We start from the raw sequence: 72,089 nt of genomic DNA, 5'->3' as shown, positions 1-72,089 counted from the left end.
ATTAAAGCAAGGGAGTGATGTAAACAGAACTGTGATTTAAAAATTATTCTGGGGGTTGTTGGCTGAGAAGTAGCTTGGGGCAGGGGAGTGTAAGACTGGGAGGATGCTGCAGTAGCTTGGGAAGGAGATGAGGGTCTTGTGGCCCTGGTGGGGGGCAGCAGAGGTGGAGAAGAGACACTTTGGAGGTAACAGAACAAATGGGACGTGGACACCACTGAGATGAAAGGGCACACCAGGGAGTTCCCTGGCGGTCCAGTGGTTAGGACTCGGTGCCCTCAGTGCCGTGGCCTGGATTCAATCCTTGGTGGGGGAACTAAGGGCGCTGGCATAGGCAGAAAAAAAGAAAAAAGGGAAAAACAAAACAAAGGCCTTGAATGGGGGTGGGGGAGGGTGCACCGAGGGGAGACAGTGATGACTGCACCCAGGGTTTTTGGTCTGAGTAGGGAAAAAAAACCATCTGAGTGGACTGTAGGGAATTTACTGTGCTGGAGAAGAAATGGGGGCTGGGTTGGGGGTGAGGAAGCAGGTATTCATCCTCACTCAGTGCAGGGCAGGGGCCAAGGAACTGAAGCCATAAGCAATTATTCTAATGCTGGCCTGTGAAAAGCAGGTGAAGTCAGGAGGTAGCTGATTGACCTGAGGTCTTAAAAAGGCGGAAGAATCATCACAGCCATACTTCTTGAGCCAGCGAGCTCCAAAGTTAAGAAGTGATGGTTGGGAGTGTTTGTAATGGAAACTTTTGAATCAATACAGTTTCTCTTTACTGGGCTGTATTTAACAAATACACACTGAACTGAATACTTTATTCCACTTTTCTCCCCAGCGCTTTGGCACCAGCTCGTCAAGTAAATGAAATGGAATGACCAGACACTTGCCTTTATGACTCACCAGTCGGCCAAGGTGGTAGTGACATTCCTCTCTGCTGCTGTGTTTGCCTGCAGGAGTCACGCCATAGATCTTCCCACATCGACAGCACATCTTCCTAGAAGCTGAAACAGAACACGAAGTAGAGTTATTCATGAATAGATGCAGGGGGGGGAAATGAGGACCTGAATGCAGAGACTTGCCTTTGCATTCCTGATCCTGTCGTGAGCACAGACTCAGTGTGATCTCGAAGTAACAGGAAAAGGAACAGAATTATGCAAAGGAGTGTGTGCAGGTGAACTGCTTCCTGCATCAGGGCTGCCACTGCTCAAACAGGCATTCTCCCACCTGCTTCCAGAGTCAGCCCAACGCCAGGTAATTGTGGCTTTAGCACCACAAGTTGACTGTCACCAACTTGATCTGTCATCTACTCTAGTACATAGTAACTCCTGAATTAGGACCCATGTCTTCCTTTTAGACACATAGTGATCTGTTTGTTTATTGTCACTGAGAGTGTATCTGGGCTTTTCACTAGACCCATTTATGAATACTTGTTTTTCTTAATGACCCTCAAACTGGCTCTGAGGACGATGATGACAGCAACTCTTTTATTTGGGTGTCTGTTATGCGATGATGAGGCAGGCACTGCACCAAGCACTTCAGATGCACTATTTTAATGGATTCTCATAGCTACTGATGGGGCAGCTACCATCATCTCATTATTCAGAGTGGGGAAGCTGACACTGGGAGAGTGACTCATGACTTACCCAGCACCCCGACCCAGATTTGCCTTTCTCCTTCAGAGCCCCGGTTCTTAACTGTTAAGTGTACTGCCTTCCAATGAGAGGATTTAAAGAAAGGTAAAGCAAATGGCAAAAATAATCCCAAGAGAGAAGTTCTAAAGATGCAAGAGATGAAGCTAAATATCTTCTAGCCAATGAAAAATACTTCTATAACTGCATTTCAAGCTCTGATGGACCTAACATGTGACAGTTGTGTTAATGTTAAATATTCTCTTGTTATCTCTTTTCTCGGGGGAGAGGGAGTGGGATAAATATATTAACTAACTATGCCCAGTATTTGGAGAAAAGGCAAAATAATAAGACTAACTGTAAGTCTTTTTATAAGAATTCCTAGTGAAAGGGTATGAAGTATACAGAACACAGCACTGCCTACATATGTCTAGGGGTAAAAGCAGAAGCTCCAGAGTCAGACTCCTTGGGTTCAAATCCTGGCTCTACCACTTATTTTGAGTGACCTTTGATAAATTATTTGACCTCTCCGAACCTTAGTTTCTTCATTTGTATAAATGGAGGTGGTAACAGTACTTACCTGAAATGGCTGCTAAGATTTAATAAAACTGATTACATAAATAAAGCACTTAGATACTGGGGATAAAATGAAATGGAAAGGGAAAGAAAATGAAATGCAACAATGCTTTTACCTGTAGCCTAATGATGCTGGCCATCATTTGTGGCCATGGCTGGCCACAAATCTTGTTTCCATTAGAAAATGTCAGAACACTGGGACTTTTATTTTTATTTATTTTTCATATTTATTTATTTGGCTGCACTGGGTCTTAGTTGTGGCACGTGGGATCTTCATTGTCGCATGCGGGATCTTCAGTTAGAGCATGGGACTTAGTTGTGGCACATGGGCTCTAGTTCCCTGACCAGGGATCAAACCTGGGCCCCCTGCATTGGGAGCACGGAGTCTTAGCCACTGGACCACCAGGGAAGTCCCAGAACACTGGGACTTTTAGGGCTCCTGTCTTAGCGTGTAGAAAGGATAATTGTTGGACCCATATACGTACGATCATTTACAAGAGTTTTTGTCATGCCTGGGTTTAAAAGAATATTTCCTGGTTTGTCAGGGTTGGGTTGGGGGTAGTTATTTTCATGGAACTGTTCTTCAGTTAGAAGGTAGTCTTTAAGATGTCTGTAGAGAATAATTCCTGTGAGCACTAAGAGAAAAAGAAAAGCTGTTCAATAAAATTTAAATTGCTTTTTTTTTTCCTTTTTAAGTAGTGGTAAGGTTAGAATCTACTAACCCTTTTAGATATGAAATGCTAGGGTTCTGCTTAACATTAAGTATGACAGTAGTCTAAAAGAATCCAAGTCTTCGTGTCCTTCAATAAGAGCCACAACAAATCAATATTGTTTCCTGGATCATGTGATGTCCTAAGCTTTGGGTGAGAGATGGGAAAGTTAAAATTATATCAGTAATAGCTGGTGCATATTAAGCAGGCCAAAACCTGTTCTAAGCATGTTGATTTAAACTTTACATTAAGCCAGAATGGCAAGTGAACTGACTTCACTTTTACAGATGAATTAGATGAGGCTCAGAAAAGTAAGGACATATGAACAAAGTCACACAGCACAGTTGATACACAAACCCAGGCCTTCTGGTTCGAAATCTTGCGTAACAGTTCTTAATACTCACTCAGATAAGAAAAGTACAAAATCTTACAAGCAGGAGGCAATGGGAACCCTGATGACTCTCACAAAGGCAAAATAGCTCAAGGATCTCTTCCCAACACCAGTAACCCAGTCCCAGATCCCCTCACTCTAATGAGCTCTGGAGAAAGTTTCTCTAATTTATTATTAAAAACTTTAGCAGAATTTACTAGACATGCTTTAGCAAACTCTTTTGTAAAACGAAAAACTTTGTTACGAGAAGTATTAAGAGATTCTAAAAGCATCTGTGTTGTTTCAATTCTTACATGAGGCTTCTTTTTTTTTTTAAAGAGAAGCACAACCATCTGGTTTCATTCAAAATACAACCAAATTGTTTTCTCTACCTTCTTTCTTGTTATAAATTCAGACTTTGAGGCTGTACCCAGACCCACTGAATCAGAATCTGCATTTTTAACAAGATTTCCAGGTAATTCCAATGCAGGTAGAGTTTGAAAATTTGAGCAGCACTACTCTTGCTGACTAGACACACGTTAACTACCAAAAGAAAAAACAAAGTTGAGAATTCTATCCAAATATTACTTAAATCAAAGTCCATTTTTTCATCTCCAATTTATACAAGTTTTTAAAAAGGATAGCACATGTACAAAGTGTGCAGCTGATCCTTCACAAACACAACAGTTTAATAGCTGCAGTCTACCAAATTTATTTCCCCTTTAAGGTCACAACTGCAAGGGCCTATCGTTATCACAGTAAGCTTACCGTTTTTCTTTTCCTTCTTTTTCAATCCAGTTGCCTTATTGTTGTTACTGCTTTCAGACACATCTAAAACATATAAGAACTTTTCTCCTGAGATGAACTATTTTTATCTACTTCATAAAAACATACAGAACATAAAAAGGTCTACAGTATAATAAAATATTTTTTTCTTTTAAAACATCCATGTGAGGGCAAACATCTTCATAACCAATTCCAAACTGGGAAAAAGTCATATCTACTCAACTACTAAAAAGATCAGGATTTCACATTTGCTAAAACTAATACATTTTGACTACTGGATAGAGTGTGTCTAAATTTGAGTCACTGAGTTTTATACCATCATTTACCACAACTGTAACAGCTTGCAAACCATTTCTATTTTCATTGGGAATATTTAAAATATGTACTTAGACCTGCATGTTCTATTTCCATGGGCTATATTTAGTATGAGAAAAAGGGGGGGGAAGCTAGAATGCCATGAAAATACTAATCTAAGAGATCTCGTATATTTTAATACATGTATTTAAGTCTACTTAAAGTGCTGTACATTAAAAAAAATGCCATAAAGGAATCACAGATGAACAGTTTTTATATTCTTGAGAACGGAAAAGACTTTCAAAGCATGACACAAAACCCAGAAACCAATAAAAAAGAGATTGATTACACTTTGAAAATAACCTCTATATTATAAAAAAAGTATAAACAAGACTGATGCGCAAGTGACAAACTGAAGAAAATATCTGCAGTATGTTAAAAGAGAATATGTAAAAGGCTGTCCCAAATGAATAGGACAAGTTATAAAGGGGGGGCAGAAGGATACAATGAACACATTTAAAAAGAGAGAGAAATAAACATCTTCAACTTCATAGGAATAAAAGATATTAAAATAACTTTTTTAAAAAATATACCTTCATACTCTGAAATAGGATAAATAAGAAAGTTTGGCAGGGTATGAGGAAAACCACATACTCCACCATTAGTGGGCGATGTAAATGGACAAACCCTTTCTGGGGTAGTTAACAATATTTACCAGGGCTTCCCTGGTGGCACAGTGGTTAAGAATCTGCCTGCCAATGCAGGGGACAAGGGTTCGAGCCCTGGTCCGGGAAGATCCCACATGCTGCGGAGCAACTAAGCCCGTGTGCCACAATTACTGAGCCTGTGCTCTAGAGCCCGTGAGCCACAACTACTGAGCCCACATGCCACAACTACTGAAGCCCATGAGCCTAGGGCCTGTGCTCTGCAACAAGAGAAGCCACCGCGATAAGAAGCCCATGCACTGCAACGAAGAGTAGCCCCCACTTGCCGCAACTAGAGAAAAGCCCTCGCGCAGCAATGAAGACCCAACGCAGCCAAAAATTAAAAAAAAAACAAAAAAACCCAATATTTACCAATTTTAAACATGCAGACCCTTTCTGCTAGCTTCTCTGTGTATAGGAATTTATGCTAAAGATACATATGCTCGGGTTTAAGTAAATGTTAATGTGTTAACATGCCCACACATATTTATCACAGAATTTATACTCAAAAAAAATGTAAGCAATCTAAATACCCAAAGGCGTTTAGTTCATCTATATTATAGATTCCATATATTGGAATATTTATAGTATAGGTTCTATACAATAGAGTTTCATGCAGTCTTTAAAAAATATGATACAGATCTAGATATGAACGTGGATTCCAGGTTAACTGACAAAAGACTTCTATGATACCTTACTGAGTAAAAAAAGTTAGACACACTGTATATAAAATGATTGTATTCATGAATATTATATATATCTCTGTAGTCATGTAAAGGAGGGTCTATATAAGAGATGTGGAAGACAGTTGTCTTTGACTGTTTTTTTAAAAGATGTTTTTCTGTATTATTTGAACTCATGCCACGTATTCTCAACTGGGGTGGTACTGCCCCCAGAGGAGTAAAATTGGCTCTTGAGGAATGAAAAAAATCTTAGCTATTACAATAGTATGTGGCTCTACAAAACCCAATTTAACTGATAAAATATTATCCCTCAGTACTTCATTTTACTGGGGGTGAAGGAGGTAGAAAAAATAGGTTTATTAGGGGGAAAATATTGATTTTTAAAAAGTTGAGAAGTACTGATACTCTTCCACATGGAGGTGAATTAGTTTTATAACCAGAAATCAAATTTAAACATATCAGTGATAACCTCTTTCAGTGAGGTTATATTTACATCTAGGTTCAAGGCTAACTTGTTACTTTCAACAAAAAAATGCCACCTGCATGTTCGACTCAACAGAATATTTAAAACATACATTTCATTGAATATCTAAAAACAACCCTGCTAATGAAGAAAACACATTCAGTGTCAGGTGTTAATCACAACTTTTTATCTTATCACTTAACTGAAAAGACATTACCTTGGTCTCTCAGCTTCTTTAGAGTATTTCTTGCTATGTTCACATACATATTTCGACTGCTACAGCATTCATAAATGGCCTTTTCTTCTATTTTAGCCTAAATCACAAAGTGAATAATTAAATGAAAATATTAAATCCAAAGTCTATGAACAATAAATGTCATTTGCTATATAATGGATAAATATGGCAAAATACTTATCTAACTCAAAAGATGGGGGAAATGGTGCCACAAATAATAAGCAACTTATTTTACATTCTATGTTTATGTTTTTTGAGAAGAAAAAAAAACTAAACTTAATCCCATGAATTTAATCCAAGAACCAGCCACTTATCTTCACAAACTAGAGACCACTGTATGTTTGCAGACAGCACATGGTGCAAAGCCTCCACAAGCCTACAGTGTCATGAACTCATGTGAGTCTCAAAGCAAGGCCCTGACATATCAGAGGCACATACTAGTATTCTCATTTAAAAGGTGAGGACACTGGGCTTCCTTGGTGGCGCAGTGGTTGAGAGTCCGCCTGCCGATGCAGGGGACACGGGTTCGTGCCCCGGTCCGGGAAGATCCCACATGCCGTGGAGCGGCTGGGCCCGTGAGCCATGGCTGCTGAGCCTGTGCATCCGGAGCCTGTGCTCCGCAACGGCAGAGGCCACAGCAGTGAGAGGCCTGCGTACCGCAAAAAAAAAAAAAAAGAAGGGTGAGGACACTAAGGCTCAAAGTGGCTAAATAATTTTCTTAAGATCACACAGCAAAGAAAAGACATGATTCTCTTTTCATTATCTTTCTTCTATAAGTTACTTTCCTAAATCCATTAATTACTATTTTTACACCAAAACTCATTAAGATAGGTCAGTAAAAAGGGATGAAACGAGAGAACCAAATGAATAATAAACTGTATATTATATTAATAATTTATTGTGCACCTAGTATGTACAGGTCTGGAATAAGCTCGTTAAAAGTTTTCTCATTTAATCTTTATTGTGATTCTATGAGGATCACCAATTTATATGAGGAAACTGAGACCAAAGGAGTCAGTATCTTGCTTACTGTTGCAGAGCTAGAAATGGAATCCAGGTGTGCCCAAGTTCCGAAGCCAAGACTCTCCTCACTACACTAAACCATCCCAGAGTGAATGCCATAGGGAGGTTGGAAGATAGTACAGAAGACAAGACAGGGATACAGAAAAAGACAAAGCTGGAAGAAAAAGGGTAACATTTCTCTTTAAGAGGCTCCTTTTTTGTTTCTTTGCTTTGTCATTATTCTTTAACTTATACAGAATCCTAGAGGAGACAGACTTCTGGAATGGTAGGACAAGAACCTTCACAAACTGTCCCACAAAGACAATACAAATACTGGCAAAACAACTAAAACCAACCATTTCAAAACTCGGAAAATTAACCAAAGCCACAGAAGAAAACTGAAAATTGTCTAAGAGAAACTACTGAACCTTGGTAAGACAGTGGTGTCTCTAACATTTTAGCTTGAGGCTACTCCCACCCGCCTATCTCCCCAGCTTAGTGGCACCATAGCTGCAAAAAATTGGCAGCCTGATAGCCAACATAAAGGCAGAACTCTTTTAGAGCTACATTAAAGGCATCATCCCCAGAGCACAGTCAGTATTTTGTCCGAACAAGCAGCTTCCTGGAAAAATCTCTATTCCCAGAGTGCCATGGGTATTTGATTGGACTCAGAGTTCAGATATTGGGAGGAAAAAAAAAAAACCTATCCCCAGAGTACTATCAAAACAATAGTAAATGGGTGGCAATATGGCAGCTACCTAAGGCTATGATTTCAGGCGGGTAAACAAGAACCTGACTAGGAATTTAAAAGGAAATCTTGGAGAACTAGATTTTGAAACTTTGAAAAGCTCTGACATATTCTTAGGGTGTAAAAGGTGACCCAAGGGGGCTTCCCTGGTGGCGCAGTGGTTGAGAGTCTGCCTGCTAATGCAGGGGACATGGGTTCGAGCCCTGGTCTGGGAAGATCCAACATGCCGTGGAGCAACTAGGCCCGTGAGCCACAACTACTGAGCCTGTGCGCCTGGAGCCTGTGCTCTGCAACAAGAGAGGCCGCGATAGTGAGAGGCCCGCACACCGTGATGAAGAGTGGCCCCCGCTTGCCACAACTAGAGAAAGCCCTCGCACAGGAATGAAGACCCAACACAGCAAAAATAAATTAATAAATTAATAAACTCCTACCCCCAGCACCTGCTTTAAAAAAAAAAAAAAGGTGACCCAAGAAAGGCCTGGGAAAAGAGAAGCTCCCAATAACTCACTAGTGGCTGACCTTGGAACCCTGCACAAACAGGAAGTAAAAGCTAAGGCTGTCTTATAAACTGCAACAAGTTCGAAGGCTCGCCTTCTCACATAGATCCTCTAGTGGGAAGGGATAAAAAGGGTGGAAGACATACAGACAAGGCATTTAAGAAACTTTTCTAACAAGTCATTGGCTGATCACTAAATTGTACTGACACAGGATGACTCCTAAAATAAATAATAAAAGAACTTAAAAAAAGTGCCACCAGAGGACTTAAGTGTCCATACACTGGAAGCAATACAGAATCTAAAGAATTAGTTCAGAAAAGTCAGTAAGGAAGTAAGTAGCAACAAGAAAAACAATTACAAGAACCTAGCAACAAAATAAATACCTATCTGACCCGACCCTAGAGTTATTATGATACATTATTTAACTGTATACTTTTCTACAAAAAATCATGAGACATGTAAAGAAACAGGAAAGTATACCACTAACAGGAAGAAAAAAAGCAGCCAAGAGAAAATGCTCCTGAGAAAGTCCAGATTTGGGACTTAGTAGACACAGACTTTAAATCAGCTATTGTAAATATGTTTTAAAAATTAATGGAATGATGTCTAGAGAATTAAAGGAAAGTGTGAAAATGATATTTCATCAAATACATAGTACCAATAAAGAGAAATAAAAATAGAAAAAAAAATTGAAGTTCTGGAGTTAAAAAGTACAAAAATTACATGAACAATTCACCATAGGGGCTCAACCACAGATATGAGCTAGCAGAAGAAATAATCAGTGAACCTAAAGATGGATCAATAGAGATGACTCAACTTCAGGAGAAGAAAAAGGAACAAGATAAAATGAACAAAGCCTCAGACGCCTGTGGGACACCATCAAACATACCTACATTCACATAATGTGAGTTCCACAGGAAAAGGAGAAAGAAAGGAGCAGAAAAAATATTGAAGAAATAATTGCCCAAAACTTCCCAAATATTATGTAAAATATTAACCCATACACCCATGAAGCTCAACAAACTCCAAGTAGAATTTATTCACAGAGAGCCACACTTAGACATGTCACAGTCAAACTGATGAAAGTCAAAGACAAAAAGAAAATCTTGAAAATATCAATAGTAAGAGGAAAATGACATTATGTACAAAGGATCTTTAATAAGATTAAAAGCTGATTTCTCATCAGAAACCATGGAAACAGTGGAATGACATCTCAAAGTGTTGAAAGAAAAAGACTGTTAACCAAGAATTCTATACTCAACTAAATTTTTCCTTACAATGGAGGAGAAATGAAGACATTCCCAGATAAACTCTGAGGGAATTTGTCATTAGCAGATCTATCCTCCAAGAATTGCTAAAGGGATTCCTTAAGTCTGAGAAGGACACTAGATGGTAATTTGAATCCACATGAAGAAATAAAGAATACTGGTAAATGTAACTTCACAGGAAAATATATAAGAGAATAAATATGTATTTGTTTGTAATCTATTTCTTTTTCATCTATTTTAAGATAATAACATAAAGGAAGAATTATAAAATTGAATTACAGGTTTTATAATATATAATGATGTAATTTATATGACAGTAATGGTATAAAGGAGGGGTAGAAAGAACTATACTGGAGTAATTTTTTGAATACTATTGAAATTAAGTTAGTTTTAGTTTGAACCAGACTGTCACAAATTAAGATGGTAATTGTAATCCTTACTATAAACATTAAGAAAATAATTCAAAAGATATAGTCAAAGAAATGACATGGGCATTTAAATGGTATACTAGAAAATACTTAACCCAAAACAAAGCAATAATTGTAGAGGAAATAAAAAGACACAAGACATAAAAATCACATTGCAAAATGGATGATGTATAAATAAATCCTACTTTATTAGTTATGAGTCACTGCATTAAATGTAAATGCATTAAACACTCCATTTACATTTGGAAGAATGGGGGAAAATATGGGTCAACTGTATGCTGTCTACAAGACACACACTAAATTCAAAGACCAAATAGGTTGAAAGCAAAAGGAAGAAAAGAGAGATACTTTGTAAGCACTAATTAAAGATAGTTGGAGTGGTTGCACTAATGTCAGACAGTATAATCTTTAAAACAGAAGTTGTCACTAGAGACAAAGACATTTTATAATGATAAGAGTGTTAATCTATCAGAAAGACATAATGACTATAAACAAATATGCATCTTATACCAGAACACCAAAATACACAATGCAAAAATGGATAGAATAGGAGAAACAACAATTCAACAATCAGAAACTTCAATGCCACACTTTCAATAATGGATACAAGTCAGAATATCAAGAAAAAAACGGAACACTTCAACAAAACTATGAAGCGATTGTACCTAATAGACATCTATTGAATACGCCACACAACAAGAACAGAATACATATACTTTTCAAGTACACATGGAACATTTTCTAGGGCAGATCCCATGTTAGGTCATAAAACAATCCTCAATAAATTTAAAAGGACTGGAGTCATACAAGGTATGTTCTCTGACCACAATGGTACTATATAATAAATCAAGAGGGCAGCAACAGAGGTGTGGAGTGCCGAGCAGACAGATTACCACATGGAGGATCAGTGCTGACCAGCACTCACCAGCCTGAGACACTTGTCAGCTCACTTGCTGGGGAAGGTGGGAGCTGGGTGCTGAGGCTTGGGCTTCGGAGGTCAGACCCCTGGGAGAGGACTGGGGTTAGCTGCGTGAGGACAGCCTTGGGGGGCTAGTGCGCCACAGCTAGCTGGGAGGGAGTCTGGGAAAAAAACCTAGGCCTGCCAGAGAGGCAGGATACCTTTGTTGTGTGCATGAGGAGAGGGGCAGCCCTGCCAGAAAAGCTTCTCTCTCTGTGTGCTCACAGATGGTAGGGCAATGCCTGCATGGGCGCGAGTGTGACCTGTGGCTGTTATCTCGGACCCCAGAGGCTGCTGCCACTGCCACCAAGGGTCCTGTGTGCAAGGCAGGTACCTGCCCACAACTTCCTAGCAGCCTGTGCAGCCTGCCACTGCTGAGGGTCCTGCGAACCAGGACCAACTTCCCCGGGAGAAAGCATGGCGCGCCTCCTTAGGCTCTTGCAACTTCACAACGGCCTCTGCCACTGCAGGCCCTCCCCGCACATCCCAATTATGACTGCTATATCCCTCTCCCCCCAGCCTGAGCAAGCAAGTGAGACCTAATCTATAGCTGCTGCTTTGCCCCCTCTTGCCTGGGCAGGGAACAGACGCCTGAGGGCAGCTACATGCAGAGGCGGGGCCAAAACCAAAGCTGAACCCCAGGGGCAGTGTGACCAAAAAAGAGAAAGGGAAGTATCCCCATGCAGCTCAGGAGCAGTGATCAAATCCCCGCAATCGGCTGGGTAAACCCTGCATCTGTAGAATACCTGAATAGACAATGAGTGTTCCCACAATTGAGGCTGTGGACTCTGGGGGCAACTGTGGACTTTGGGGGCAAGTACACACAGGACTAAGGCCAGGTCAGAGTCTGAGCTGGCCCCACAGTGCCCACAGCAGGTCCAGAGACCCACCTAGAGGTACTCAAGGGCTTCCTGGGGAAGCAGGAATTGGCTGTGGCTCACTGTGCGGCCAAGGACACTGACAATGAAGGCTACAGGAAAATATCACTACTTTTTTTTTTTTTGGTTCTGTTGTTCTTTTTTTATTATTATTATTTCTAAAATTTTACTTTTAAATTTACTTTTCTTTTTATGCTTTTATTTTTAAAATATATTTTATTTAATTGTTTTTACCTAATTCTACTGTACTTTTATATTGTGCTTTTTCCTTGTGTTTGTTTTTTCCTTTCTTTTGCTTTGTTTTCTTTTTCTTTTTATTTATTTATTTATTTATTTTATTATTTTTTTTTTTTGCAGTACGCCGGCCTCTCACTGCTGTGGCCTCTCCCGCTGCAGAGCACATGCTCCGGACGTGCAGGCTCAGCGGCCATGGCTCACGGGCCCAGCTGCTCCGCGGCATGTGGGATCTTCCCGGACCGGGGCACGAACCCGTGTCCCCTGCATAGGCAGGCGGACTCTCAACCAGTGCACCACCAGGGAAGCCCCTCTTTTTATTTTTAACTGTATTTTCTATTTTTCTATTTTTACTTTACTACTCTGTCATTTTGTATTTTTTCCTTTTGTTTTCATCTTTTGTCTACATTTTGCTTTATCGTTTTTGTATTTCTTTTATGCTTTCAGTGCCTTTTTTCAGTTTGCATTCTGCACTTGATTTGTTTCTGCTTTTATGTTTTTGTTAGTTTCTAGTGTTTGTTTTGGTTTTGGATTTATTGGTTTGGTTCCTCTCTTCTTTGTTTCCTCTTTTTCTTCTTCTGTTTTTTTGTGAGTGCCTGTGTGTATGTTTCTTTGTGTGATTTTGTCTGTTTAGCTTTGCTTTTACCATTTGTCTTGGGGATTTGTCCGTTTGTTTGTTTGGGTTCTTTTCTGTTTTTTCTTTATGATTTTGTTTTTCTTCTTCCTATTCTTCCACACTGTGTGGCTTGCAGGGTCTTGGTGGTCCGGCAGGGGATCAGGCCAGAGCCTTGGGGGTGGGAGAGCCGAGTCCAGGATGTCAGACCACCAGAGAACTCCCAGCCCCTTGGAATATTAATCAGTGAGTGCTCTGCCAGAGGTCTCTGTCTCAACACAAAGACCCAGCTCCACCCGACGGCCAGCAAGCTCCAGTGCTGGATGCCTCACAGCAAACAACTAGCAAAACAGGAACACAACCCCACCCACTAGCAGACAGGCTAGGCTACCTAAAGTCATACTAAGCTCAAAGACACCGCAAAACACACCACCAGATGTGGCCCTGCCCATCAGAGGGACAAGATCCAGCTTCACCCACCAGAACATAGGCTCCAGTACCCCCCACCAGGGAGCCTACACAAGCCACTGAACCAAACTCACCCACTAGGCACAGACAACAGAAGTAAGAGGAATTACGACCCTGCAGCCTGCAGAAAGGAGACCCCAAACACAGTAAGTTAAACAAAATGAGAAGACACAAAAATATGCAGCAGATGAAGGAGCAAGGTAAATACCCACAAGACCAAACAAATGAAGAGGAAATAGGCAGTCTACCAGAAAAAGAATTCAGAGTGAGGATAGTAAAGATGATCCAAAATATCGGAAATAGAATGGAGAAAATACAAGATATATTTCACAAGGACCTAGAAAAACTAAAGAACAAACAAGCAGTGATGAATAACACAATAACTGAAATTTAAAATACTCTAGAAGGAATCAATAGCAGAATAACTGAGGCAGAAGAACAGATAAGTGACCTGGAAGACAGAATGGTGGAAATAACTGCTGCAGAGCAGAATAAAGAAAAAAGAATGAAAAGAATTAAGTAAAGTCTCAGAGACCTCTGGGACAACAGTGAATGCACCAACATTACAATTGTAGAGGTCCCAGAAGAAGAAGAGAAAAAGAAGGGGTCTGAGAAAATATTTGAAGAGATTAGAGTTGAAAACGTCCCTAACATGGGAAAGGAAATAGTCAATCAAGTCCAGGAAGTGCAGAGAGTCCCATACAGGATAAACCCAAGGAGAGACACACTGAGACACATATTAATCAAACTATCAAAAATTAAATACAAAGAAAAAATATTAAAAGCAGCAAGGGAAAAGCAACATATAACATACAAGGGAATCCCCATAAGGTTAACAGCTGAGTTTTCAGCAGAAACTCTGCAAGTAAGAGGGGAGTGGCATGATATACTTAAAGTGATGAAAGGGAAGAACCTACAACCAAGATTACTCTACTCAGCAAGGATCTCATTCAGATTTGAAGGAGAAATCAAAAGCTTTACAGACAAGCAAAAGCTAAGAGAATTCAGCACCACCAAACCAGCTCTACAACAAATGCTAAAGGAACTTCTCTAAGTGGGAAACACAAGAGAAGCAAAGGGCCTACAAAAACAAACCCAAAGCAATTAAGAAAATGGTAATAGGGACATACATATCAATAAATTACCTTAAATGTGAATGGATTAAATGCTCCAACCAAAAGACACAGGCTTGCTAAATGGATACAAAAACAAGACCCATATATATGCTGTCTACAAGAGACCCACTTCAGACCTAGGGACACATACAGACTGAAAGTGAGGGGATGGAAAAAGATATTCCATTCAAATGGAAATCAAACGAAAGCTGGAGGAGCAATACTCATATCAGATAAAATAGACTTTAAAATAAAGAATGTTACTAGAGAAAAGTAAGGACACTACATAATGATCAAGGAATCAATCCAAGAAGAAGATATAACAATTATAAATATATATGCACCCAACATAGGAGCACCTCAATACATAAGGCAACTGTTAACAGCTATAAAAGAGGAAATCAACAGTAACATAATAATAGTGGGGGATTTTAACACCTCACTTACACCAATGGACAGATCGAAACAGAAAATTAATAAGGAAACACAAGCTTTAAATGACACAAGAGATCAGATAGATTTAATTGATATTTATAGGACATTCCATCTGAAAACAGAAGATTACACTTTCTTCTCAAGTGTGCATGGAACATTCTCCAGGATAGTTCACATCTTGGGTCACATATCAAGCCTCAGTAAATTTAAGAAAACTGAAATCATATCAAGCATCTTTTCTGACCACAATGCTATGAGATTAGAAATTAATTACAGGGAAAAAAATGTAAAAAACACAAACACATGGAGGCTAAACAATACGTTACTAAATAACCAAGAGATCACTGACGACATCAAAGAGGAAATCAAAAAATACCTAGAAACAAATGACAATGAAAACATGATGACCCAAAACCTATGGGATGGAGCAAAAGCAGTTCTAAGAGGGAAATGTATAGCAATACAATCTTACCTCAAGAAACAAGAAAAATCTCAAGTAAACAACCTAACCTTAAACCTAAAGCAATTAAAGAACCAAAAAAAAAAAAAAAAACCCCAAAGTTAGCAGAAGGAAAGAAATCATAAAGATTGGGTCAGAAATAAATGAAAAAGAAATGAAGGAAAGAACAGCAAAGATCAAGAAAACTACAAGCTGGCTGGTTCTTTGAGAAGATAAACAACATTGATAAACCATTAGCCAGACTCATCAGGAAAAAAAGGGAGAAGACTCAAATCAACAGAATTAGAAACGAAAAAGAAGAAGTAACAACTGACACTGCAGAAATACAAAGGATCATGAGAGAGACTACTACAAGCAACTCTATGCCAATAAAATGGACAAACTGGAAGAAATGGACAAATTCTTAGAAAAGTACAACCTTCTGAGACTAAACCCGGAAGAAATAGAAAATATGAACAGACTGATCACAAGCACTGAAATTGAAACTGTGATTAAAAATCTTCCAACAAACAAGCTCAGGGCCAGATGGTTTCACAGGTGAATTCCATCAAACATTTAAAGAGCTAACACCTATCCTTCTCAAACTCTTCCAAAATATAGCAGAGGGAGGAACGCTCCCAAACTCATTCTATGAGGCCACCATCGCCCTGATACCAAAACCAGACAATGATGTCACAAAAAAAGAAAATTACAGGGGCTTCCCTGGTGGTGCAGAGGTTGAGAGTCCACCTGCAGGGCATGTGGGTTCGTGCCCCGGTCCGGGAGGATCCCATATGCCACGGAGTGGCTGGGCCCGTGAGCCATGGCCGCTGAGCCTGCACGTGTGGAGCCTGTGCTCCGCAACGAGAGAGGCCACAACATTGAGAGGCCCACGTACCGCAAAGAAAAAATAAAGAAAAAAATAAAGAAAAGAAAATTACAGGCCAATATCACTGGTGAATATGGATGCAAAAATCCTCAACAAAATACCCGCCAACAGAATCCACAGCTCATTAAAAGGATCATGCACCATGATCAAGTGGGGTTTATCCCAGGAATGCAAGGATTCTTCAATATATGCAAATCAATCAATGTGATACACCATATTAACAAACTGAAGAATAAAATCCATACGATCATCTCAATAGATGCAGAAAAAGCTTCTGACAAAATTCAACACCCATTTATGATAAAAACTCTCCAGAAAGTGTGCACAGAGGGAACCTACCTCAACATACTAAAAGCCATATATGACAAACCCACAGCCAACATCATTCTCAATGGTGGAAAACTGAAACCATTTTCTCTAAGATCAGGAAGAAGACAAGGATTTCCACTCTCACCATTACTCAACATAGTTTTGGAAGTTTCAGCCATGACCATCAGAGAAGAAAAAGAAATAAAAGAAATCCAAACTGGAAAAGAAGTAAAGCTGTTACTGTTTGCAGATTACGTGATACTATACATAGAAAATCCTAAAGGTGCCAGCAGAAAACTACTAGAGCTAATTGATGAATTGGTAAAGTAGCAGGATACAAAATTAATGCACAGAAATCTCTTGCATTCCTATACACTAACAATGGAAAATGAGAAAGAGAAATTAAGGAAACACTCCCAATTACCACTGCAACAAAAAGAATAAAATGCCTAGGAATAAACCTATCTAAGGTGCAAAAAACCTTTACTCAGAAAACTACAAGACAGTAATGAAAGAAATCAAAGACGATATAAACAGATGGAGATATATACCATGTTCTTGGACTAGAGGACTCCACATTGTGAAAATTACTATACTACCCAAAGCAATCTACAGATTCAATGCAATTCCTATCAAACCACAAATGGCATTTTTCACAGAACTAGAACAAAAAATTTTACAATTTGTATGGAAACACAAAAGACCCCAAATAGCCAAAGCAATCTTGAGGGAAAAAATCGGAGCTGGAGGAATCAGGCTCCCTAACTTCAGGCTATACTACAAAGCTATAGTAGTCAAGACAATATGGTACTGGCACAAAAACAGAAATATAGATCAATGGAACAGGATAGAAAGCCCAGATATAAACCCACGCACATATGGTCACCTTATATTTGATAAAGGAGGCAAGACTATACAATGGAGAAAAGACAGTCTCTTCAATAAGTGGTGCTGAGAAAACTGGAGAGCTACATGTAAAAGAATGAAATTAGAACACTCCCTAACATCATACACAAAAATAAACTCAAAATGGATTAAAGACTTAAATGTAAGGCCAGACACTATAAAACTCTTAGAGGAAAACACAGGCAGAACACTCTATGACATAAATCACAGCAAGATCCTTTTTGACCCACCTCCTAGAGAAATGGAAATAAAAACAAAAATAAACAAATGGGATCTAATGAAACTTAACGCTTTTGCACAGCAAAGGAAACCACAAACAAGAGAAAAGACAACCCTCAGAATGGGAGAAAATATTTGCAAATAAAGCAATGGACAAAGGATTAATCTCCAAAATATACAAGCAGCTCATGCAGCTCAATACCAGAAAAAAAAACAACCCAATCCAAAAATGGGCAGAAGACCTAAATAGACATTTCTCCAAAGAAGACATACAGATTGCCAACAAACACATGAAAGAATGCTCAACATCACTAATCATTAGAGAAATGCAAATCAAAACTACAATGAGGTATCACCTCACACCAGTCAGAATGGCCATCATCAAAAAATCTAGAAACAATAAATGCTGGAGAGGGTGTGGAGGAAAGGGAACCCTCCTGCACTGTTGGTGGGAATATAAATTGATACTGCCACTATGGAGATCAGTATGGCGATTCCTTAAAAAATTAAAAATAGAAGTACCATATGACCCAGCAATCCTACTACTGGGCATATACCCTGAGAGAACCATAATTCCAAAAGAGACATGTACCACAATGTTCACTGCAGCACTATTTACAATAGCCAGGACATGGAAACAACCTAAATGTCCATCAACAGACAAATGGATAAAGAAGATATGGCACATATATACAATGGGATATCATTCTGCCATATAAAGGAATGAAACTGAATTATTTGTAGTGAGGTGGATGGACCTAGACTCTGTCATACAGAGTGAAGTAAGTCAGAAAGAGAAAAACAAATACCACATGCTAACGCATATATATGGAATCTAGAAAAATGGTACTGATGAACCTAGTGGTAGGTTCTGAGAACAGACTTGAGGACACGGGGGTTATGGGAGGCTGGGATGTAGTGAGAGAGTATCACTGACATATATACACTACCAAATGTAAAACGGATGGCTGGTGGGAAGCTGCTGCATAGCACAGGGAGATCAGCTCGGTGCTTTGTGACCACCTAGCGGGGTTGGGTAGGGAGGGTGGGAGGGAGGCTCAAGAGGGAGGGGATATGGGGATATGTGTGTGCATATAGCTGATTCACTTTGTTGTACAGCAGAAACTAACACAACATTGTGAAGCAATTATACTCCAATAAAGATGTATAAAAAAATAAAAGGGAAACTTAAAAGTTCTTTGAGATGAATGAAAATGGAAACACAACATAATGAAACATATAGGATGCACCTAAAGTAGTGCTTAGAGTAAAATTAATATTGTAAATGGCTATATTAAAAAGATCTCAAATCAGTAAATTTGCCTTCCACCTTAAGCAACTAGAATTTTAATGGAAACTAAACCCAAAGAATGCAAAAGGAATCAAATAATAAAGAGTAGAGTGGAAATAAGTAAAATAAAGAATTAAAAATGAGATAATCATAAAAACTAAAAGTTCATTCTTTGAAAAAGATCAACCAAATAGATAAAACTTTAGCTAGATTGACCAAGAAAAAAGAGAGAACGCTCGAATTATTAAAATAAATGAGGGCTTTCCTGGTGGCGCAGTGGTTAAGAATCCACCTGACAATGCAGGAGACATGGGTTCAAGCCCTGCTCTGGGAAGATCACACATACCGCAGAGCAACTAAGCCCATGTGCCACAACTACTGAAGCCCGCATGCCCTAGAGCCCGTGCTCTGCAACAAGAGATGCCACCACAATGAGAAGCCTGTGCACCACAATGAAGAGTAGCCCCCGCTCACTGCAACTAGAGAAAGCCCACACACAGCAATGAAGACCCAATGCAGCCATAAATCAATCAATCAATCAATCAATCAATCAATATTGAAAGAAGACATCATTATAGAACTTGCAGAAATAAAAAGAATTATAAAGGAATACTATGAACAACTATATGCCAATAAATTAGAACATTTAGATGAGACAGAAGGGATACGTGCAAAAAACCCACAGTTACTATTGTACTTAATGAAGAAAGACTGTAAGTTTTTCTCCTAGAATGAGGAAAGAGATAAGCATGGCCCCTCTTATCACTTGTATTCAATATCATACTGGACTTTATGCCTAGAGAAATTAGGCAAGAAAATGAAATAAAAGTACCTACATTGGAAAGGAAAAAATAAAACTCTATTTATAGAAGATATAATCTTTTATAAAGAAACTTCCAAGGAGCTCAATAAAAATGATTAGAACTAATAAACAAATACAGCAAAGTTGCAAGATACAAGATCAGAAATCAATTGTATTTTTACACACTTGTAATGAATAATTGGAAAATAAAATTACAAAAACACTTCCATTTACAATAGCATTAAAAAGATTAAAATACCTAGGAATAAGTTTAACAAAAGCAGTTCAAGACTTGTCCTCTGAAAAACTACAAAAACTGTTGAAAGGATTTAAAGATCTAAATAAATGTAAAGACATCCCATGTTCATGGCTCACAAGACTTAATATTGTTAAATGGTAATACTCCACAAATTGATCTACTGATTCAGAACAATCTCTACCAAAATCCTAACTCGATATTTTTGCAGAAAATACAAGCTGATCCTAAAAGTTATATGGATATGCCAGGGACCAAAACGTTCTTGAAAAAGAACAACAAATGTTAAGAACTCACACTTCTAATTTCAATACTTACTACAAAGCTACAGTAATTCAGACTGTGTCGTACTGGCATGAGGACAGAAATAGAAATCAAAGCAAGAGAACCAGAGCTCAGAATTTATGGTCAGTTACTCTTATATTTACAACTGATTTCTGACAAAAGTGACACAAAAATTAAATAAGGAAAAATAGTCTTTTCAACAAATGGTGGTATAACTGGTTTATCCACATTCAAAAGAATGAAGTTGGACCCCCCACCTCAAACATTATGCAAAACTAAACTCAAAACAGATCATACACCTAAGTGTAAAAACTAAAACTTTCAATCTCTTAGGAAAAAAAAAAAGAAATAACTTTGTGACCTAGTTTTCTTACATATGATACCAAAAGCACAAGGAACAGAAGAAAAATAAATTGGAATACATCACGGTGAAAAACTTTGTGCTGCAACTGATACCATCAAGAAAGTGAGAAGACAACCCACAGAAAAGAAAAAATATTTGACAATGTTTTATCTAAGAGACTTGTATCCAGAATACATAAACAACTCTTATAACTCAACAGTAAGAAAACAAATAACCCAAAATATGGGCAAAGGATTTGAATAGACATTTCTTCAAGAAGATATACAAATGACCAATAGGTACATGAAAGTATGTTTAACATCATTATTTGGTAGGGAAATGCAAATCAAAACTACAAATGAGCTACCACTTCATACCCACTAGGATGGCTAGAAAGAAGACAGACGATAACAAGTGTCGGCAAGGATGTGGAGAAACCAGAACCCCTGTATGTTGTTGGTGGGAATGTAGTGGTATAGTCACTTTGGAAAACAGTTTGTTAGTTCCACAAAAAGCTAAATGTAGAACTAGCATATAACCCAGTAATTTTACTCCTAGAAATATGCTTAAGGGTAATGTAACTATTTGTCCACACAAAAACTTGTACACAAATACAAATAAACATTCTGTACAAATGTTTGTTATTCATAATAGCCCCAAATGGAAATAATCCAAATGTCCATCAACTAATGAACGGAGAAATAAAATGTGTATATCCATAAAACAGAATATTACTCAGCAATGACACATGCTATAACGTGGATGACCCTTGACAACATTATGCTAAGGGAAAACATTACGTCAGTCACAAAAGAACCACATATTATATGATTCCATTTTCATGAAATGTCTAGAATAGGCAAATCAATAGAAATAGAGAGTAAATTAGTAGTTTCCTAGGGCTGGGAGATATGGAGGAGTGGGGGAATGGCAGATGAAGGGTAAAGGGTGTCTTTTGGGGGCGATGGAAATGTAGTTAAATTAATTGTGGCAGTGATCGCACAACCCTGTGAATATACTAAAGTTACTGAACTATATATGTTAAATGGATGAATTGTAGGGTATGTGAGTCATATCTCAACAAAGCTGTTAATAAAAAGAATTCTTAAATTGATCTTTCCTCACTCCTAATGCATGAATCTCCTGTTGTGATGACAATTTAGCTTCTATCCCAAACACTTTTAGCAACTGGCAGCTCACTGTTTTGTGAATCTGTTTTATGGACAGCATATCAGTTACAAAGGTCTTTTTCATGTTGATCTGAAATGTGCCTCTTGTTTCATCCAGCCATAGTCTTTTAAAATAACCTCCAGAGCCATCTGAATTCACCTCAGTCAGAGGAGGGGCAGCACAAAGCCCAAATCGAGTGCTCAGACATGTGTTTGTCTAACACTGTGTTAAGTAGAGATTTTAAGATAAAAATTATTCGAAGATTAGAAATCTGTACATTTTGAACTTGAATTTCCAAACTGCAATAATCAGATGGAGCCGAGAGGTATCTGCCCACCTTTAGATGGGACTTATTCTACCTAGTAAGTCACCATCCTCACCACTCCACATTGGATTTTGAAAATATGCATGGGGTGAGAGCTACAGCTATTGCCACTGATTTGAAAGGTTTCAATTTGGGAAAAAGGTTTTGAGTAGGAACTGCAAATACAGGTGCTGCCAAGAAACCAGGCATGGCTTAGAAATGAGTGTAGCAGGTGTGCCTAATAGGGAGTGGTGGAGGACTGTGGCTCACTAGACAGTACATAAAGGGGGAGACACAACTCAGATTAATAAACTACTTGCTTTGATATGAAATCGCAGGACTGACTAAGACAGTTTTACCACTAAAAGTAACCAGGGGCTTCCCTGGTGGCACAGTGGTTAAGAATCCGCCTGCCAATGCAGGGGACATGGGTTCGATTCCTGGGCTGGGAAGATCCCACGTGTTGCAGAGCAACTAAGCCCGTGCGCCACAACTATGGAGCCTGTGCTCTAGAGTCCATGAGCCACAACTACTGAGCCCATGTGCCACAACTACTGAAGCCTGTGCACCTAGAGCCCGTTCTCCACAACAAGAGAAGCCACCACAATGAGAAGCCCACGCACCGCAATGAAGAGTAGCCCCCACTCGCTGCAACTAGAGAAAGCCCGCGCATAGCAACAAAGACCCAATGCAACCAAAAATAAATAATAAATTAATTTTTTAAAAAACCTGATGAATCTCCAACATAAAGAGTTTAATTATTTTTTTTAAAAAAGAAAAGTAACCAGAGTACTTTTTACAAATTATCAAGACCAGAAAAGTCATTCAAGAGGGAGGAAAAATCTAGGTCCACAGCCTGGCTTCAAAAAAGTACTGGAGAGAAACTGAATAAAGTTGTTTGCTAGTTGTGCCTCATGAGTTCTTTAGTCAAAGTAATAGTTACTGAGTGTGTGTGTGTGTGTGTGTTTTCAGATAAATTACATTATTTAGTACTGACCTTGTTAAAAGCCTCATCCTCTGTTTTATAAACTCTCAAATACTTCTCAAAAAAGAGGTTGACATAGCGTTGTCTTACTTCATCAGGTACTTTGGATGAGGATTCTGATGCTCCTACAGCCCTCTTCTGATGAGCCACTTTATGTTTCAACATCTTGTTAAATACAAAATTGATTAGAGAAAAGAAGAATACATGTGTGTTCTGTTTAACATTCCTACTATGTGTATGAAAGTATAACTATCTTAGGTAAGTTTTATATCCAAAATTAAATTTAAAAATAATTTCATTTTAAATTCATCAGAAGTAGAATAAATGCAAGGCATAAATTATCTACACTCACAAAAGGGAGAAGTGGGACAGCTGCCTGTATGTCCACCATTATTAAGGCTGATCTGATTACTCATCTAATCCCTTTGCTGTTTCCACATCCAGATTCTTAGAACCATGGTTTGGTCCTCTGATCAGTGTACAGGAAGGTGTGAAGTTTACTATTCTTTTTTTAAAAATAAATTTATTTATTTATTTATTTTTGGCTGCATTGGGTCTTCGTTGCTGCACGAGGGCTTTCTCTAGTTGCGGCAAGCGGGGGCTACTCTCTGTTGTGGTGCGCAGGCTTCTGATTGCGGTGGCTTCTCTTGTGGAACACGGGCTCTAGGCACGCGGGCTCAGTAGTTGTGGCGCACGGACCTAGTTGCTCCACAGCATGTGGGATCTTCCCGGACTAGGGCTCGAACCCGTGTCCCCTGCATTGGCAGGCGGATTCTTAACCACTGCACCACCAGGGAAGTCCCAGCTTACTATTCTTAAAACAAATATATGTCCCAATGCCTTTCAGTTACCTTTTCATTGAGAAAAATGTTTGGACTTAAATTTATGACAATCTTTGCATATTCAATATTAAAACGATCCCAGCTAGAAACAAGGTGAGCATTCCTTTCGACGGACTTAAAAAGACTAAGAATGCTAGGATGAGTTAATCTACCTCACTTTTAGGAGGGACAAAGCCTTAAAACTGACCGGTAGTTTTCTGCTAAAGAATATTTGGTAAAAAGAAAAAAAAAAACCACATCATTGCCACAAGTAGGGGAAAATTGACTAAAGAGGAAAGGTTGTACTATCATATTACTAGTGGGCATTATTTTCTAAAGGTCTGTCTCTCTGTCTCCCTGTCTCTCTCACATATGTACACATATACACCCCTCACTGGATGTGGCCTGAAAGGCATATTCCAATGTAAAACTTCTCTCTGAAAAACTCTGAGGCAGCTTAAATTAATCATAGCTACAGATATTTTAGGTCTGAAAAAATGCCTAATGTTTCCAAGGATAGGAAAACCAAATTAACCAAAAGTGACGCACAGGCACACATCCCATGATAATATGAAAATAACTATATCTAAGGGTAACCAAAAAAGGTTGAAATTTCTCTTCAATAGGTTTAGCATTTATCTGAATTACGGGTCTTCAGAGAGAAGAATATACCCACTCTCCAAGGGGCTCTATATATGGGTAGGATATGATGGTAATTAGAAATAAAATTATTATCTTCAGACTTAGTTTATAGTACCTTTACAGGAAAATAAGCAATACTTTTCACAGGAATGTGTGATCTGTTTGGCTTTGCAGTTGGATTTTCCTTTGAAAGAACTACATCCACATGAAGGCTGTCTGATGTACATGAATTTTCTAAGAAGTTTAAAATGAACGAGAGAAAAAGGAAAAGGTAAATTTTAATGTCATTAGTCTCAGAAGATGAGTTTATTTCAATCATCAACTCAAAATTTCACAATGCTTCATTTATAGGCTTGATCTATATATATACATATATATTTTTTTCTTGAAGAAAACAAAATGCTAACACAAAAGGGTCCCAATAACCAACTCCAGTATAACCTAGGACAAATTTAAATAATTTATAAAGCAACTTGCTCCATGTAAGAATGCATGCAAAATACTACCATTTATTGTCTAGCATATAGAGATAAACAATATAAATGATTTAGATATCATGCTAATCGTATTATTTCATGTAAAGCTCTAGGTGATTGACTTAACTATAATTGGGAATATATGGACTTCATAAGAAACATTTTTAAAATAAGGTAAAACCACATTTATTAAATAAGTGACTTAAAAAAGAGATTTTCTCATACCTCCTGAGGCTTTCCTTTGGGTCTGAGAGGCTGGACATGCAAATGTTTTTTTTTTCTGTTCTGAAGTGGCAGCAACAAAAGCCTGCCCACCCTTAATGGCAGCCATTATCTGCACTGCCTGTTGCTGGGCCTGAAGGATTCCAGTGTGACTAATTAATGGTGGAACTGGTCCCCTGGATGGGCTAGTGATCTCTTTACTGGTTGGAACCTATAGAGCATCAACATAAAACAAAAAAATCCTGATTTTAAAAATGGATAAGATGGATAATTTCACTTTCCTTTTGCACAAAAGCTCTTTGGAATTGACTACATTCACAATACTACATGTAGTCCGATACACACATAATTGGAATATTCCCAGAAATAAACTGAAATAATAAAACTGAACAACAATTTAAGCATATGATTTGAGACACTTTTTCTTGAAATAAGAGAGAAAATTAAATCTTATAAGATAATGACACTTTGTATGCAGGTAGAAGTGGTAATAAGACATATCCTACTGAAGTTATTGAAATTCAAAGTTAAGAAAAGAATCCATTAGGTAACCTGGCAGACGTATCAGGTGACCCATACAGGGAGAAATAGCAGGCTAGCATCAGACTTCTCCACAGCAACATTCGTTATGAGAAAAGAAGGGAACATGTGAAAAAATGTTCAGCTTCACTAGTAACCAAAGAAATGTAATATAAACTAAGGAAATAAAATTTCACTCTGATTTACAGGTTTAAAAAATGATAATACCCATTTTTTGTAAGGTTTGTGGGAAGGGAACCCTGGAACACTGTGTAGGACTGTAAATTGTCACAACCCTTCTAGAAGGCAATATGGTAACATATATATATATATTTTTTGCTGTACGTGGGCCTCTCACTGCTGTGGCCTCTCCCGTTGTGGAGCACAGGCTCCAGACGCGCAGGCTCAGCGGCCATGGCTCACGGGCCCAGCCGCTCCGCGGCATGTGGGATCTTCCCCGACCAGGGCACGAACCCGTGTCCCCTGGATCGGCAGGCAGACTGTCAACCACTGCACCACCAGGGAAGCCCAGTAACATATTTTTAAAATCATAAAAATCTTTATCTTCTTTTGCCCAGTTACTTCTATTTGTGAGAATGTATTCTTTAAAAATTGCTGATGAAACCGACAATCATTTAAATATAAGAATTTGGGGGGAAGTTATATAGCACAGTAATGTGAAAACTAACCACCACATCACTTGCAATTAAAGAGAAACAAGGTTAGCCTCCTAAAAACTTTTCTCATAAGAGAGAAGGGGAGAGAAACTAGTTTAGTAGATATCTATAATATCTGACCCCGGGATGTGCAGGTATTCACTATCTCCATTTCACGGATATGGAAAATGAAACAGAGAAATTAAGTAATTTGCTCAAGGACGTTCAACTATTCTGTTAAGAACTGGAATTCAGGGTCTTAATTGCGACTTGGAAGCATAAAGTCTTTTTATGCCATGCAGAAGATTCTGCTGTCAGTATGTACCAAGTAAAAATAATACAGAGACTAGAACAGAGAAATAAAGTTTGTGTTAAATAGCACTTTTTAACACAAAAGTGTTAAAGGAATAATACTTGCTGCAGTGTTTGTACAGTTTCTTTACATGTCATAAAAGAACTTCAGCATTTATAATATAAATTTACAAGAGGTTCAAATTGCTTTGCAAAACTAGTCAATTCCCCTTACTTACGCTAGTTAAGTTCTATAGAGTCCCACAAACAATGAATTAGCAAATACTGAACCATTACTCCTAGGTGCAGGTGAGTATCTGGTCACAGCAGTTTCATCAACCAATGAATACATAACCTTGTTATATGCGTGTTTCTGTTTAAAGATACTTCATTTAGTATATAATGCTGATTCATCAATGCTGAATTTGTGGTCAACAGCACTAATAACTCGTGCCTGAACAAAGTTGTTTAACACACATTTTCTCTGTAAGGCACAGCACAGCCTTCTTGCGCCAAGGAACACTAGACAGCACTATACTTGGGGACCATTTTAAATAACAAAATCACCAACAAAACACACAAAAATGCAGAAAACATGGCACCAGACAGACTCAGGTAAGGACCTTGGTTAACAGTATGACAGCTGAACAAGAAGTCAGTGTTGCCTTGTTCAACCTTAGTTGGGAACGTGCATGTCAGGCGATTCAATTCAATTTTTTTGGCCACTGCGCCTGTGTACAGAGGACCACAGAAGCATGAGTCTTGATTTTAAAGTTACAAATTAATTTTACTGAAGAGGCAAATTTGCAAATACAGAATCTGAAAATAATAAGGATTGACCATTTTAATTTATAGTTAAAAGGTTATACAAAAACAACATACCTTCGTTCAATGAAAACGTTAGATAATGGGGGAGAAAAATGAAGGTTTCAGAAAATGCTTACAAGTAGGCAATAAATTTATTGACTGCCCACTTGTGCCCCCTAGTGGATAATAGGATAACAAGTACTGGAATCTACTTAAAGCTTGAAATGACAAGGTAGGTACTTCATAAACTGCTGAGAGAGACAGGGAGGGTGGGAAGTGGGAGAGAAAGAGAAACAAAATGACTCACATCAAACTTGGCAGTGTGCGCAATTCTCCTTTTTAGTCCAGAAACGTTTTGGTAATACTGCATATCTAATTCCATTTGCTTTCCTGAAGGCTAATGGGAAAAAGATAAGACATCCAATTTCAGTGTAGTAAAAGCAAAGTTATGTTTCCCGAAGAGCCACAGGAATCCAAGCTACAAAATACTAGGCAAATTATTAAAAAATAATTCAGAAAAAATAATTTAATTTGGATAATCTGACATGCATAGATTCCTATAAAAGATACCTCTAATTTGGGAAATCAACTATAAGTTACTGTACATTAATACCAGGGTCTCTGGAAAATGTCAAGTCTGCAAGACATGATGGCTGGCCAATTACCAAGGTTTTGCCTTATTTTAATACATTATTAATCGTAAGTATTAGAAATATATATAATAGATGTTATATATATTCTATAGGGTTTAGAATATAGAGCATATATATTTAAGGGAAACTCCTTTAGATTTAGGAAAAGGATTTTTAAAAAAGTGACCAACCTGCTTAGCAGTCTCTCCCTTATGAGCTTTGCTTCGTGTGAACTTATTGAAAATTCGAAGACATTCCTTCACAGTGTCATCAGAATCAGAAGGAGTGTCATCTTCAGTACATTCCTTATCAAAATCAAATTCAACTAATCTGTTGTCTTCAAAAGTAGTGAAGTCTTGACTGTCGTCTTGTACTCTCAGAACTTTGTCTTTCACATGATCGTCTGAATAACAGAACCGGAGTTGGCTTGGTGAATATTGCCATTCAGTTTCTTCTTTTTGAGTATCATCAATTGTTTTCACACGTCTTCTGCTCTTTGGGTAACTTTCATTATGACTTTCCTTCTGTATTTCTTTGTCACTGAGAGGTGCACAAGTTATACTTTCTCCTGAAATACAGACATGCTTTTCCTCACCATCGAAACTTTCCATCTTAGAAATGTGGTTTTTAACACCACATAAGTTTATGTTAGTTTTAGTATCTAGTGAGGTTTTCATGTGTGATTTTGGTGGTTCTAACTTGTTACTGTCATCATCTGTTTGTGTGGTTAGTTGCGTTTCATCTATCTTCTCCTCTTCCATACCACTGATCTGAAGATTTCTCTCCTCCGGGGGCAATACTTGTATCTTTTCATCCATATTCTGATATTTAAAGCCTCTAAATGGCTTAGATTTCTTAGAAGTAGGAATGACTGGAGGTACATCCATTACAAGGTCATCTTCATCAGAATCTTGAAGATTTATTTTAATTCGTATTGGTGAAACATAAGGTCTTTGGCTCTCCAGGGACTTGTGGCAATTTCCACCCACAGATTTCTTCCAGAAGTGCTGCCTGTCAGTCTTACCCTGCTTTGCTTTAGATGCCCCAAGCAGCCCTGCAGAATAATTGAGCAAGGGATCATATTCAAGGTCAGTTGCTGGACATCTGTGGTCCATCACGTACTTTCTAGGCTGACTCTCTTTGCTCTTTGACGGTTCATTCCACTGTTCTTTTGGGAGCAGACTATTTTCAGGAAAACCTTGTCTCACTTTTGTGTCACTCAAGGAGGCCGCGGGGCTTTGCGATAGCTCTTCAAGCGCTAAAGTAAACCTGGAGAGCCTCTTCCCCTTTTCTGCAACCTCAGCCTTGACTGACTCGATTTCTTTGTTGATTCTTTCCAATTCTTCCATAGTTGTGCCTAGTGTTGTTAATGGAAGATGGGTTTATCTTTAAACATCACTTAAGATGAAATGTGGACTCCAGAATATCCTGGACAATGAGTTTCCTATCACAAGGACATTAACTTTTCCAAACCCAGCCTTAAATGCAGGGAATTGTTGACTAACAGGTCAGTTCCTGGAATGAGCATGTCAACGGCTATCACTGATTAAGTCTTTCAAATGTCTAGCTCATTCCCATGACTGATTAAAGTACATTCGTGTCTTATTACTAGAGTAACTATACATCTGTGGGATAGGCCACGTGTATACATATTGAACTGTGTCAAACATGACATGGTTTGGATATACACTATTCACCTTTTTACCAAGCAGTGACAATTTGGTAATAGTTCAAATAGCCAAATGCCTCTTACACAGAACTGTACATAGACTCACACACCAATATATCTCCTCTGTCACAAGAAAGTTTTTTTAAAACATTAGTCTTTTCTTAATTTAGTGGTTCTTAACAATCTCACTAAGGTCCCTGATATTCTACAGAATGCCTCAAACACCAAGTTAAGCAAAACACACCCTTCCACAACCAACCATTAAAAAAACCTTAAAAAAAATCAAAAAAATAAAACTCCAGACCAGTTGGATCCACACTCCTGAGGAAACCCAGGACAGCGACAAGAGATCAGGCTGCTTAGTCATGGCTCTTCACAATACCTGGCAGCTCCTTCCTGACTTTTTACTAAGGAAATCTCCACCTCTTCCCTCTTTCCAAGATATACTTTCCTATGGCAATGATGGGATAATTTACAGACTTCTCTCTTCTCCCCAACAAGAAATTTCAGATATGAGACGTCGTCCAAATTATACTCGTTAAAACTCTGAATTTATTTTAGATAACCTACGTGTTTTGATAACACACATGTGCTTCCTCTTTACACAATGAGCTTTCTCCTGGCTCACTCGCTTTTCAATTTATCATTTGTTTTCTGTTAAGAAATCAACTCTATTGAAATCCAAAACAACGTGTGTAACAAAGGTGTAGGACATTTTGATGGAGAAGGAAAAAGGTGAAGAGCAGGCACAAGAATGAGAACTATCCTATGTTCCAAACATAAACAAATGGATCTAATTTCTTTTTAAATAAACTTGGAAAGGGGAGTAAACTCTGGGTAACCAGCTAGAACTGCATTTTGGCATAAGCTGGGTTTTATCTGGTTGCCATGATTCAGGAAAGGCTATTTAAGCAGTGCGTTGGGGTGCTATTGAAAAAACAAAACAAACAAACAAAAAACTGTACTTTACCTCCATGTCCGAAGTTTAAAATTTTTTTGCTGCATCAGAAGCTGGATTTGGAGGGCAAATTTTGAAGTCTGAGGCACACATATAACCTTCGCTCAGGCTACAGGTGATTGGAAACAGCTCCTCCTGACTTGTAAATCCTCTTCGCCACAACCGGGGTCCCACCCCACCCATCACCTTTCCCCAGAGCACAGGAAGCTCCTTAGAGTAATACCATACTGGGGATGGGTGACAGGAAGCGATGATAAAACCACACAAGACCACGCACGTGCATCTTACTGTGCATGCCTTTCTAGGATCCCGCGTTCCCAAGAGCTGGCATCACCCGTCCGCACACGCCGGTCCACAGCACACTCCTCGCCCTGCCTCCCTGGCCACGTGACTTTGGCCCCGCCCCACTCTCCCCCTCCGGAGCCTTGGGGGCGGGGTGGCCACCCACGTAGAGCCGGCCTGGGAGCTGAGCTCTCTCAGCTCTCTCAGCTTCTCAGTACTGGGGCGGAGATTCTCTGCGGGTGACCAGCCTAAGCCAACCATCTTCCCGAGTGTCTCTTGGACGCCCCCGCTCCACGGTTTCAGAAACTGTGTGACCACCCAAAAGGCTCTCGAAGAACGTCCTCAAACAGGATCTTGCATAGCACCCTCACTGCTCGGTATATGTCGAACACACTTGACGTGGGAGGGGTGAAGTAAGAGGGAGTAAGGACTAGCCCTTAAGGCTCCTGAACCTGGCTGTGCGATGCTGGGAAGATTTACTCTTGCGAACTCTTAACAACTTGGTTCCTCGTTCGAAGGCAAGTGCTTGTTTTCCTCTTGCCCATAATAGCCACTCTATAGGAATTGCCCTTAAGTAGGTAGGTGGGAGTAAACAGCCCTTTTTGAGGGCTGGGGAAGAGACAGATTATGGGCACCAGAGAAAGGAAATGCAAGGGTGTTTCGGAATGGGGGGAAACAAGTTAAAAAGGAACTGGTTTTATTTTGTCCTTTAAAAGGAAACAAACACATCAGAGGTCCAGACAACTTGTTTAGGAAATCCAGGTTTAGTCATGGCATGGAGGGTCAGCAGGGGACAAATGAAAAGACACTCCCCCTCCCAATACACATACACACCAGCCTGGGATGTAGGACCCTCTCCTCACTTCTAGACTACCTGACATTCTTCATGCCCCGCCCCCAATACCATGACTGCACTTTACAATGTTACCTACAATGGTATCTGCAAGTTATGCTGAGGATGAGAAACCAATTAAAAAATATATATATATATAGTTAACATCTCTTTTGGCCCTTTTAGGCACAGTAAAGCCATATTGAGTAACTTTCTCAAGGTATAGTACATTAGTACTGGAGACAAAAGCAACCCTTACACCTCTTTCCAATCAAGAAAATTCGTGGTCCCTTCCAAGGGTGGGTGGAGTAAAAAGGTGGGAATGGTTGGTAGCCAACCCCTCCCCAAGCCCACCTGACATTCTTCCCACAAGCCTTTTTCTCACCCATGGATTCAACATGGCTCCGCTGCACTCCGAGCACCTCCAAGCTGCTGCAACGAGCTGCCTAACTCAGTTCCCACCGCATTTCCCGGTGCCTGAACTGGCAGCACAAACGCTGGCACCGACCCCGGGGGCTGTCAAAAGGGCATGGAAAATGGCAAAAGTAACCCACGGAGGGCAGCATGGGCTACTGCTCAAGGCCACCTCCTCTGGCTTCGAAAACTGTGTGCACTGATGGGAAAAGCAGGCAGAGCTTAACACACACCCTACTACCTCTTCTCCAGCCAGGGTACCGCCTTATATAGTCCGTTGCTGCTCGAAGGCAGAGCTTAACACACACCCTACTACCTCTTCTCCAGCCAGGGTACCGCCTTATATAGTCCGTTGCTGCTCGAAGGCAGAGCTTCGTAGCTTTCCCAGCCAGTGGAGAGCTTGGGGCTGGCGTCAGGGGAGAAAATAACGAGGGAGGGAATGACCCAGAGAATGCATGGTAGGGCTGCGTCAGGTGAGTGTAGTGTGTGTCTGTCCTCCATGGGGAAGAAGGTTCATAAAGACCTAACCTACAGGTAAGGAAAACAATTTCCCAAGAGATGAAAGGACCCTTGGATTAAGGAATCTCCTGCCTTGTGGATGCCTACCTTGCTCCTAAACAACATCCTTTGACTTATAATAAGTTTGGCTATTAACCTTCATGGATCATGGAGAGAACCTCAGCTGTGAAGCACATCTAAACTTTGCTTCTCTCTAGCAGGTGATCTTAGGCAAGGTATCTGACTTACCCGAGTTCTCCTTTCTTGATCTGTAAAATAAACTTGCCTTTCATAGGGTAGTAGATTCAGTGTGCTGTAATGTACCAAAGTGCCTAGCATAAAGTAGGTGAGAATTGAGGAGGACAAGTTCTTCCCCTTCCCATCATCAACACATATCCACAAAGGACCTGGTACATGTCCCTAAAATCCTTCCAGTTGAAACTGATTCCTAAAAGGGAAACAGTTCCCTATTCCATTGTTCTTCTTTGTAAACTGAAATACTCCTAGGATAGATAGGTTCATAAGTCACTGATAACTTCAATTAGTCTTTGAGATGTTTGCTTTTCTTCCAGTAGCACATACTGAGCCTGGGTGCTGGGGGGAAGAGAGAAGGAAGGGTCCTCCAGCTCTAAAAGATTCAGGGTCCATGGATCCCCCTCTAAGAAATTACATGCTGGGATCCCTCCTTCCTTTCTTTTCTTCTGAAAAACAATGTTATCTCAAATGGTTATGGATACTTTAGAAGGTCCTAAATCTTACTGTCCTATGAGAGGACCCTGATGACTTGGAAACAATTGAAGAATGCTAAGAGTCTCTAGTGCTAGTTTTGTCTCTTGATACGGCACACCTGTTTTGCCAGTAAAACATGAACAGGTGTGTTTTTTTGCTTTGGTGGTGGGGAGGGGCGTAGTTAGTAGTGATTACCCTGAAAGTCCTCAAAATGCCCCCAAGTAAGGTAAAAAACTAAATGTTCCCATTTTAAAAAGAGCCAGCCTAAAATGAATATTTTCCTTAAGTCACTTTCCAGGATCATTTTTACTTGATGAAGTTTTCCACACCTTAAGTTATTTCCTTCTATTTTTTTCCATTGAATGGTTTTTATAGCTGAGAGATTTTTTAATTGAATATGCCCTCCTTTTTTTTTTTTTTTGCGTTACACGGGCCTCACTTTTGTGGCCTCTCCCGCTGCGGAGCTCCGGAAGCGCAGGCTCAGCGGCCATGGCTCACGGGCCCAGCCGCTCCGCGGCATGTGGGATCTTCCCGGACCGGGGCACGAACCCGTGTCCCCTGTATCGGCAGGCGGACTCTCAACCACTGTGCCACCAGGGAAGCCCTGCCCTCCTTTTAAAACACCAGAAAATTTAAAGGTCTCAACAGAGTTTCCAAATCATAACATGAGTGGCACCAACATATTTTTTATGACAAAAAAAATTAAAGTTGTCTATTCATCAGTGGGTTTGTCTTTGTTCCTCACTCTGAATTAAGTCTGACTCATCATTCATGCCTGCCTCATCTGAGCCTGTGGAAACCACGTCCGTTGTCCTAGATTTTGACCTTGTGTCTGATTTCCTTAATTCTGAAGAAGTGGTGCCCCAAAATGTGCTGCTGTCAGTACTCTTAGAAAAAGATGTGTTGATACACCTTCTCATGGATCAGTTATAAAGAGGTTCCTGCTCTGGGTCGACAGAGTCTTCACCACACTGAAGAGCTTTTTTACATCTGAAAAAAAAAACATACATCAAAAATTGTTTTTAATTGTGTACATTTGCAGCTTGGCTTAGAAAAGCATCTTAAAGTGATATATGAATTCTGTCCAATATATTAGCTATTTATTATAACACTATACAAAAATGAATGAAAAATGTTAGACCCTACACAGATGTGCTGTTTAGAACAGAGGTCATAGCCCTTTTGTTTCAAGGCTATTAAAAAAGAATGCATTTCTAGATTCTCTATACCCTTTCCAATTGACTAGGGTTGTTACTATCTCTAGATGACTATTTAAAATATTGGGAAAAAGTCCAAGTGGGATATTCCCTGAGAGACAGCCCCATGCTCCTTTCCAAATAGGGGAAATGGAGCCAAAATGAATACCTTATAAACTTGGGAGTCACGTTTGCCTAGCACTCTACTAAAGAGAGCAGAGTGGGTGTTTCCTCTCACATGTTTTAAAGACTCCAGAGGTCTGTAGACTTACTTCTTTATCTTCACTTTGTACAGCACGGTACAACTGACTGCCAAGAGGATGGCAAAAAGGAAGAGGCTCGTCAACGAGATGCCCAGAATTAACCTTAATTTGGCTTTCTTAACTTCTGCCAGGTTGTCTTTATCTGTAGCATTCACATCAGAGTCTGAGAGAAAAGAAAGAAAATGCAATGGGAAAGAGTGACTCTGCTCAGCATGTTTTCCTGGAGGAATAAGGATCGCAAAGCAACTGAAGAGAAGCCTTCACCACCCGGAGTCTTCACTGAGTTCTCCCCACTACCCTCATGCAATGCAAAGGAGAAGGCTATAGGCCACTCCCTACAGCCAAGTACTCTTAACTTTTTTACCTTTCCCCTTCACAGCAATCATGGGGGAGCTGTCCTTTGCTCCATTTTCCAGGATCACAGAAGTTTATGGATTTGCCCTTGGTACATAGCTAATAAGTGGCAAAATTTGGTATCAAACCCAGGTTACCAGATGTTAAAATATGTATCAGACTTCCTCCCTGAATAATAATAATAATAAAAACAATTCAAGACTGAAGAGATTACTATTAAAAATGTGATGGGGCCTCCCTGGTGGCGCAGTGGTTGAGAGTCCGCCTGCCAATGCAGGGTATACGGGTTCGTGCCCCGGTCCAGGAGGATCCCATATGCCGCGGAGCGGCTGGGCCCGTGAGCCATGGCCGCTGAGCCTGCGCATCCGGAGCCTGTGCTCCGCAACGGGAGAGGCCACAACAGTGAGAGGCCCGCGTACCGCAAAAAAGAAAAAAAAAAAATGTGATGAAATTACACACAAGGGATTAGTCCTTCAAGAGAGAAAGATGCAATTCTACTGTTGGGACATGCATTGACTTTCTTTTAAGCTAAAAGGATGATGTATTACAATGCTTTCTCCACAAGGCTTAAGAACTGAATTTGCGGGCTTCCCTGGTGGTGTAGTGGTTAAGAATCTGCCTGCCAATGCAAGGGACATGGGTTCAAGCCCTGGTCCTGGAAGATCCCACATGTCATGGAGCAACTAAGCCCATGCACCACAACTACTGAGCCTGAGCTCTGGAGTCCGCAAGCCACAACTATGGAGCCTGCATGCCACAGCTACTGAAGCCCACGCGCCTAGAGCCTGTGCTCCACAACAGAAGCCACTGCAATGAGAAGCCCGTGCACCACAATGAAGAGCAGCCCCCACTCACCGCAACTAGAGAAAGCCCGCATGCAGCAACGAAGACCCAACACAGCCAAAAATAAATAAAATAAATAAATCTATTTTAAAAAAAAGAACTGAATTTGCCATTTTATTACTGTGATCAAATCTAGTGTACTTGATGTTAAAGAAATGGAAATTTAGTTAACTTTCTAAAATACATTATATAATAAAAATCATGTCTGGATCCAGAAACATCAAAAGTCTTTTTCCTAAAGTAATGAAAATATATCTTTACTGCCAAATTTTATATCTTCCTGAATATATGTCTGACTTAATAGGCACTTAATGGTGACTTTAAATAACCATGTTGCTATTTCTCCCCTTTCCCCCAACCTCCTCCCACCTAAAAGTTCCAAGGGTTTTCATGATTTTCTAGGTAATGATATTTTGGTAACAAGCAATGACAAGCTCCCATATCTAACTCTCTGATATTTAAAAAACTTGTAATTGTCAAAGTGCAATCCTAGGCCAAGGGGAGTGAAATGTGCACAGTTGTCAATGACTGATATCTTGACTTTGAGGGAGATTATTTTGGGAATAAACAAATTATGTTAAAATGGACTGTGCTCCTGAATTGCTTTGCTACTCCTTAAAAGGGTGTTTGTAAATAGGTGTGCTTATAGTACATTTTGTTTATCAAGGTGGTGGTCAAAACTAGAGAAGGGTTTGAAATTCCTAACCACTGGAAATTATAGAAAAGCTAATTACAAGTTTGGACAGCTTTTTATTTCTCTAAGCCTCAGTTTCCTCATCTGTAAAATGGAGATAATACCAACTTTCATGGAGTTGCTGTGAGGGCTGACATAATAATGTATGTATAGTGTAGTAGGTGCTCAATATGTAATAGAAAATCAGTGATGCTCATTTTAATTACTTGAAAACACAAAATATTTCTAAAGTATTTGTCATTACTGTATATCACTTTTCTAAACAAAGAAGACTGACTCTGTTTTCTTGATGCACTGAAAGGCAAGTGGCTGTACTGGTCAAATAATCCAGTACAGAATTGAGGTGACAGGACTTAGATGTATTATCAGATGTTATTTCTTTTTCAATGTCTTTTTGAAGGACAGAGGATTGGGGAAAATTAATATATTGCCTCATTATGAAATTTTCCATCAAGTCAGGAGTTCTTTCACTCATATAAATAAAATTAATCCATGAATGAAAACTACATTCAGTAGCAGGAATTCTTTCATTCCTTGCTGGTGGGAATACAAAATGGTACAGCCACATTGGAAGACACTTTGGTAGTTTCTTACAAATCTAAACATAGTCTTACCACATGATTCAGCAATCACGATCCTTGGTATCTACCCGAATAAGTTGAAAACTTATGACTACACAAAAACCTACACGTGCAGGTCTCTAGCAGCTTTATTCATTATTGCCAAAATTTGGAGACAGTCAAGACGTCCTTCAATAGGTGAATGGATAAACAAACTGGTACATCCATACAATGGAATATTATTCCGTGATGAACAGAAGTGAACCATCAAGGCACAAAAAGACATGGAGGAATCTTAAATGCATATTACTAAGCAAAAGAAGCCAATCTGAAAAGGATACATACTGTATGTTTCCAATGATTTGACCTTCTGGAAAAGGCAAAACTATAGAGACAGTGAAAAGATCAGTAGTTGCCAAGGGTTGGGGAAGGGAGGGTTGGCTAAGTAGATCGTAGGGGATTTTTAGGTCAATGAAGCTACTCGGTATGATTGTAATGGTGGACACAAGACATTATGCATTTGTCAAAATCCCGTAGAATTGTACAACAGAAAGGGTGGACCCTAATGTAAACTATGAAGTTTAGTTAATAGCAATGTATCAATATTGGCTCATAAATTGTTAAAAAAATGCACCACATGAATGGAAGATATTAATAACAGGGGAAACTGAGCAGGGGGAATATATGAGAACTCTGTACTTTCTACTCAATTTTTCTATAAGCTTAAAACCGCTCTAAAAATGTCTGTCAATTTAAGACAACTGCATCCTAAATATTGTTCACTTGCCTGCTCCTTCATTTGGTTTACTGTTTCAGGAATATAAGTTACAAAACAGGGAGATGGAAATAGTCATCTGTGATGTGGTCACTGAAGAACACTTTAGGAAACATAACTTTCCTACAACTGTAAATGTCCTCTCTGGTATGATGTCAGCCACCATGCTACCTTCTTACATATTCTATACCTTACTGAGGAAAACAGTATCACCATGTAGACACTAAAATGTGTGAAAGTATTTTTGTATCCCTTTAATTGAAGTATTTTGTTCTTACTTGGAATTGGCTGAAAAGCTTGATCTCGTTGGTTGTCCTCATTGGTGTCTGCATTTATAGCTGTTTAAACAATAAATTGGTGTTATGGTAAACAAAATTCACTTACTTTTGTGTGTGTATACAGCTTATTCTCATTGTTCATGGTAGTCATGGTAGTTAAGCTATGTGAGCACTGAATCAGTGAATACTGAACCATCATTATTCCTAAGGGAAATACAGGCTTAGGTTGCTATGAGCCTCTGGTCACTACATTTTCATCAACCAATGAATATCTAACCTTGTTTTATGTGTGTGTTTCTGTTTAGAGACACTTTATTTAGTATATACTGCTGATTCATCAACACTGAGCTCACAATCAACAGCATTATAACTCACACCTACATGAAGCTTATATAATACACACATTTTTCTCCTGAGGTACACCACAGCCTTCTTGTGTTTAGGAACATTAAACAGCATTGTACTACTATACTTGGGGGGCATTTAAAATAGCAAAATCGCCAACAGAAAGCATAAAAATGCGAAACATCTAGTACTAAGCAGACCACAAAAAAAGGAACTTGTTTAAAGCATGAGAGCTGAAAAAAGGAGTCCTTTGTTATACCTCAGCTGGGAACAAGAGCATCAAGCAATTAAATTTTTTTTGCTACTCTGTGTGTGTCCACAAATGACTGTGAAAGTTCTGCAAGTGGAGGGTTCCAGATTAATTTTAGATACAGGTAAATTCACAAATACAGAATCTGCAAGTTAGGATCCATTGAATATGGTATGTATTTCACATTTATAACACATGCTTGTATGTGTGTGATACATGAATTATATTTATACATGTATGCATACATAGATGATATGCATGTTACATTTATACATGCATACATACAAATGCTATGCATGTTACATTTATACATGCATGATTGTACATTTATGATTATATATTACTTTTATGCATGCATATATTTTGATATATAATTTGCATTCATTCATGCCTCTCCATGTGCATACTGCTCCAAATACAAAGAGGCATTATATTGAGCAAGAGCCTTATTTAACATTTTTAATCATAAACTAAATGACTAGATTGCAACACTTGTAGGAAAATAAGAGTTTTGGGGAGAGAATCAGAAAATGTGTGACACTGATCAGCTTTCTGGGTTTGTTTTACATTTGCTATTACATGTGATGATGGCAGCAAAATGTTGACTTATTAAATCTCAGTATTAGAACAATTTACACTGATCTTGGCTTTCTTACAGAAGACTTTAGAAAACCAAAACATTTTCCCAGCTACCCAACTACTATGAGCATACCTTTAGCTAACATTTTCCAAAATGCAGTCTCATGTGCACTCTGGATTGGTTCTGTTTAAAAAACAAAATAGAACATGATAACAAAATAAGGTAATTTGGCTTCAGTAAATTTTTCTTTTTTTTTTTTTCCGGTGCGGTACGCGGGCCTCTCACTGTTGTGGCCTCTCCCGTTACAGAGCACAGGCTCTGGATGCGCAGGCTCAGCGGCCATGGCTCACGGGCCCAGGCGCTCCGTGGCATGTGAGATCCTCCCGGACTGGGGCACGAACCCGCGTCGCCTGCATTGGCAGGCGGACTCTCAACCACTGTGCCACCAGGGAAGCCCCGGCTTCAGTAAATTTTTGATAGAACATTCATTCATTTGTTACTTTAGTCATCTAAAAGTTAAACCTTGAGTTCCTATCATGTGCCAGACCCTGTGGTTGGCATTAACGTTACAGAAATGAACAAGGTCTTATGCTCAAGGAACACGCTCTCAATTTGGGAGACAGACAAGAATCACTGTTAATTATGTTGCAGGGTAATGAGGGTTTTCATAGCGATGCACAGGTGGTATGCACAGAGGGATCTAATTCAACTTCCAAAGGCCAGAAACACTTTGAGAGGGAGCTAATGCTCCCATATAGGCTCAGAGGACTAGAAATTGTTTGCCAGACAAACTATGTAAGAGAGAGGTCATTCCACGGTGAGCAAACTCAGGTGTCATAAGCAGGTTCGGTAAGTTCTGAGAGCTTCAGGTAGTCTGGAGTAGAGAATGTGGGTGAGGAATGTGACCAGAGATGAGACTGGCAAGTTCTTCAATGGTCAGATCATTTCAGACTTGAATGCCTGGTTAAGAACTTAGACTATGACCCCAAACCTAGTAGAAAATTACTGAAGGTATTTAAGAAGGGGCCAACCAGGATGATCAGATTTCTATATTTAAATATATCAAGAAAGTGAATAATATTAGAGTAATCATATGAGAAACATACTTGGATTGCATGAACTGGAGAACATAGGGTTTCATGTAATGACAGTCCACTGTCTTCAATTAGACCACTCCGCTTTCAAGACCTTAGAGGAGAGCTATCCTGGGTTGTTATGTTTTCACAAGTATTTTATGAGGAACAATACTCTTGTCAGAAAAAGTAAAATGATAATTTTGATTTTGTAAACTCTCACTCTGAACTTTCCCCCACTCATAATCTTAGGAAACACCAACAATTGACTCTAAGCACAGGCAAGTTTATTTCTCAACCATGTGATTGTTATATCATTATTTTAAAATTATATTAAAATGTATTAAATATATTTATAGAAATATATATTTATACACACATGATATTTTAGATAAATATATATTTAACATAAATATAAATGTAATACATTTTACTAAAATAAAGTTGTATTTTAAAAAGAGCTCACTTCCTATCACTTGTCAAGTAAATCTGAAAATTGAGTCTTAGATTTTTTTTTTACCATTTAAAAGATTTTAGAGTGGCTTTAAATTGTAGTAGTACAAATTCTTTAAGCATGTTATTACTTTACGAAATACTCAGATTAATGAAAGTAAAATTTTTAAGTCATATAATGATATGCTCCAGGTCTGACTACAGTGTTGTAACTTTAATACTGTGAATAGTTTTTTCAGTAGGTTCTTTACCTTCTTCTTCATTGCTGACTGTTTCAGGAGGTGGTAATGTCGTGATTTCATTGACGAGTTTATCTACGAAAAGGCATAATGGATTATCAGCATATAAATATATTGACTCAACATTTGTGATTAAGCATTTTTTAAGCTAAAAAAATAGAAGAAAAGGAGACAAAAATATCAAAACAAACAAACAAAAAAACAAAGAGAAAGATGTTGACATTTTCCTGAGATACCTTAAAGGAAGGGAAAGAAGAAGGCTTTGGAGAATGATGTTTGTGTGATAATGGGTTGCCTGAGGTGGGATTAATATGCCTATAATTTGCAAGAGTGAGGAAAAACTGGGAGCGTGGGGCCACAGGCTTCCTTTGGCAGTACGGAACATCTATTGAATGAGAGGCATTGGCTTTACATGGCTCCCTGAACAGGCCTTGAAGTGATACTGTCACTTCAGGACAAGTTGGTTGCTGGTCAGGGTGGTGACATGAAAGAGTTGTAACATCAATGTCCTTGCAAACTGGAAACACATGCATGTTAACTACTCAAAACAGAGTTTTGGCCCTAAAGATTTGGGGCTACAAATCAAGGATTTTCAGGCCTGATTTAGTATATATCTCAGTCTACAATGTGTCCATCTGGAGGTATGTCAGCAAGAGTGTATTTGGGAACAATTGTGACTGAAGGACCATTGTTCTCCCCACGAAGTTGGCAATTTCAGTTAAATTGCTTCATACAGGAGTCAATAAAGTTCCGTATCAAGTACAGGCAACCCCACTTCTAGGAAGATTTCTACTGAGCCTACAAACAGAATAGGTATCTTGTTGGCAAGAAGGATGGAAAAACGAACCCATTACCAGAGTTGACACAGATTCAGGCAGGGCTGGAACAATTGGTAAGTAATCCTTTAACTCTGCTATGCAACTCTCAGACTTGATTTTGGAGAAAAATGTCTGGATTGTCTCACTACTGCCTTGCTCTCATCGTTTTAGGGACTAAAAGAATTGTTAGTCAAAATTTTTCTGGAGATTTCCATCTCCTTGGGGAGCTTGCTCCTCCAGAATGTCCCCGCCATGTCAACATGTCTCCCTCTGTTCGGGCCCCTTTTAAAATGGCAAAAATTTCTTATCCCAATACAACTTTGACAATCCTTTGGGGACCTGAATTGTAGGAAGAGAAGTTAGGGTTTTGGAATCTCTTCCATGGGTACTGTGGTCTTCAATAATCCATTTCCTAAGGGAATTTGCGGTACCTGGCTCTGTGTGTCTTATCCCAAATAGCTCAAGATGTTGTCTGCTGTGTGCAAGCAAAATTCCCATGAGAGGCTTGTCTAATTAATGTATGCCCTTGAAATATCCCTATCCATTTATGCCCCAAATTTTGGAATTGCTCAAAATATATCGTTATTGTCAAGTAGCTTTATTAATAGCTAGGCATTGCTGAGTCTGGCTTTTCCCAATATTGAATATTGTCATAGTCAGAAATATGCTGTCTTGCCTTATTTATTTTCATCCCCTTTTCCTTGTCTTCTTGTCTTTCATAGATATGAGCTATTGACATTTCAAGGTGAAAGACGTGGTATATGTACTTTAGAGACTTTTAATGGCCTCCAGAGTCACATGCTGGCAACAGTTTTATCTATCAATAGTTACACTTGGTGGAAAGATGCAAAAAAGAAATAATATTTGAAGCTGAAAGTGCAAAGCAGAAAGAAGTAAAAATGTGGGTTTAAGAAAAAACAATTTTCTAGAGTCCTAAATTTAGTTATTTCATTTTCCTTTCCACACAAACTAAAAATATGAGGCTAAGAAATATAAGAACGTCCTTGCCTTCTGAATTTATCAGTGCAATGGCTATGGTGGAGTCTCCCTATTTTAGGAACTAAGACTCCCTGATGACATTAGCTCCACTAAGACCTTTTTCCTACCCAATACTCTGTAGTGCTATTTTGGAATCTTGCTTTAAGGGTTCTTCATATTTGCAATGGTGCCTTTCAGTACTTAGAGTTTCTTAGAGAAAAATTCAGGTCAGTTGTTGTTCTCACAGATATTTCAGACTGTGTGCCATTTGGATTTTGTGATGTAAACACATCTAAAAAGATCTAAGTAATCTCTAATCTCTAATAAGATCAAAATTTTTCAGCAGCTTGCTAAGTCCCTTCTTGTTCCTTTTACATTTTTCCTCACCAGATTTTTTTTTTCTTAAAACATATGCACTAACTAATTCCAAGAAAAGAATAATAAAGTATTTGAGACATTCTTCAGCTACAAAATAACAAGTGGGGCAAGGGTCAAAAATAAAATTCACGGGGAAAAAAGCCAAACTAGTATCCTTATACTAACTGATTATTTCTGAAAAGAAATTATTAAGGAAATTGCAAAAAAACATATATAGGTGCATAAGAGGTGCCCGAAGGATTTGTAGATGTGTAAGATTATCACTGTTTGTATTAACATTGTCAAATTTTAGCCAAGTAAGAAGCATTCACTTGCCCTTGAACCTTCTGTTAGACTGTAATAGTTCAGCTTAAAAAGCACATACTTCAGTAACAATCAAGATCTCCCCAATAGATTCACATTTATACATGCACATAAAGAAGCCTGCTATTAAGAGTTGTCAGTGAGGCTGGTTGTAATTCAAAACTAATGGACATGCCCACCCAACCAGAGTCAAAGTAAATTGGATCAAGATGCCAGACTGAACATTCATATGCATGTCTCCACTTTCCAAAATCTCATGAAATGACAGAAAATTTTACACACATGAATGTATGTGTGTGTTTAGTATATAAATATATATATTCACTTCCCCAACACACACACACACACACACACACACACACACACACACTGCCATTAATTTTGAAGAATTTCTGGACTAGATCTATGGAGAAATAAAAGGAAATCACAGCTCAATATTCATGTTATGAGTTATGAAAGTATAAAAATTAAAACACTGTGGTATTTTTGTAGGGAAAGACAGATAAAAGAAAAAATAAAAAGGTAGCAACTGAAAAATTTCAAATGGAATTTAGATTATATTAAATGTAAGTTTCATATCAGTAGGGAACTAGTGTTAGACAACCGGCAATCCTCCTGGAAAAATGTAAAGTTTTATGCAATTTTATGCCATATACAAAGATAATTGGATTTAAGACCTAAGAGTTTAAACAAAAATAAAAAATTATCCAAAAATTGGAAAATAATTTAATATCTTGGATTGGATAAGGCCTACCTAAATAAGATACAAAATGAAGAAGAAATTAATCAAGAATTGATCTCATAAAATTTAAAATTTTCTCTGTGATTAAGATACCTAAATAAGTTTAAAGATAAGCAACAGCTTGGGAGAAAATACTTGTTACTTTTATCATAGAGAAAAAATTAATATACAAAACATAAAAAGAGCCCCTACAAACAAATAAAATACAACCTAATAGAAAAATGGGCCAAGGATATGAACAGGTAAATCATAGAAGTAGAAATAAAAATGCCCAGTAAATACAGAGAAAATTTCTCAGTTTCAAAAGCAATCAGAGTGCAAATTAAAACAGTAATGAAAAATTCTCACTTATTCACAAAATATGATTAACAATATTCATTGTATGTGATGTGATATTGTGGTGCATTCTTGGGGGATATAAATTGGTAGATAAGGTTTGGAGTACAATTTGTGGTATCTATCAATATTTTAAAAGATTAATCCTTGATTCAAAAATTCCAGTATTAGGTATCTATCCAAAGAGAGATACACCCAAGTGTACATGAGAAGAATGTACAGGGAAAAATCTGCACATAATCTAATTCTTTAATGAGATAGTGGATAAATTATGGAACATATCATTTTATGGAACAGTATATATCCATTAAAAATAAGGAGGTAGATGTGAAAAGAGCTCTGGAGTTGTTAAATGAAAAAAGCAAGTCATAATACAATCCTTTAGTATAATCCCATTTATATTTTATATATATATGTGTGTGTGTGTAAGAAAGATTTTTTTCTTTAATCTAAGTAAATAACAGGATCTTAATTTATTTACCATCTGGAAATTCAAAATAGAAGTACATCCTGAAAAGGAAATAACTGCATGATTTTGCATACAGTAGAGGCAGCCTGTGGTGAACAGACTGGACACCACTAGTGACTCTGCTTCTTCGTAGCTATGAAACATGGCAATTGACCTCTGTGAGCATCAGTGATTTTTTTAACTTACAAAAGAGGACAGTGATTCACCAAAGAACATACAGAAATACAACTTATGTATTATAGTTTTATTCACTTGAGTGAATATACATGTGTATATCTTAACTCTATTTCTATTTTATCTTTGATTAATATTATTAAAGATTGCAGGATAATCAGATTTAATCTCAATAATATTTAATTTTTGTTAGTTTGTTTTTATTCTTTGGTTTGTTTTTTTTGCGGTACGCAGGCCTCTCACTTCTGTGGCCTCTCCCGATGCAGAGCACAGGCTCCGGATGTGCAGGCTCAGTGGCCATGGCTCACGGGCCCAGCTGCTCCACGGCACGTGTGATCTTCCCGGACCGGGGCACGAATCCACGTCCACTGCATTGGAGGGTGGACTCTCAACCACTGCGCCACCAGGGAAACCCTATATTTAATTTTTAACAAGAGTTTCTTATGAATTTTTCACATTGTAGAATGGTGGACCTTGTAAGAACATAGAAACAAAGCCCATATGATGAATGGTGAATAAATTGAACTTCAGTGGACCTTCCAAACATCTCAAAGTCATCTTGTTATGGGTTGAATTTTGTACGCCCCAAAAAACTATGTTGACGTCTTAAACTTCAGTACCTCAGAATGTGACCTAATTTGGAAGTTAAGTCATTGAACATTTAATTACTTAAGACAAAGTCACATGTGAGTAGGTGGGCTCCGAATAGAAAACGGTGTCCTTATTGAGATGAGGGAAATTTGGATATGGAAACACAGAAAGAACTTGTGAAGACAGATGCAGCGATTGGAGTTCTGCTGCTATAAGCCTAGGAATTCCTGGGGCTACCAGATGCTGGAAGATGCAAGGGAAGATAGTCTCCTACAGGCTTTGCAGAGAGGCTGGCATGGCTAAAACTTTGATTTTGCATTTCTGGCTTCCGTGAGAAGTGACAGAATAAATTTCTTTTGCTTTGAGCCCCAGTTTGTGGTACTTTGCTTCAAGAAGCCCTAGAAAGCTGACACACACCTCCAAATAAAGTCTGGTTAACGCACCATAAAATTAGGTCAATTGTTACTAATGTGAATAAATAACCATACTATTAATGATAAACCCTACATTAATTATAGACAATTACCAAGAGAATCTTATTAAACTTCATAACACCTCATGGAAAAAGTTGTAGGAAACAAGGATTTCATCTCATACGCTGAAACGTCTACAAGGTAAGTTAAAATTTAAATAGGAAATAAAATGACAACAGGAGTTTTAGAGTTAAAACAAATCAAACCAGTCTAATTAAAACTAAATCAAACCCGTCTAATCAGCCTTTGTATATGTATTGCTATTAACGTGAAAAGCTTACATTGTTTTCTATGTTTATAATAATTGCCAATTTCCGGATTAGCAGGAGGATACTCCTTATTTTCTTCTTCCACTTTATGTGGTTGTTCAGCCACAGGTTGCCGAGGTAAGGGCGTCCTCTTGGGCCCTGAAAAAAAGTAAGAACAGAGATCGGAAATATGTTGATTTCTCTGACTATTTTCTTTCTCTAACTGCATTTTTTCACAAGGATTTGAGGCAGAGATTTAAAATCTAAGTTATACCATATTTCCAACAATAAACTTTATATCATCCTATAGGAAATTGCCACGGATTGTTGGAGAGGGTGTGGAGAAAAGGGAACCCTCCTACACTGTTGGTGAGAATGTAAAATTGGTGAAACTGCTATGGAGAACAGTATGGAGGTTCCTGTAAAAACTAAAAATAGACTTGCCATATGATCCAGCAATCCCACGCCTGGGCATATACCAAGACAAAACGATAATTCAAAAAATGAATGCATCCCTATGTTCACAGCAGCACCATTGACAATAGCCAAGACATGGAAACAACCTAAATGTCCACTGACATATGAATGGATAAAGAAGACGTGGTCTATATATACAATAGAATGCTACTCAGCCATAAAAAAGCATGAAATAATGTCATTTGCAGCAACATGGATGGACGTAGAGATTATCATACTAAGTGAAGTAAGTCAGACAGAGAAAGACAAGTCCCAGATGATATCAATTACATGTGGAATCTAAAATACGCCACAAATGAACATATCTACGAAACAGAAACAGACTCACAGACAGAGAGACCAGACTGTGGTTGCCAGGGGGTGGAGAGGGAAGGATTGGCAGCTTGGGATTAGCAGATGCAAACTAGTGTATATAGGATGGATAAACAAGGTCCTACTGTATAGCACAGGGAACTATATTTAAGATCCTATGATAAACCATAATGGAAAAGAAAATCAAAAAGAATATCTATGTGTACAACTGAGTCACTTTCCTGTACAGGAGAAATTAACACTGCATTGTAAATCAACTATACTTCAATAAAATGTTTTAAAAAATTGCTACGGGCCAATTTTCTAGGATAATGGATCATGTTTCTGAACTGCTATTTTGATGAAAGTTTTAAATGCTCACCTTCATCGGTGGGATCCGTACCAGTAATCTCTGGGTGAAAAACCCCACATAAAAAAATAAACAATATAAAAATCATTGGAAAAATGACATGATTTACCCAGTGATCTACTGTGTCTCAGAGTTTCCTTTCTTTGCCCAGCAGGTCCTGTAAGTAGCAGGGACATTAGGATGTCACTGCCCAATGGAGATCACAATGCTGGGGATGAATTTCCAAAAGCTTTGTGACTCAGTCTGATGTCTTTATCTTTGGTCCTACAACAGTTTTTAGGTGTTCTTTTTTTCATAAACCACTATCAGTTTTTCTTTGAAAATTAAGAGTTATGTTTTCATGAGGTAATGTAAATTTTTGGTTCCTAGAGTTTAAAGAACAATTAATATTGCTGATTGAAAGATGAGAACAGAGCTTTTTGGTTTTCAAAGCATTTACAATACCGTATATTCTTTTGGATGAGCACCAGGTATCTCCTAAAAAACTAATCAGACACCAAACTTCGATCCAAATGCCCTGCAAATTCTGCTTCATGGGCTATCTTAATTGTAATACATTTTTTTTTTTTTTTTTGCGGTACGCGGGCCTCTCACTGCTGTGGACTCTCCTGTTGCGGAGCACAGACTCCGGACGCGCAGGCTCAGCGGCCATGGCTTACGGGCCCAGCCGCTCCGCGGCATGTGTGATCTTCCCGGACCGGGGCACGAATCCGTGTCCACTGCATCGGCAGGCGGACTCTCAACCACTGGCACCACCAGGGAAACCCTATATTTAATTTTTAAAAAGAGTTTCTTACGAATTTTTCACATTGTAGAATGGTAGACCTTGTAAGAACATGGAAACAAAGCCCATACGATGAATGGTGAATAAATTGAACTTCAGTGGACCTTCCAAACATCTCAAAGTCATCTTGTTTTGGGTTGAATTTTGTATGCCCCTAAAAGCTGTGTTGACGTCTTAACCTTCAGTACCTCAAAATGTGACCTAATTTGGAAGTTAAGTCATTGAACATTTAATTAGTTAAGACAAAGTCACATGTGAGTAGGTGGGCTCCTAATCCAAAACGGTGTCCTTATTGAGATGAGGGAAATTTGGATATGGAAACACAGAAAGAACTTTTGAAGACAGATACAGCGATTGGAGTTCTGCTGCTATAAGCCAAGGAACTAATGGGGCTACCAGATACTGGAAGATGCAAGGGAAGATAGTCTCCTACAGGCTTTGCAGAGAGGGTGGCATGGCCAAAACTTTGATTTTGCATTTCTGGCTTCCGTGAGAAGTGACAGAATAAATTTCTTTTGCTTTGAGCCCCAGTTTGTGGTACTTTGTTTCAAGAAGCCCTAGAAAGCTGACACACACCTCCAAATAAAGTCTGGTTAACTCACCATAAAATCAGGCCAATTGTTACTAACGTGAATAAATAACCATACTACTAATGATAAACCCTATGTTAATTATAGACAATTACTAAGAGAATCTTATTAAACTTAATAACACCTCATGGAAAAAGTTGTAGGAAACAAGGATTTCATCTCATACGCTGAAATGTCTACAAGGTAAGTTAAAATTTAAATAGGAAATAAAATGACAACAGGAGTTTTAGAGTTAAAACAAGTCAAACCAGTCTAATCAAAACTAAATCAAACCCGTCTAATCAGCTTTTGTATATGTATTGCTATTAACGTGAAAAGCTTACATTGTTTTCTATGTTTATAATAATTGCCAATTTTCGGATTAGCAGGAGTATACTCCTTATTTTCTTCTTCCACTCTATGTGGTTGTTCAGCCACAGGCTGCCAAGGTAAGGGCATCCTCTCGGGCCCTGAAAAAAAGTAAGAACAGAGATCAGAAATATGTTGATTTCTCTGACTATTTTCTTTCTCTAACTGCATTTTTTTCACAAGGATTTGAGGCAGAGATTTAAAATCTAAGTTATACCATATTTCCAACAATAAACTTTGTATCATCCTATAGGAAATTGCCACGGATTCTTGGAGAGGGTGTGGAGAAAAGGGAACCCTCCTACACTGTTGGTGAGAATGTAAAATTGGTGAAACTGCTATGGAGAACAGTATGGAGGTTCCTGTAAAAACTAAAAATAGAGTTGCCATATGATCCAGCAATGCCACTCCTGGGCATAAACCAAGACAAACTATAATTCAAAAAATGAATGCATCCCTATGTTCACAGCACCACTATTTACAACAGCCAAGACATGGAAACAACCGAAATGTCCACTGACATATGAATGGATAAAGAAGACGTGGTATATATATATATACAGTAGAATATTATGCAGCCATAAAAAAGCATGAAATAATGTCATTTGCAGCAACATGGATGGACCTAGTGATTATCATACTAAGTGAAGTAAGTCAGACACAGAAAGACAAGTACCAGATATGTGCAATGTAAAATATGCCACAAATGAACATATCTACGAAACAGAAACAGACTCACAGACATAGAGACCAGACTGTGGTTGCCAATGGGGTGGAGAGGGAAGGATTGGGAGCTTGGGATTAGCAGATGCAAGCTAGTGTATATAGGATGGATAAACAACAAGGTCCTACTGTATAGCACAGGGAACTATATTTAAGATCCTATGATAAACCATAATGGAAAAGAAAATCAATAAGAATATCTATGTGTACAACTGAGTCACTTTGCTGTACAGGAGAAATTAACACTGCATTGTAAATCAACTATACTTCAATAAAATGTTTTAAAAAATTGCTACGGGCCAATTTTCTAGGATAATGGATCATGTTTCTTAACTGCTATTTTGATGAAAGTTTTAAATGCTCACCTTCATCGGTGGGATCCGTACCAGTAATCTCTGGGTGAAAAACCCCACATAAAAAAATAAACAATATAAAAATCATTGGAAAAATGACATGATTTACCCAGTGATCTACTGTGTCTCAGAGTTTCCTTTCTTTGCCCAGCAGGTCCTGTAAGTAGCAGGGACATTAGGATGTCACTGCCCAATGGAGATCACAATGCTGGGGATGAATTTCCAAAAGCTTTGTGACTCAGTCTGATGTCTTTATCTTTGGTCCTACAACAGTTTTTAGGTGTTCTTTTTTTCATAAACCACTATCAGATTTTCTTTGAAAATTAAGAGTTATGTTTTCATGAGGTAATGTATATTTTTGGTTCCTAGAGTTTAAAGAACAATTAATATTGCTGATTGAAAGATGAGAACAGAGCTTTTTGGTTTTCAAAGCATTTACAATACCGTATATTCTTTTGGATGAGCACCAGGTATCTCCTAAAAAACTAATCAGACACCAAACTTCGATCCAAATGCCCTGCAAATTCTGGTTCATGGGCTATCTTAACTGTAATGATTTTTTTTTTTTTCCGGTAAGCGGGCCTCTCACTGTTGTGGCCTCTCCCGTTGCAGAGCACAGGCTCTGGATGCGCAGGCTCAGCGGCCATGGCTCACGGGCCCAGGCGCTCCTTGGCATGTGAGATCCTCCCGGACTGGGGCACGAACCCGCGTCGCCTGCATTGGCAGGCGGACTCTCAACCACTGCGCCACCAGGGAAGCCCCGGCTTCAGTAAATTTTTGATAGAACATTCATTCATTTGTTACTTTAGTCATCTAAAAGTTATACCTTGAGTTCGTATCATGTGCCAGACCCTGTGGTTGGCATTAAAGTTACAGAAATGAACAAGGTCTTACGCTCAAGGAACACGCTCTCAATTTGGGAGACAGATAAGAATCACTGTTAATTATGTTGCAGGGTAATGAGGGCTTTCATAGCGATGCACAGGTGGTATGCACAGAGGGATCTAATTCAACTTCCAAAGGCCAGAAACACTTTGAGAGGGAGCTGATGCTCCCATATAGGCTCAGAGGACTAGAAATTGTTTGCCAGACAAAGTATGTAAGAGAGAGGTCATTCCACTGTGAGCAAACTCAGGTGTCATAAGCAGGTTCGGTAAGTTCTGAGAGCTTCAGGTAGTCTGGAGTGGAGAATGTGGGTGAGGAATGTGACCAGAGATGAGACTGGCAAGTTCTTCAATGGTCAGATCATTTCAGACTTCAATGCCTGGTTAAGAACTAAGACTATGACCCCAAACCTAGCAGAAAATTACTGAAGGTATTTAAGAAGGGGCCAACCAGGATGATCAGATTTCTATATTTAATCTTAAATGCATATTACTAAGCAAAAGAAGCCAATCTGAAAAGGATACATACTGTATGTTTCCAATGATTTGACCTTCTGGAAAAGGCAAAACTATAGAGACAGTGAAAAGATCAGTAGTTGCCAAGGGTTGGGGAAGGGAGGGTTGGCTAAGTAGATCGTAGGGGATTTTTAGGTCAATGAAGCTACTCGGTATGATTGTAATGGTGGACACAAGACATTATGCATTTGTCAAAATCCCGTAGAATTGTACAACAGAAAGGGTGGACCCTAATGTAAACTATGAAGTTTAGTTAATAGCAATGTATCAATATTGGCTCATAAATTGTTAAAAAAAATGCACCACACGAATGGAAGATATTAATAACAGGGGAAACTGAGCAGGGGGAATATATGAGAACTCTGTACTTTCTACTCAATTTTTCTATAAGCTTAAAACCGCTCTAAAAATGTCTGTCAATTTAAGACAACTGCATCCTAAATATTGTTCACTTGCCTGCTCCTTCATTTGGTTTACTGTTTCAGGAATATAAGTTACAAAACAGGGAGATGGAAATAGTCATCTGTGATGTGGTCACTGAAGAACACTTTAGGAAACATAACTTTCCTACAACTGTAAATGTCCTCTCTGGTATGATGTCAGCCACCATGCTACCTTCTTACATATTCTATACCTTACTGAGGAAAACAGCATCACCATGTAGACACTAAAATGTGTGAAAGTATTTTTGTATCCCTTTAATTGAAGTATTTTGTTCTTACTTGGAATTGGCTGAAAAGCTTGATCTCGTTGGTTGTCCTCATTGGTGTCTGCATTTATAGCTGTTTAAACAATAAATTGGTGTTATGGTAAACAAAATTCACTTACTTTTGTGTGTGTATACAGCTTATTCTCATTGTTCATGGTAGTCATGGTAGTTAAGCTATGTGAGCACTGAATCAGTGAATACTGAACCATCATTGTTCCTAAGGGAAATACAGGCTTAGGTTGCTATAAGCCTCTGGTCACTACATTTTCATCAACCAATGAATATCTAACCTTGTTTTATGTGTGTGTTTCTGTTTAGAGACACTTTATTTAGTATATACTGCTGATTCATCAACACTGAGCTCACAATCAACAGCATTATAACTCACACCAACATGAAGCTTATATAATACACACATTTTTCTCCTGAGGTACACCACAGCCTTCTTGTGTTTAGGAACATTAAACAGCATTGTACTACTATACTTGGGGGGCATTTAAAATAGCAAAATCGCCAACAGAAAGCATAAAAATGCGAAACATCTAGTACTAAGCAGACCACAAAAAAAGGAACTTGTTTAAAGCATGAGAGCTGAAAAAAGGAGTCCTTTGTTATACCTCAGCTGGGAACAAGAGCATCAAGCAATTAAATTTTTTTTGCTACTCTGTGTGTGTCCACAAATGACTGTGAAAGTTCTGCAAGTGGAGGGTTCCAGATTAATTTTAGATACAGGTAAATTCACAAATACAGAATCTGCAAGTTAGGATCCATTGAATATGGTATGTATTTCACATTTATAACACATGCTTGTATGTGTGTGATACATGAATTATATTTATACATGTATGCATACATAGATGATATGCATGTTACATTTATACATGCATACATACAAATGCTATGCATGTTACATTTATACATGCATGATTGTACATTTATGATTATATATTACTTTTATGCATGCATATATTTTGATATATAATTTGCATTCATTCATGCCTCTCCATGTGCATACTGCTCCAAATACAAAGAGGCATTATATTGAGCAAGAGCCTTATTTAACATTTTTAATCATAAACTAAATGACTAGATTGCAACACTTGTAGGAAAATAAGAGTTTTGGGGAGAGAATCAGAAAATGTGTGACACTGATCAGCTTTCTGGGTTTGTTTTACATTTGCTATTACATGTGATGATGGCAGCAAAATGTTGACTTATTAAATCTCAGTATTAGAACAATTTACACTGATCTTGGCTTTCTTACAGAAGACTTTAGAAAACCAAAACATTTTCCCAGCTACCCAACTACTATGAGCATACCTTTAGCTAACATTTTCCAAAATGCAGTCTCATGTGCACTCTGGATTGGTTCTGTTTAAAAAACAAAATAGAACATGATAACAAAATAAGGTAATTTGGCTTCAGTAAATTTTTCTTTTTTTTTTTTTTCCGGTGCGGCACGCGGGCCTCTCACTGTTGTGGCCTCTCCCGTTACAGAGCACAGGCTCTGGATGCGCAGGCTCAGCGGCCATGGCTCACAGGCCCAGGTGCTCCATGGCATGTGAGATCCTCCCGGACTGGGGCAGGAACCCGCGTCGCCTGCATTGGCAGGCGGACTCTCAACCACTGTGCCACCAGGGAAGCCCCGGCTTCAGTAAATTTTTGATAGAACATTCATTCATTTGTTACTTTAGTCATCTAAAAGTTATACCTTGAGTTCCTATCATGGGCCAGACTCTGTGGTTGGCATTAACGTTACAGAAATGAACAGGGTCTTATGCTCAAGGAACACGCTCTCAATTTGGGAGACAGACAAGAATCACTGTTAATTATGTTGCAGGGTAATGAGGGCTTTCATAGCGATGCACAGGTGGTATGCACAGAGGGATCTAATTCAAATTCCAAAGGCCAGAAACACTTTGAGAGGGAGCTGATGCTCCCATATAGGCTCAGAGGACTAGAAATTGTTTGCCAGACAAACTATGTAAGAGAGAGGTCATTCCACGGTGAGCAAACTCAGGTGTCATAAGCAGGTTCGGTAAGTTCTGAGAGCTTCAGGTAGTCTGGAGTGGAGAATGTGGGTGAGGAATGTGACCAGAGATGAGACTGGCAAGTTCTTCAATGGTCAGATCATTTCAGACTTGAATGCCTGGTTAAGAACTTAGACTATGACCCCAAACCTAGTAGAAAATTACTGAAGGTATTTAAGAAGGGGCCAACCAGGATGATCAGATTTCTATATTTAAATATATCAAGAAAGTGAATAATATTAGAGTAATCATATGAGAAACATACTTGGATTGCATGAACTGGAGAACATAGGGTTTCATGTAATGACAGTCCACTGTCTTCAATTAGACCACTCCTCTTTCAAGACCTTAGAGGAGAGCCATCCTGGGTTGTTATGTCTTCACAAGTATTTTATAAGGAACAATACTCTTGTCAGAAAAAGTAAAATGATAATGTCGATTTTGTAAACTCTCACTCTGAACTTTCCCCCACTCATAATCTTAGGAAACACCAACAATTGACTCTAAGCAGAGGCAAGTTTATTTCTCAAGCATGTGATTGTTATATCATTATTTTAAAATTATATTAAAATGTATTAAATATATTTATAGAAATATATATTTATACACACACATGATATTTTAGATAAATATATACTTAATATAAATATAAATGTAATACATTTTACTAAAATAAAGTTGTATTTTAAAAAGAGCTCACTTCCTATCACTTGTCAAGTAAATCTGAAAATTGAGTCTTAGATTTTTTTTTTACCATTTAAAAGATTTTAGAGTGGCTTTAAATTGTAGTAGTACAAATTCTTTAAGCATGTTATTACTTTACGAAATACTCAGATTAATGAAAGTAAAATTTTTAAGTCATATAATGATATGCTCCAGGTCTGACTACAGTGTTGTAACTTTAATACTGTGAATAGTTTTTTCAATAGGTTCTTTACCTTCTTCTTCATTGCTGACTGTTTCAGGAGGTGGTAATGTCGTGATTTCATTGACGAGTTTATCTACGAAAAGGCATAATGGATTATCAGCATATAAATATATTGACTCAACATTTGTGATTAAGCATTTTTTAAGCTAAAGAAATAGAAGAAAAGGAGACAAAAATATCAAAACAAACAAACAAAAAAACAAAGAGAAAGATGTTGACATTTTCCTGAGATACCTTAAAGGAGGGGAAAGAAGAAGGCTTTGGAGAATGATGTTTGTGTGATAATGGGTTGCCTGAGGTGGGATTAATATGCCTATAATTTGCAAGAGTGAGGAAAAACTGGGAGCGTGGGGCCACAGGCTTCCTTTGGCAGTACGGAACATCTATTGAATGAGAGGCATTGGCTTCACATGGCTCCCTGAACAGGCCTTGAAGTGATACTGTCACTTCAGGACAAGTTGGTTGCTGGTCAGGGTGGTGACGTGAAAGAGTTGTAACATCAATGTCCTTGCAAACTGGAAACACATGCATGTTAACTACTCAAAACAGAGTTTTGGCCCTAAAGATTTGGGGCTACAAATCAAGGATTTTCAGGCCTGATTTAGTATATATCTCAGTCTACAATGTGTCCATCTGGAGGTATGTCAGCAAGAGTGTATTTGGGAACAATTGTAACTGAAGGACCATTGTTCTCCCCACGAAGTTGGCAATTTCAGTTAAATTGCTTCATACAGGAGTCAATAAAGTTCCGTATGAAGTACAGGCAACCCCACTTCTAGGAAGATTTCTACTGAGCCTACAAACAGAATAGGTATCTTGTTGGCAAGAAGGATGGAAAAACGAACCCATTACCAGAGTTGACACAGATTCAGGCAGGGCTGGAACAATTGGTAAGTAATCCTTTAACTCTGCTATGCAACCCTCAGACTTGATTTTGGAGAAAAATGTCTGGATTGTCTCACTACTGCCTTGCTCTCATCGTTTTAGGGACTAAAAGAATTGTTAGTCAAAATTTTTCTGGAGATTTCCATCTCCTTGGGGAGCTTGCTCCTCCAGAATGTCCCCGCCATGTCAACATGTCTCCCTCTGTTCGGGCCCCTTTTAAAATGGCAAAAATTTCTTATCCCAATACAACTTTGACAATCCTTTGGGGACCTGAATTGTAGGAAGAGAAGTTAGGGTTTTGGAATCTCTTCCATGGGTACTGTGGTCTTCAATAATCCATTTCCTAAGGGAATTTGAGGTACCTGGCTCTGTGTGTCTTATCCCAAATAGCTCAACATGTTGTCTGCTGTGTGCAAGCAAAATTCCCATGAGAGGTTTGTCTAATTAATGTATGCCCTTGAAATGTCCCTATCCATTTATGCCCCAAATTTTGGAATTGCTCAAAATATTTCGTTATTGTCAAGTAGCTTTATTAATACTTAGGCATTGCTGAGTCTGGCTTTTCCCAATATTGAATATTGTCATAGTCAGAAATATGCTGTCTTGCCTTATTTATTTTCATCCCCTTTTCCTTGTCTTCTTGTCTTTCATAGATATGAGCTATTGACATTTCAAGGTGAAAGACGTGGTATATGTACTTTAGAGACTTTTAATGGCCTCCAGAGTCACATGCTGGCAACAGTTTTATCTATCAATAGTTACACTTGGTGGAAAGATTCAAAAAAGAAATAATATTTGAAGCTGAAAGTGCAAAGCAGAAAGAAGTAAAAATGTGGGTTTAAGAAAAAACAATTTTCTAGAGTCCTAAATTTAGTTATTTCATTTTCCTTTCCACACAAACTAAAAATATGAGGCTAAGAAATATAAGAACATCCTTGCCTTCTGAATTTATCAGTGCAATGGCTATGGTGGAGTCTCCCTATTTTAGGAACTAAGACTCCCTGATGACATTAGCTCCACTAAGACCTTTTTCCTACCCAATACTCTGTAGTGCTATTTTGGAATCTTGCTTTAAGGGTTCTTCATATTTGCAATGGTGCCTTTCAGTACTTAGAGTTTCTTAGAGAAAAATTCAGGTCAGTTGTTGTTCTCACAGATATTTCAGACTGTGTGCCATTTGGATTTTGTGATGTAAACACATCTAAAAAGATCTAAGTAATCTCTAATCTCTAATAAGATCAAAATTTTTCAGCAGCTTGCTAAGTCCCTTCTTGTTCCTTTTACATTTTTCCTCACCAGATTTTTTTTTTCTTAAAACATATGCACTAACTAATTCCAAGAAAAGAATAATAAAGTATTTGAGACATTCTTCAGCTACAAAATAACAAGTGGGGCAAGGGTCAAAAATAAAATTCACGGGGAAAAAAGCCAAACTAGTATCCTTATACTAACTGATTATTTCTGAAAAGAAATTATTAAGGAAATTGCAAAAAAACATATATAGGTGCATAAGAGGTGCCCGAAGGATTTGTAGATGTGTAAGATTATCACTGTTTGTATTAACATTGTCAAATTTTAGCCAAGTAAGAAGCATTCACTTGCCCTTGAACCTTCTGTTAGACTGTAATAGTTCAGCTTAAAAAGCACATACTTCAGTAACAATCAAGATCTCCCCAATAGATTCACATTTACACATGCACATAAAGAAGCCTGCTATTAAGAGTTGTCAGTGAGGCTGGTTGTAATTCAAAACTAATGGACATGCCCACCCAACCAGAGTCAAAGTAAATTGGATCAAGATGCCAGACTGAACATTCATATGCATGTCTCCACTTTCCAAAATCTCATGAAATGACAGAAAATTTTACACACATGAATGTATGTGTGTGTTTAGTATATAAATATATATATTCACTTCCCCAACACACACACACACACACACACACACACACACACACACACACTGCCATTAATTTTGAAGAATTTCTGGACTAGATCTATGGAGAAATAAAAGGAAATCACAGCTCAATATTCATGTTATGAGTTATGAAAGTATAAAAATTAAAACACTGTGGTATTTTTGTAGGGAAAGACAGATAAAAGAAAAAATAAAAAGGTAGCAACTGAAAAATTTCAAATGGAATTTAGGTTATATTAAATGTAAGTTTCATATCAGTAGGGAACTAGTGTTAGACAACCGGCAATCCTCCTGGAAAAATGTAAAGTTTTATGCAATTTTATGCCATATACAAAGATAATTGGATTTAAGACCTAAGAGTTTAAACAAAAATAAAAAATTATCCAAAAATTGGAAAATAATTTAATATCTTGGATTGGATAAGGCCTACCTAAATAAGATACAAAATGAAGAAGAAATTAATCAAGAATTGATCTCATAAAATTTAAAATTTTCTCTGTGATTAAGATACCTAAATAAGTTTAAAGATAAGCAACAGCTTGGGAGAAAATACTTGTTACTTTTATCATAGAGAAAAAATTAATATACAAAACATAAAAAGAGCCCCTACAAACAAATAAAATACAACCTAATAGAAAAATGGGCCAAGGATATGAACAGGTAAATCATAGAAGTAGAAATAAAAACGCCCAGTAAATACAGAGAAAAATTCTCAGTTTCAAAAGTAATCAGAGTGCAAATTAAAACAGTAATGAAAAATTCTCACTTATTCACAAAATATGATTAACAATATTCATTGTATGTGACGTGATATTGTGGTGCATTCTTCGGGGATGTAAATTGGTAGATAAGGTTTGGAGTACAATTTGTGGTATCTATCAATATTTTAAAAGATTAATCCTTGATTCAAAAATTCCAGTATTAGGTATCTATCCAAAGAGAGATACACCCAAGTGTACATGAGAAGAATGTACAGGGAAAAATCTGCACATAATCTAATTCTTTAATGAGATAGTGGATAAATTATGGAACATATCATTTTATGGAACAGTATATACCCATTAAAAATAAGGAGGTAGATGTGAAAAGAGCTCTGGAGTTGTTAAATGAAAAAAGCAAGTCATAATACAATCCTTTAGTATAATCCCATTTATATTTTATATATATATGTGTGTGTGTAAGAAAGATTTTTTTCTTTAATCTAAGTAAATATCAAGCTCTTAATTTATTTACCCTCTGGAAATTCAAAATAGAGGTACATCCTGAAAAGGAAATAACTGCATGATTTTGCATACAGTAGAGGCAGCCTGTGGTGAACAGACTGGACACCACTAGTGACTCTGCTTCTTCGTAGCTATGAAACCTGGCAATTGGCCTCTGTGAAGCATCAGTGATTTTTTTAACTTACAAAAGAGGACAGTGATTCACCAAAGAACATACAGAAATACAACTTATGTATTATAGTTTTCAAAGTACTTGAGTGAATGTACATGTGTATATCTTAATTCTATTTCTATTTTATCTTTGATTAATATTATTAAAGATTGCAGGATAATCAGATTTAATCTCAATAATATTTAATTTTTGTTAGTTTGTTTTTATTCTTTGGTTTGTTTTTTTTGCGGTACGCAGGCCTCTCACTTCTGTGGCCTCTCCCGATGCAGAGCACAGGCTCCGGATGTGCAGGCTCAGTGGCCATGGCTCACGGGCCCAGCTGCTCCGCGGCACGTGTGATCTTCCCGGACCGGGGCACGAAACCGCGTCCACTGCATTGGAGGGCGGACTCTCAAACACTGCACCACGAGGGAAACCCTATATTTAATTTTTTTTTTTTTTTTTTTCTTTTTGCGGTACACGGGCCTCTCACTGTTGTGGCCTCTCCCGTTGCAGAGCACAGGCTCCGGACGCGCAGGCTCAGCAGCCATGGCTCACAGGCCCAGCCGCTCCACGGCATGTGGGATCTTCCCGGACCGGGGCACGAACCCATGTCCCCTGCATCGGAAGGTGGACTCTCAACCACTGCGCTACCAGGGAAGCCCCCCCTATATTTAATTTTTAACAAGAGTTTCCTATGAATTTTTCCCATTGTAGAATGGTGGACCTTGTAAGAACATGAAAAGAAAGCCCATATGATGAATGGTGAATAAATTGAAGTTCAGTGGACCTTCCAAACATCTCAAAGTCATCTTGTTATGGGTTGAATTTTGTATGCCCCAAAAAGCTATGTAGACGTCTTAACCTTCAGTACCTCAGAATGTGACCTAATTTGGAAGTTAAGTCATTGAACATTTAATTAGTTAAGACAAAGTCCCATGCGAGTAGGTGGGCTCCTAATCCAAAACGGTGTCCTTATTGAGATGAGGGAAATTTGGATATGGAAACACAGAAAGAACTTGTGAAGACAGATGCAGCGATTGGAGTTCTGCTGCTATAAGCCAAGGAACTCATGGGGCTACCAGATGCTGGAAGATGCAAGGGAAGATAGTCTCCTACAGGCTTTGCAGAGAGGCTGGCATGGCTAAAACTTTGATTTTGCATTTCTGGCTTCCGTGAGAAGTGACAGAATAAATTTCTTTTGCTTTGAGCCCCAGTTTGTGGTACTTTGTTTCAAGAAGCCCTAGAAAGCTGACACACACCTCCAAATAAAGTCTGGTTAACTCACCATAAAATCAGGTCGATTGTTAATAATGTGAATAAATAACCATACTACTAATGATAAACCCTATGTTAATTATAGACAATTACCAAGAGAATCTTATTAAACTTCATAACACCTCATGGAAAGAGTTGTAGGAAACAAGGATTTCATCTCATACGCTGAAACGTCTACAAGGTAAGTTAAAATTTAAATAGGAAATAAAATGATAACAGGAGTTTTAGAGTTAAAACAAGTCAAACCAGTCTAATCAAAACTAAATCAAACCCGTCTAATCAGCTTTTGTATATGTATTGCTATTAACGTGAAAAGCTTACATTGTTTTCTATGTTTATAATAATTGCCAATTTCCGGATTAGCAGGAGTATACTCCTTATGTTCTTCTTCCACTTTATGTGGTTGTTCAGCTACAGGCTGCCAAGGTAAGGGCGTCCTCTCGGGCCCTGAAAAAAAGTATGAACAGAGATCAGAAATATGTTGATTTCTCTATTTTCTTTCTCTAACTGCATTTTTTTTCACAAGGATTTGAGGCAGAGATTTAAAATCTAAGTTATACCATATTTCCAACAATAAACTTTGTATCATCCTATAGGAAATTGCCACGGATTCTTGGAGAGGGTGTGGAGAAAAGGGAACCCTCCTACACTGTTGGTGAGAATGTAAAATTGGTGAAACTGCTATGGAGAACAGTATGGAGGTTCCTGTAAAAACTAAAAATAGACTTGCCATATGATCCAGCAATCCCACGCCTGGGCATATACCAAGACAAAACTATAATTCAAAAAATGAATGCATCCCTATGTTCACAGCAGCACTATTGACAATAGCCAAGACATGGAAACAACCTAAATGTCCACTGACATATGAATGGATAAAGAAGACGTGGTCTATATATACAATAGAATGCTACTCAGCCATAAAAAAGCATGAAATAATATCATTTACAGCAACATGGATGGACGTAGAGATTATCATACTAAGTGAAATAAGTCAGACAGAGAAAGACAAGTACCAGATGATATCAATTACATGTGGAATCTAAAATACGCCACAAATGAACATATCTACGAAACAGAAACAGACTCACAGACAGAGAGACCAGACTGTGGTTGCCAAGGCGGTGGAGAGGGAAGGATTGGGAGTTTGGGATTGGCAGATGCAAACTAGTGTATATAGGATGGATAAACAAGGTCCTACTGTATAGCCCAGGGAACTATATTTAAGATCCTATGATAAACCATAATGGAAAAGAATTTTAATGGAGAAGAGTTTTCAATTCTTTCCAAAAAGAATATACATGTGTACAACTGAGTCACGTTGCTGTACAGGAGAAATTAACACTGCATTGTAAATCAACTATACTTCAATAAAATGTTTTAAAAAATTGCTACGGACCAATTTTCTAGGATAATGGATCATGTTTCTTATCTGCTATTTTGATGAAAGTTTTAAATGCTCACCTTCATTGGTGGGATCCGTACCACTAATCTCTGGGTGTAAAACCCCACATAAAAAATAAACCATATAAAAATCATTGGAAAAATGACATGATTTACCCAGTGATCTACTGTGTCTCAGTGTTTCCTTTCTTTGCCCAGCAGGTCAGGTAAGTAGCAGGGACATTAGCATGTCACTGCCCAATGGAGATCCGAATGCTGGGGATGAATTTCCAAGAGCTTTGTGACTCAGTCTGATGTCTTTATCTTTGGTATAACAACAGTTTTTAGGTGTTTTTTTTTTTTTTTTCACAAACCACAATCAGATTTTCTTTGAAAATTAAGGGTTATGGTTTCATGAGGTAATGTAAATTTTTAATTCCTGGATTTTGAAAAACAATTAATATTTCTGATAGAAAGATGAGAACAGACCTTTTTGCTTTTCAAAGCATTTACAATACCGTATGTTCTTTTGGATGAGCACAAGGTATCTCCTAAAAAACTAATCAGACACCAAAATTCAATCCAAGTGCCCTGCAAATTCTGGTTCATGGGCTATCTTAACTGTAATACATTTTTTTTTTTTTTTTTTTTTTTTTGCGGTACGCGGGCCTCTCACTGCTGTGGACTCTCCTGTTGCAGAGCACAGACTCCGGACGTGCAGGCTCAGCAGCCATGGCTTAAGGGCCCAGCCGCTCCGTGGCATGTGTGATCTTCCCGGACCGGGGCACGAATCCACGTCCACTGAATCGGCAGGCAGACTCTCAACCACTGGCGCCACCAGGGAAACCCTGTATTTAATTTTTAACAAGAGTTTCTTACGAATTTTTCACATTGTAGAATGGTGGACCTTGTAAGAACATGGAAACAAAGCCCATACGATGAATGGTGAATAAATTGAACTTCAGTGGGCCTTCCAAACATCTCAAAGTCATCTTGTTATGGGTTGAATTTTGTATGCCCCAAAAAGCTGTGTTAACGTCTTAACCTTCAATACCACAGAATGTGACCTAATTTGGAAGTTAAGTCACTGAATATTTAATTAGTTAAGACAGAGTCACATGCGAGTAGGTGGGCTCCTAATCCAAAACGGTGTCCTTATTGAGATGAGGGAAATTTGGATATGGAAACACAGAAAGAACTTGTGAAGACAGATGCAGCGATTGGAGTTCTGCTGCTATAAGCCAAGGAACTCATGGGGCTACCAGATACTGGAAGATGCAAGGGAAGATAGTCTCCTACAGGCTTTGCAGAGAGGCTGGCATGGCCAAAACTTTGATTTTGCATTTCTGGCTTCCGTGAGAATTGACAGAATAAATTTCTTTTGCTTTGAGCCCCAGTTTGTGGTACTTTGTTTCAAGAAGCCCTAGAAAGCTGACACACACCTCCAAATAAAGTCTGGTTAACTCACGATAAAATTAGGCCAATTGTTACTAATGTGAATAAATAACCATACTACTAATGATACACCCTATGTTAATTATAGACAATTACCAAGAGAATCTTATTAAACTTCATAACACCTCATGGAAAAAGTTGTACGAAACAAGGATTTCATCTCATACGCTGAAACGTCTACAAGGTAAGTTAAAATTTAAATAGGAAATAAAATGATAACAGGAGTTTTAGAGTTAAAACAAGTCAAACCAGTCTAATCAAAACTAAATCAAACCCGTCTAATCAGCTTTTGTATATGTATTGCTATTAACGTGAAAAGCTTACATTGTTTTCTATGTTTATAATAATTGCCAATTTTCGGATTAGCAGGAGTATACTCCTTATGTTCTTCTTCCACTTTATGTGGTTGTTCAGCCACAGGCTGCCGAGGTAAGGGCGTCCTCTCGGGCCCTGAAAAAAAGTAAGAACAGAGATCAGAAATATGTTGATTTCTCTGACTATTTTCTTTCTCTAACTGCATTTTTTTCACAAGGATTTGAGGCAGAGATTTAAAATCTAAGTTATACCATATTTCCAACAATAAACTTTGTATCATCCTATAGGAAATTGCCACGGATTCTTGGAGAGGGTGTGGAGAAAAGGGAACCCTCCTACACTGTTGGTGAGAATGTAAAATTGGTGAAACTGCTATGGAGAACAGTATGGAGGTTCCTGTGAAAACTAAAAATAGAGTTGTCATATGATCCAGCAATCCCACTCCTGGGCATAAACCAAGACAAAACTATAATTCAAAAAATGAATGCATCCCTATGTTCACAGCACCACTATTTACAACAGCCAAGACATGGAAACAACCGAAATGTCCACTGACATATGAATGGATAATGAAGATGTGGTATATATATATACAATAGAATATTACTCAGCCATAAAACAGCATGAAATAATGTCATTTGCAGCAACATGGATGGACCTAGTGATTATCATACTAAGTGAAGTAAGTCAGACACAGAAAGACAAGTACCAGATGATATCACTTATATGTGCAATCTAAAATATGCCACAAATGAACATATCTACGAAACAGAAACAGACTCACAGACATAGAGACCAGACTGTGGGTGCCAATGGGGTGGAGAGGGAAGGATTGGGAGCTTGGGATTAGCAGATGCAAGCTAGTGTATATAGGATGGATAAACAACAAGGTCCTAATGTATAGCCCAGGGAACTATATTTAAGATCCTATGATAAACCATAATGGAAAAGAAAATCAAAAAGAATATATATGTGTACAACTGAGTCACTTTGCTGTACAGGAGAAATTAACACTGCATTGTAAATCAACTATACTTCAATAAAATGTTTTAAAAAATTTCTACGGGCCAATTTTCTAGGATAATGGATCATGTTTCTTATCTGCTATTTTGATGAAAGTTTTAAATGCTCACCTTCATCGGTGGGATCCGTACCAGTAATCTCTGGGTGAAAAACCCCACATAAAAAAATAAACAATATAAAAATCATTGGAAAAATGACATGATTTACCCAGTGATCTACTGTGTCTCAGAGTTTCCTTTCTTTGCCCAGCAGGTCCTGTAAGTAGCAGGGACATTAGGATGTCACTGCCCAATGGAGATCACAATGCTGGGGATGAATTTCCAAAAGCTTTGTGACTCAGTCTGATGTCTTTATCTTTGGTCCTACAACAGTTTTTAGGTGTTCTTTTTTTCATAAACCACTATCAGATTTTCTTTGAAAATTAAGAGTTATGTTTTCATGAGGTAATGTATATTTTTGGTTCCTAGAGTTTAAAGAACAATTAATATTGCTGATTGAAAGATGAGAACAGAGCTTTTTGGTTTTCAAAGCATTTACAATACCGTATATTCTTTTGGATGAGCACCAGGTATCTCCTAAAAAACTAATCAGACACCAAACTTCGATCCAAATGCCCTGCAAATTCTGGTTCATGGGCTATCTTAACTGTAATGATTTTTTTTTTTTTCCGGTAAGCGGGCCTCTCACTGTTGTGGCCTCTCCCGTTGCAGAGCACAGGCTCTGGATGCGCAGGCTCAGCGGCCATGGCTCACGGGCCCAGGCGCTCCTTGGCATGTGAGATCCTCCCGGACTGGGGCACGAACCCGCGTCGCCTGCATTGGCAGGCGGACTCTCAACCACTGCGCCACCAGGGAAGCCCCGGCTTCAGTAAATTTTTGATAGAACATTCATTCATTTGTTACTTTAGTCATCTAAAAGTTATACCTTGAGTTCCTATCATGTGCCAGACTCTGTGGTTGGCATTAACGTTACAGAAATGAACAAGGTCTTATGCTCAAGGAACACGCTCTCAATTTGGGAGACAGATAAGAATCACTGTTAATTATGTTGCAGGGTAATGAGGGCTTTCATAGCGATGCACAGGTGGTATGCACAGAGGGATCTAATTCAACTTCCAAAGGCCAGAAACACTTTGAGAGGGAGCTGATGCTCCCATATAGGCTCAGAGGACTAGAAATTGTTTGCCAGACAAAGTATGTAAGAGAGAGGTCATTCCACTGTGAGCAAACTCAGGTGTCATAAGCAGGTTCGGTAAGTTCTGAGAGCTTCAGGTAGTCTGGAGTGGAGAATGTGGGTGAGGAATGTGACCAGAGATGAGACTGGCAAGTTCTTCAATGGTCAGATCATTTCAGACTTCAATGCCTGGTTAAGAACTAAGACTATGACCCCAAACCTAGCAGAAAATTACTGAAGGTATTTAAGAAGGGGCCAACCAGGATGATCAGATTTCTATATTTAATCTTAAATGCATATTACTAAGCAAAAGAAGCCAATCTGAAAAGGATACATACTGTATGTTTCCAATGATTTGACCTTCTGGAAAAGGCAAAACTATAGAGACAGTGAAAAGATCAGTAGTTGCCAAGGGTTGGGGAAGGGAGGGTTGGCTAAGTAGATCGTAGGGGATTTTTAGGTCAATGAAGCTACTCGGTATGATTGTAATGGTGGACACAAGACATTATGCATTTGTCAAAATCCCGTAGAATTGTACAACAGAAAGGGTGGACCCTAATGTAAACTATGAAGTTTAGTTAATAGCAATGTATCAATATTGGCTCATAAATTGTTAAAAAAATGCACCACACGAATGGAAGATATTAATAACAGGGGAAACTGAGCAGGGGGAATATATGAGAACTCTGTACTTTCTACTCAATTTTTCTATAAGCTTAAAACCGCTCTAAAAATGTCTGTCAATTTAAGACAACTGCATCCTAAATATTGTTCACTTGCCTGCTCCTTCATTTGGTTTACTGTTTCAGGAATATAAGTTACAAAACAGGGAGATGGAAATAGTCATCTGTGATGTGGTCACTGAAGAACACTTTAGGAAACATAACTTTCCTACAACTGTAAATGTCCTCTCTGGTATGATGTCAGCCACCATGCTACCTTCTTACATATTCTATACCTTACTGAGGAAAACAGCATCACCATGTAGACACTAAAATGTGTGAAAGTATTTTTGTATCCCTTTAATTGAAGTATTTTGTTCTTACTTGGAATTGGCTGAAAAGCTTGATCTCGTTGGTTGTCCTCATTGGTGTCTGCATTTATAGCTGTTTAAACAATAAATTGGTGTTATGGTAAACAAAATTCACTTACTTTTGTGTGTGTATACAGCTTATTCTCATTGTTCATGGTAGTCATGGTAGTTAAGCTATGTGAGCACTGAATCAGTGAATACTGAACCATCATTGTTCCTAAGGGAAATACAGGCTTAGGTTGCTATGAGCCTCTGGTCACTACATTTTCATCAACCAATGAATATCTAACCTTGTTTTATGTGTGTGTTTCTGTTTAGAGACACTTTATTTAGTATATACTGCTGATTCATCAACACTGAGCTCACAATCAACAGCATTATAACTCACACCAACATGAAGCTTATATAATACACACATTTTTCTCCTGAGGTACACCACAGCCTTCTTGTGTTTAGGAACATTAAACAGCATTGTACTACTATACTTGGGGTGCATTTAAAATAGCAAAATCGCCAACAGAAAGCATAAAAATGCGAAACATCTAGTACTAAGCAGACCACAAAAAAAGGAACTTGTTTAAAGCATGAGAGCTGAAAAAAGGAGTCCTTTGTTATACCTCAGCTGGGAACAAGAGCAAGCAATTAAATTTTTTTTGCTACTCTGTGTGTGTCCACAAATGACTGTGAAAGTTCTGCAAGTGGAGGGTTCCAGATTAATTTTAGATACAGGTAAATTCACAAATACAGAATCTGCAAGTTAGGATCCATTGAATATGGTATGTATTTCACATTTATAACACATGCTTGTATGTGTGTGATACATGAATTATATTTATACATGTATGCATACATAGATGATATGCATGTTACATTTATACATGCATACATACAAATGCTATGCATGTTACATTTATACATGCATGATTGTACATTTATGATTATATATTACTTTTATGCATGCATATATTTTGATATATAATTTGCATTCATTCATGCCTCTCCATGTGCATACTGCTCCAAATACAAAGAGGCATTATATTGAGCAAGAGCCTTATTTAACATTTTTAATCATAAACTAAATGACTAGATTGCAACACTTGTAGGAAAATAAGAGTTTTGGGGAGAGAATCAGAAAATGTGTGACACTGATCAGCTTTCTGGGTTTGTTTTACATTTGCTATTACATGTGATGATGGCAGCAAAATGTTGACTTATTAAATCTCAGTATTAGAACAATTTACACTGATCTTGGCTTTCTTACAGAAGACTTTAGAAAACCAAAACATTTTCCCAGCTACCCAACTACTATGAGCATACCTTTAGCTAACATTTTCCAAAATGCAGCCTCATGTGGACTCTGGATTGGTTCTGTTTAAAAAACAAAATAGAACATGATAACAAAATAAGGTAATATGGCTTCAGTAAATTTTTTTTTTTTTCGGTGCGGTACGCGGGCCTCTCACTGTTGTGGCCTCTCCCGTTGCAGAGCACAGGCTCTGCATGCGCAGGCTCAGCGGCCATGGCTCACGGGCCCAGGTGCTCCGTGGCATGTGAGATCCTCCCGGACTGGGGCAGGAACCCGCGTCGCCTGCATTGGCAGGCGGACTCTCAACCACTGCGCCACCAGGGAAGCCCCGGCTTCAGTAAATTTTTGATAGAACATTCATTCATTTGTTACTTTAGTCATCTAAAAGTTATACTTTGAGTTCCTATCATGTGCCAGACCCTGTGGTTGGCATTAACGTTACAGAAATGAACAAGGTCTTATGCTCAAGGAACACGCTCTCAATTTGGGAGACAGACAAGAATCACTGTTAATTATGTTGCAGGGTAATGAGGGCTTTCATAGCGATGCACAGGTGGTATGCACAGAGGGATCTAATTCAACTTCCAAAGGCCAGAAACACTTTGAGAGGGAGCTGATGCTCCCATATAGGCTCAGAGGACTAGAAATTGTTTGCCAGACAAAGTATGTAAGAGAGAGGTCATTCCACTGTGAGCAAACGCAGGTGTCATAAGCAGGTTCGGTAAGTTCTGAGAGCTTCAGGTAGTCTGGAGTGGAGAATGTGGGTGAGGAATGTGACCAGAGATGAGACTGGCAAGTTCTTCAATGGTCAGATCATTTCAGACTTGAATGCCTGGTTAAGAACTTAGACTATGACCCCAAACCTAGTAGAAAATTACTGAAGGTATTTAAGAAGGGGCCAACCAGGATGATCAGATTTCTATATTTAAATATATCAAGAAAGTGAATAATATTAGAGTAATCATATGAGAAACATACTTGGATTGCATGAACTGGAGAACATAGGGTTTCATGTAATGACAGTCAACTGTCTTCAATTAGACCATTCCTCTTTCAAGACCTTAGAGGAGAGCCATCCTGGGTTGTTATATTATCACAAGTATTTTATAAGGAACAATACTCTTGTCAGAAAAAGTAAAATGATAATTTTGATTTTGTAAACTCTCACTCTGAACTTTCCCCCACTCATAATCTTAGGAAACACCAACAATTGACTCTAAGCAGAGGCAAGTTTATTTCTCAAGCATGTGATTGTTATATCATTATTTTAAAATTATATTAAAATGTATTAAATATATTTATAGAGATATATATTTATACACAAATGATATTTTACATAAATATATATTTAATATAAATATAAATGTAATACATTTTACTAAAATAAAGTTGTATTTTAAAAAGAGCTCACTTCATATCACTTGTCAAGTAAATCTGAAAATTGAGTTAGATTTTTTTTTACCATTTAAAAGATTTTAGAGTGGCTTTAAATTGTAGTAGTACAAATTCTTTAAGCATGTTATTACTTTACGAAATACTCAGATTAATGAAAGTAAAATTTTTAAGTCATATAATGATATGCTCCAGGTCTGACTACAGTGTTGTAACTTTAATACTGTGAATAGTTTTTTCAATAGGTTCTTTACCTTCTTCTTCATTGCTGACTGTTTCAGGAGGTGGAAATGTCGTGATTTCATTGACGAGTTTATCTACGAAAAGGCATAATGGATTATCAGCATATAAATATATTGACTCAACATTTGTGATTAAGCATTTTTTAAGCTAAAAAAATAGAAGAAAAGGAGACAAAAATATCAAAACAAACAAAAAAAAAAACAAAGAGAAAGATGTTGACATTTTCCTGAGATACCTTAAAGGAGGGGAAAGAAGAAGGCTTTGGAGAATGATGTTTGTGTGATAATGGGTTGCCTGAGGTGGGATTAATATGCCTATAATTTGCAAGAGTGAGGAAAAACTGGGAGCGTGGGGCCACAGGCTTCCTTTGGCAGTACGGAACATCTATTGAATGAGAGGCATTGGCTTCACATGGCTCCCTGAACAGGCCTTGAAGTGATACTGTCACTTCAGGACAAGTTGGTTGCTGGTCAGGGTGGTGACGTGAAAGAGTTGTAACATCAATGTCCTTGCAAACTGGAAACACATGCATGTTAACTACTCAAAACAGAGTTTTGGCCCTAAAGATTTGGGGCTACAAATCAAGGATTTTCAGGCCTGATTTAGTATATATCTCAGTCTACAATGTGTCCATCTGGAGGTATGTCAGCAAGAGTGTATTTGGGAACAATTGTGACTGAAGGACCATTGTTCTCCCCACGAAGTTGGCAATTTCAGTTAAATTGCTTCATACAGGAGTCAATAAAGTTCCGTATGAAGTACAGGCAACCCCACTTCTAGGAAGATTTCTACTGAGCCTACAAACAGAATAGGTATCTTGTTGGCAAGAAGGATGGAAAAACGAACCCATTACCAGAGTTGACACAGATTCAGGCAGGGCTGGAACAATTGGTAAGTAATCCTTTAACTCTGCTATGCAACCCTCAGACTTGATTTTGGAGAAAAATGTCTGGATTGTCTCACTACTGCCTTGCTCTCATCGTTTTAGGGACTAAAAGAATTGTTAGTCAAAATTTTTCTGGAGATTTCCATCTCCTTGGGGAGCTTGCTCCTCCAGAATGTCCCCGCCATGTCAACATGTCTCCCTCTGTTCGGGCCCCTTTTAAAATGGCAAAAATTTCTTATCCCAATACAACTTTGACAATCCTTTGGGGACCTGAATTGTAGG

Source organism: Hyperoodon ampullatus (assembly GCF_949752795.1).
Source record: "Hyperoodon ampullatus genome assembly, chromosome: 6".
Taxonomy (NCBI): Eukaryota; Metazoa; Chordata; class Mammalia; order Artiodactyla; family Ziphiidae; genus Hyperoodon; species Hyperoodon ampullatus.
Note: the sequence above shows the minus strand (reverse complement) of the source record.